The sequence below is a fragment of the Canis lupus genome, chromosome 30 (genome assembly GCF_048164855.1).
Source record: "Canis lupus baileyi chromosome 30, mCanLup2.hap1, whole genome shotgun sequence".
Classification (NCBI taxonomy): Eukaryota; Metazoa; Chordata; class Mammalia; order Carnivora; family Canidae; genus Canis; species Canis lupus.
In genome coordinates this window covers 11,295,113-11,367,201 of record NC_132867.1, presented here as the reverse complement: position 1 = coordinate 11,367,201, position 72,089 = coordinate 11,295,113, and the positions used below count along the sequence as shown (strand labels likewise).

Genomic DNA, 72,089 nt, shown 5'->3' with positions numbered 1-72,089 from the left:
CAGAGTGTGTATCTTAACAGAAGGGGTAACAATAGATATGTAATATCAGGTAGCCTTAAGTGCTACAAAAAAAAGAAAAAATAGAGATATATAGTAATGTATTGTCTTAGAGTGTGAAACACTGCTAATTTTTAAAAAAGATTTATTTGTTTATTTTTAGAGAGACAGTATGCATGTGCCCACGAGTGGAGAGAGGGGCAGAGGCAGAGAGAGAGACCTCAAGCCGACTCCCCACTCTGCGCAGAACCCAACTTGGTGCTCAATCTACAAGACTGTTATTTTAGGTGTAATGTCATAACAGTCACCGAGACCTGAAACAGAGTGGGGTGGATGTTGGAAGAGAATCATTCAAATACTCAGAAGAAAGGCATTCTGGGTAAATCAAGAAAGCAAGTGCAGAAATCTTGAAACAGGAGGGGTAGCATATGTGGTGTATCTGCACGAACATCTAGTAGTTATTATGGTTGAACAAGTGTGTATGTGGTGTGTGCAGTGGAAGGAAATAAGGATTGAGGAGGATGGACATCATGTTGGTCCCTGTAGGCCATGGTAAAGACTTTCAAATTTATTCCTAAAGTTGTGGAATAATAGTTTATATTGGACCTATATTTTAATTCACTATAGAATTTACAAAGAAAACTGAAAAACATGCAAGTTATTTAAAAAGTTTGATTTTTATTAATAATAAAGAAATTCACAGAGGCAAGGAAAAAATAATAACCCATATTTTTTTTTTGCCTTGTAATGTGATCAAACATTTGTGTGTAGTGAATGAGGCCTTCTCCAATTATCTATCTGATCTAAAAGATCTTCACCTATAAAAATCTTTTACTGCTTAACTTTTTTTCATAGTACTACTGTCACTCCATTTGAGTCTATATATTTATTTATTTATTGTTTAGGTTTATCTGTTTTACCATTAAAATGTTAGCTTTATGAGTGAAGGGATTTTGTGTCTCTTTTTCAGCGTTATATTCTAGATGGCTAGAGTGGTGCTCCTTAAATGTTGAATGACTGAATTAATGAATCTCAGCAGTTGAAATGCAATTTTGGTATGTTGATGACAGAAATTGCATTTTGTTTAAGATTTTATTTTTTTATTCATGAGAGAGAGAGAGAGAGAGAGAGGCAGAGACATAGGCAGAGGTAAAAGCAGGCTTCCTTCAGGGAGCCCAATGCAGGACTTGATCCCACGACCCTAGGATCACACCCTGAGCTAAAGGCAGACACTCAACCACTAAGCCACCCAGGTGTTCTGATGACAGAAATTTCATAGATAAAATGGCAGTTGTACTATACTGGAATGTTTGTCTATTTGCACTTTAAAATTTCAATTCCTAAAGGACTGATTGGATCTGTCTTATTTATGTACAAAGCACCTAGTTTGCATAGCACTTTACAAATAAAGAAAGGCATCTTCTATAGATAACCTAAAGAAAAATTAGAGTTAGCAGGAACATGCCACAAATCAGCTTCTTTTTTTTTTAGGAGGGAGAGGGGCAGAGGAAGAGGGAGAAATGTGGGGCTTGATCTCAGGAACCTGATCATAAGCCGAAATCAAGAGCCAGACAGCCATTCAGGACACCCAGGTGTTCCAACTCAAAATATTTTTTGAACTCAAAGGAAATTTGTTTTAAGGACAAAATAAATTGAGAAAATAACAGGCTGAAGAAACATGTTGCAGTATAGATACCAGAAAATTAAGTGGAAGGAGTGAAAAATCAACAAGAACATAAGATAAGAAGAGTAAATGAGGGGCGTCCGGGTGGCATAGTCAGTTGAGCAGTGACTCTTGGTTTTGGCTCAGATTGTGATCTCAGAGTCATAAGATCAAGCCTCACATCAGGGTGAACACTCATTGTGGAGTATACTTGAGATTTTCTCTCCCTCTCCCCCTCCCATTACTGCTCCCTCTTTCTCTGTCTCAAATAAATAAATAAATCTTTTTTTTTTTTTAAAGATTTTATTTATTTATTCATGATAGCCACACAGAGAGAGACAGAGAGGCAGAGACACAGGCAGAGGGAGAAGCAGGCTCCATGCACCGGGAGCCCGACGTGGGATTCGGTCCCGGGTCTCCAGGATCGCGCCCTGGGCCAAAGGCAGGCGCCAAACCGCTGTGCCCCCCAGGGATCCCTAAATAAATAAATCTTAAAAAAAAAAAAAAAGAGTAAATCAAACTAGGCAAATGAGAGTCTCTCTTTACTCAGTATTAAAAAGGGAAAGTATCAAGTCGTCTTTAAGTTATCTTTACTAACATTATCAATATAAAATGAAACTGCATATGATTCAATTAGGTAACTTCTAGTCCACTCTGAGAGAATACTGACAATAATATTTTTATAGCACCATTTCCTTAGTTACTATGGTAAGTACCTCTCTAATGTTTTTTGACTTTTTGCATATTTAATATAGTAGATCACCTAGTACATTTTCTATATTTTTATATTGCTTAATTTTGAGGAAGCTAAAAGGAACTGTCATATTTGAAATGTATCTATTTTAAAGAAAGAAACTATTTGGTGCCTATGAATCCCAACTTGAGCAAAATCTGTATTACTAATTTCAAGAATAAAATTTTTCTTTGTGATTATTTAAACTAGCCAAGATTTCAATATCACTGGGGAATTAATGCTGGGATGATCTTGGGATTTGCATAGTAATTGGTTTGACACATATGCCATACTGTACAGGGCTATGGACACAGATGGTAATGAATATACCAGCCATGTTCCCTGAGATCAGTATAAAAATGTGATGAAATTGATTTTTTTCATTCTTTTTGGTTTATAAGTAACCATGCTGGCTAATGAGCTAATTTAGATAAGCTTTAAACAAGGATATAATCATATTAATGGTAATTATTGGAAAGCAGCACGAAATGAAGCTTTTTAGTTTCCATTCCAAGTTTTAATTAGCAATTAAACGAAGTTATTTGACCTATGATTAACTTTCAGTGTGCTTTTAAAGTTTATATATATATATATGTGTGTGTAAAGTAGTTTAAGAAGTGTTATTCTACATAACAATGTCTCCAAAGGAAATATTACCAAATATGCTTTCAGTAATGAATATTCTAAAAAAAAATATTTAAACAATAGTAGAAATGTGGAACTGTTATGAGTATTCTTGTATATAAATTAAACTTTAATAAGTGGGACCAGAAAAGGTTGTATATGAAAACATCATCTAAATTAATGCCAATTCTTAAAGAATTAAGTGATTTCTGAGTACCATATCTGCTTTTCCATAACTGGGAAATTGTCTGATGGATGGTGTGCTATAATGATTGTCATTTGTTAATATGGAAAATATTTAGTATTGACAAAATAAATTAACAAATAAAAAATGAAAATATTTTCTTGAACACCTTATTTGAGATTTCAGCCATAAATTTATATAACAAAATTTTTAAATATAATGTTATAATGGTATTGTCAATCATATTGAAATATTAGAAAATGACATATAATATCTTTTTTTTTTAATTTTATTTATGATAGTCACAGAGAGAGAGAGAGAGAGGCAGAGACACAGGCAGAGGGAGAAGCAGGCTCCATGCACCGGGAGCCCGACGTGGGATTCGATCCCAGGTCTCCAGGATCGCGCCCTGGGCCAAAGACAGGCGCCAAAACGCTGCGCCACCCAGGGATCCCCATATAACATCTTTTTTTAAAAGATTTTATTTATTTATTCATGAAGGACACAGAGAAAGAGGCAGAGACATAGGCAGAGGGAGAAGCAGGCTCCATGCAGGCAGCCCGATGCTGGACTCAATCCCAGGACATCACAATCTGAGCCAAAGACAGATGCTTAACCCAGGAACCCCACCCAGGAACCCCAACATACAATATTTTAAATTTAGAGTTATGTCATAGATTTTAATCTTAGTAACTGCAGAGGTGAGTAGGACAATAGAGGAAAAGGATATTTAATTGAGAAATAGAAGTGTTTACTATTCTGGTTTATCAAAGACCAGTTCTTTCCAATCAGATTTAATGCATCTGCGAAAAATTTTAAAGTAGCATTGGACTTAATAGTTTACAGTTTTCACGTTTTCCTTATGAATGTTCCTGAGCTCTTTTCATATTTATTTTAAATGTGTGTTTCCTTGTTAACACCTTCTTCTACCACCGTTCCAGGGATTGGAGCATTGTTCATGCAAGACAAACTCTGAGTTACTTGTCTTTAAAACCTATTATTTTTAGTTTCTAGTACATAAAGGATACTCAATAAATTTTTTGCGGAACGCAGGAGCAAATGCAGCTTATCTACTATTATCTAAAAGGGGGAAACTTTTCAAGATAGTAACTAGGGATATTCATATCTTTAAAAATTCTGAGATGTTAGAAATTCCACTGGTAATTATACAAATTACACAGAATTTGCAAATATCTTTCAAAATACTATTAATCATAAAGTTTTACCAAATATCTCCAAAAACCTGCACATACAATGGCTTAATAATATAATGCTATCTTAATAATACATAACACTGGAAAATATTTACATCTCATGACACAGAGTGAAGTACAAAAATACAAGCCCAAAGAAAAAAAAAGTATCACTTGCACTTTATGATTCCTTGCATCTTCAACAGAGAAAACAATATAATTTAATGCTTTCTTGATGACTTGGGATCATTATCATGAACCTCGGTTATGTGACATTCTATTCTGTTACGAAGATAATGTGACTACAGATGTTGATGGCGTGAATCCTGTTATCAAGTTTTAATAGTCTCATGTAATTAGGTGTAAGATACATCACAAAGCAGCAATTATTTTGTCTTTTCCATATTTTAGTCACTTTCTTTTGTTGACATTATTTGCTAAGTCCCCATAATTAGCTAAGGAAGAAGCTCAGGGCCAGAGCTTGAGTGTTTTGATTGAAGCACAAGCTCCTTGGGGCTGTGGGAGAAGAAGGAAAACAAAACAAGACCTGAAGCAAGCTGTATTCAAAAAAGAAATCCAGAGGAAAATATATAACGTACTTAAAATTTTCCATAAGCTTGGTTTAATATGTTACATGGTACCTACAATGACCTCTAAAACAGTAGAAATTTCCCAAAACACTGGCAGCTGTGCACAGTGCCAGATGTTTTATTTAACAGATTTGAAACTAAAAATCAATTTGGTTGTCATTTATTGTCCTTTTGAGGATTTAACCATAAAATGAATCAATAAAAAGGAGAAGAGGGAAACAAACAAGAATCTCTATTTTACATTAAATGTAAAAGGGAATTTTTTTGTGTGACATCAATCCATAATTGTAATAGAATCTTCTACATAGATAGATAGTCAATAGGCAGGCATACATATTCACAAACTCATAACAAATCTACCTACAGAGATACTTGGTATAAAAAAAAAACTATATAATTGGGATGATATATTCAAGGTTTCTTAAAAGAGCTTTCACAGTTTAATGTGAATGTTTGAAATCATTTAGCTTATTTCTTTTTACCTTTAAATTTTCAAGCTGGCAAAACATTTACAAATTGGGGAGAATTTCTCATTATTTTTAGAGCAACTTTTTTTTTTTTTTTACATGAAACTTAAAGCCAAGCAAATACTATTTAAGGTGAGCAGAACACCTAACTTTGCAGTTTGCCTGTTTTTTTTCGTGTTACTAATGGAGTTAGCTGATCTAATCCTTTTACAGAATTACACACCCCTTGTTTATGTCAATGTCATTTTTATTCCTTCTATGTCATTCCTATGTAGTAAATAACTCCATGTTGACCTTTACTCATGTGCCACCTCCCCATGAAGGGCATCTCACAATGTATAGACACAACAGAAAGGATCATGGAAGTTAAGATGTGCTATCCTATATACATAATGTCATCAGTTAGAAGGTGCTCCCAGGAGAATGCTGATCCTCCCTCTTGCTGTGACCAAGCATCTCAGTGATACTCTGCTCCTAAGTGGTGTCAACTGAAAAGAAATAATTTTTGAGACATGAGAAAGGAAGAAATATTTGTAAACTATTTTTTTCCCTAAGGTCTTTCCTCAAATATGTATGCCTCTAGTTCTTAAATACTTACTTATTATGTGTTCATCTATGTTTTCCATAATTTCTTTTTCATGCTGGAATCCAGAATTGAGTACAATTTACTGATAAACTGTGGTTTATGAGAGTGTCTATAAAGGAAGAGAAGTCAGAGGTTCCTGCAAGTTGTTTCTGTAATCTATTAGGGCTCATTAGTTTTTTTTTTCTTAATATCATGGTTAAATAATCAATTAATTTTAATTACACTTCTTACAGTTTGTTGTGATGAGGCTAAAACATACACCACCACCACCCCCCAAGTTGAGAAAGGAAAACGTGACAGGTAATCAAGTACAGAGGTGCTGGCCTGACCTGGCAGTGACTGGAATGGACCACCTAAAGTGTCCAGCTTTCAGGTTAATCTTCCAAGTTCTCTTAAAGGCCTTTTGGTTATAAAAATTTTAATTTCTAGGAGAGATTATGAAACACTGCATCTACTTTCCTCAAATATACGTTGCTTTTCCATAGCTTCGGGTACTCACTAATGTCTCTCCCTTCTGGAATTCATTCTACTTCACATTTTAGGGGGAGCCTAAACTATTTCTTCCTTCAAGACTTACGAGGAAGCACTTCTAGAATTCTGAATTAAGTGCCTCCCTAGATTTTAGGCTTCTGTAATACATTTGTTGCTCCTGCTCCATTAGCTCCTTCACTGCTAAATCATAGGGCACTTGCCTTTTGTTGTGGTCTGTCATGATGGCAAGATTTCCCCCACTGACTGCCTAGATCTGTCCAACATTGCTTATATAGTGATGATTCTTCTTCTTCTCTTCTTTCCTTTTTCCTATCCCCCTCCCCCTCCCTCTCTCCTCCTCCTCCTCCTCCTCCTCCTCCTCCTCCTCCTCCTTCTTCTTCTTCTTCTTCTTCTTCTTCTTCTTCTTCTTCTTCTTCTTCTTCTTCTTCTTCCTTCTCCTTCTCCTTCTTCTCCTTCTCCTTCTCCTTCTCCTTCTTCTTCTTCTTCTTTGGAAACTACTACCTAAGCCTCTCCCTGAGATGTGCCATTGTGAGTTAATAGCAAATAGAAAATATATCTATTGTGTCTTCCCCAGTTCTTGGCATAGAGCTCCTAAAACCCTTGTGGATATCTAAGTGATCAAAATACTTCTGTTCTAATATTTTTTTTTGATCCCAGACTCTGAGTTCCTAAGTCCCTTGGAATTTCCTGAGTAATAGTGTCTATTGCTCCTTTTTTTAACAGTTAAAAATATTTTGTTATCATTTTATTTTTTTCTTTTTAAAAAATCATTTTATTTTATCTCACCATGATAAATGTACTCCTTAATCTCCACCCCCTGTTTCTCCCATCCTTTCACCCTCTCCCCTCTGGTAATCAGCAGTTTGTTCTTTATAGCTAAGAGTCCATTTTTTGGTTTGCCTCCTCTCTCTCTTTTAACCTTTGCTAATTTGTTTTTTTTTCTTCAATTCCACATATAAGTGAGATCATGTGGTATTTATCTTTCCTCTGACTTATTTCGCTTAAAATTATAGTCCCTAGCTCAATTCATGTTGTTGCAAATGGCAAGATTTCATTCTTTTTTTTATGGTTAAATAATATTTCCTTGTACATATATATACCACATCTTCTTTACCCATTCATCTATCAATGGATACCTGGGCTGCTACCATAGTTTGGCTATTGTAAATAATGCTGCAGTAAACATAGGGATGCATGTATCTCTTTCAGTTAGTGTTTACATATTTTTTTGTTAAATACCCAGTAGCATGATTCCTGGATCATAGAGTGGTTCTATTTTTAATTTTTTGAGGTGGTTCTATTTTTAATTTTTTGAGGAACTTCCATACTGTTTTCTACAGTGGCTACACCAGTTTGCATTCCCACCAACAGAGCATGAGGGTTCTTTTATCTTCACATTCTCTCCAACCCCTGTTGTTTCTTGTATTTGCTCATCTATTCATTCTTTAATCATTGTGCATCTTCTATGGTTTAGCTTTCTTTCTCAAATATAATACACTAAATACATAAGTGCATTTTGACTGTCCTTTTAAATATTACAACAATAGCTAAATGTAGAAGTACTCTTTTGCTGAAATTTGTTCTATCACTTGATTTTTTAGCTGTAATGATGGTTTCAGGATCTTGTAACAGAAACTAGAGGCTCTCTGCAGTCTCAGAAAACCCCTAGTGCTTTTCCTAGTCTTCACTTCCTGATATCATAAGATTTAAGATCACATTACCTGACAGAGATACGATAGTCACCATAAACATAAAAACAATGAAGAGTCTAAAACCATGTTAATAACAATAATTAAGATTATTTTATCACTAAATTTGTATTTTTATTTTTTTTTAAGATTTATTTATTTATTTATGATAGACAGAGAGAGAGAGAGAGGCAGAGACACAGGAGGAGGGAGAAGCAGGCTCCATGCCGGGAGCCTGACATGGGACTTGATCCTGGGACTCCAGGATCGTGCCCTGGGCCAAAGGCAGGCGCTAAACTGCTAAGCCACCCAGGGATCCCCTATCACTAAATTTGTAAGTTAATATTGTCCTTCCATTTAAAAAAAAAAAAAAAAAACAATTGATGGAGAAAAAAGATGGCAGTGTTCCAATGTTTCTTATTTGGAAAAATAAACTGAAGTAATATTGATAAGTAAAATAGCCACCATCTCTGGGTCTGTCTGATTTTTATTGTTGTTGTGTTAAAATATTACTGGCCTCTAGATCCATACTTTGATAAGGGCTTTTCTAGAACAGATGCTGACTATTGTTCCTGGAGATGAATCTTTGTAGGTCTAATCACAGGCAATATATCTAAACTGTTTGCTCAGAAGTAAATCTCAGAATAATAAATGCATGGAATTGACTAGGAAATAATGCTTTGCAAGTAGTATTGTGCTGCTTAGAATTGTAATATGAGTCTTATTTTCCAACAAAAATAGCATTATCTTTTTAGTTCAAAATGAGTAATTTGTGGCCTTGAGGCTCATGTGAGACAAGCTGGCATTCCACCACTGTCTTTGACTGAGCCCTCATCTGCCTACGAGGAGCCTTCGTGGTATTTGCATTAGAGTCCTTTGCGGTTGCAGCTACTCAGGAGCTCAGCGAAAGAAAAAACACTAATTATATGTTGGAGGAATAGTGAAGTCATGTAAAGGAAGGAAAAGTACTCCATAGATCACAATAGCAAAAGAACACAAATTCTCTTTGAGATATTAGCTAGCAAATTTAAGCCCTATCCTGCTAACAGCCATGTTTTGCATCATCAACTTTTTGCAACTGAAATTGTTTACCCTTTCTAATTCAAGGTTTCTTTAATCATAATTTATTTATTTACTTTTCCTTTAATCATAATTTAGAACAAGGAATCCTTATATTTCATGGTACAAAAGAGCAATATGTTGAGTAAGATAGTTTGAGAGGAAATTGTAAGATATTTTTGAATTAGCCCCACCTACTGTATGCAAAAATTCATGTATTTATTTTTAATGATTGAGTATCTTGTGAGTTGTTTTCTTTACAGGTAAATTATTTTAAGAATATTATAAACGCAAAATAATTGTATTCTTCAAATATTATAAAAATAGCTATATTTGTATATAGTATTTTTAGTTATATATAATGAATTATTTCAACTGCCTTAACAGATACCTTTATAAGTATGAAATTATTGTTATGATTTTAGTGGTGTAGGTTGAAGAGGGAAAACTCTGAAGAATATTATTGTCATTTAATATATAATAAGATTTTTATGGCATTCTAAAAAAGATAGTTAAGGCAATGTGTTTAAAATGCACAAACTAAACTCACAGGTTTAAACCAAATGCTTTTCTTAATTAGGTGTTAGACAAAAACAGTGTACAAAACCTTTTCTTTAATTAAAAAATATGTATACCTGATAACTCTAACAATAAATATTGGTTCACTGATCATAAAATGATTTTTAAAAAACCCTTAAAATATTACTTAGTCCCCTTATCTTTCTAACATTAGAACCGACTTGTTCCACATCAGCTTTGATAAATATGCTCTTTAATAAGTCATCCTGAGATACATGCACTTTGCTCTGAGGCTGTGGCATCTATTCAAGTCTCTCTAGATTCATTTACAGCTCAAAATCCTGCTCTTTCTGTGCTTTTGTCATCCCCAATCAAAGCCATTATTATGGGATTGCTTCTTCAATTTCCTGTGTCTGAGTTTCCTGCTACCACTTACCTTTAGCAGAAACCAAGGCAGAGAGCAGAAAAGAACTCAAGATAGATTTCTACCCTATGAGAATCATTTCCTCTTATCAAAAACAGGCTCCTTTTCTCTCTACCTCTCCCTGAGAATCACCATTCCACTAGTGAGGTGGATTACAGCCAGAGAGTTATTGAAATGCAAAAGGTTTTCTTCAATTTCTTCATACTCCCAAGGGCAACCCACATTTCCTCTCGTAATCTTTTGAAGTTAACTCTCTACCCATTGCTTTGTGAGTTATGTAGTCCTTTGTCAACCCCTCAAGGTGCTAGCAGTCTAGGAAAAGTAGAAAATGAATTTTAATAAAAGCCATTTAAACATGATATAATAAGGATAGAGAAGTAGAAAGTAATTATTTTTAAAAAATGAGATTTTGTCCACAGACACACAAGAACTTATTTCAATCATAACACGAGTAAGATATTTCTGTATTAATGTTTTTTTTTTTTTCCTTTTTTGTTCCCCTCAAACTTTAATGTGTATAGAATCACCTGGGAATCTTGTTGAACTGCTAATTCTAATTTGGAAGATTTTGAAAAGCTTAGACCTAAGATGCTGCATTCTTTTTTTTTTTTTTTTTTTTTTTTAAGATTTTATTTATTGGGCAGCCCGGGTGGCTCAGTGGTTTAGCGCTGCCTTCAGCCCAGGGCCTGATCCTGGGGACCCAGGATCGAGTCCTACATCAGGTTTTCTGCAAGGAGCCTGCTTCTCCATCTGCTGTGTCTCTGCCTCTCTCTCTCTCCATGTCTCTCATGAATAAATAAATAAAAAATCTTTTAAAAAAGGATTTTATTTATTTCCTCATGAGTGACACAGAGAGAGGCAGAGACACAAGCAGAGGGAGAAACAGGCTCCCTACGTGCTGCCTGATGTGGGACTTGATCCCAGGACACTGGGATGGGGTTTGAGCGGTAGGCAGATGCTCAACCACTGAGCCACCAGTGTCCCAAGATGCTGCATTCTTCACACTCTCCCATGGTGCCGGGTGATGCTGAAGTTGCTGGTCAAGGACCACAGTAAGCAACATGATCAGTCCTTGAAAAAAATTCAGCAGTAAAGAGGCATAGGCGGGAATTGTGAATTGTGTTGAGAAAGGAGTCTTTGGGTGGGGTTCAAAACACAGAACCGGATTTTGGGAGATGATTTTACCACCTCACAAAGCAGGAAGGAAGCCTTTTAAAAGATACCAACAACACTGGGGAAAAGGATAAACCCTGCCAAGTCAAAATAAAACACAAGAGGTAGACACCAATGTAAGTATAAGTCCCACCAATGTAAGTATAAGTATAAGAACTACCAGAAACTTGGAAGGAGAACAAAACATTATCATAATTAGCACAGCATAGTAACACTGCAAAGTTACTACCCTGGAAATGTCTACATGCAAAAACAGAGCCAAAAATAACTTGCAAATACTTGGCAGCAAATTACAGAGTGTGACATTCTTGAACCAAAAATATCAGGGGAAAGTACAAACGCTGTGTCCCACTACCGCATTTATGCTTCCGAGTTTCCTGCATTTGGGGAAATCACAGTGGGCAGCCCATCCAGAGTGCAATGGATAAGCCTGGCTCTGGGAAGACCACCTTCGTGAGTATGGTGTCTCTCTCCCAGCTAAGTATCTTTTTTTTCCTTTTTAATGAAACGTTCTTCTGATTAAAGTGTTCCTTAATCAGACCTGATGTTTCATGTTATTTAAAGGACATCAATAACAATACAATCGAGCAATGAAATAGAGAAGCCTCAATATGGTGCCCTTGCTCAGACCTCAATTTGAGACTTGACCAGAATATTCATTACAGTCAATGCAAATTCTGATTCCAAAATAGGTTGATTATTCTTCTCTCACAGAGGTGTGGACTAGTTAAAAAAAAAAAAAAAAAAAAAAAAAAAAAAAAAAAAAAGCTAGGGCAAAGGAAAAGGAAAATTTAAAAAAAGAAAAAAACAAAGCAAAACAAAAAAACCCAAACCCAACCCAATTAGTGGTTTCCCCTAGATGTTGAAATACAGAAATTTTACTTAAGCAGAACAAAAGCCAAAGATGCAAGCATAAAATTTTAGTGGAAATGGATAATTAGTAAATTCTTTTTAACAAGACCTGTTAAAAATTCTGTAAATTCTTTTTTAAGTATCTATTATCCTTAAAAAACAGATCTTTTGACCTTTAGGAAATCTTTTGCCTTGGAAAAATTAACTTTTAGGAAATTCATCAATTGTTTCACCTATTATTTTATTCATTTACAGCACAGATATTTGAGTTCCATTGTACTAACTGTGGGTAAGACTCAGTACCTAGTCTCAAGGAGATTATAATGTAGTTCAGTCAAATGTATATACATTAAAGAGTGTATTAGGATCTATATATGACTGCCACCTGATGCTTGCTCTAAAATATCCTACATACTAGTAGTCTAGTAGTCTTGGAACTCCTCATAAACCTGATATGTAAAGCAGAGGAGAATGGAATTATGTTTACTAAAGCTTACATGAAGGTGCATGGAGCCAGAATAGTCAGAGGCAATGATAGGAAGAAAGACTTGGATCTCACTGAATTTTAATCTGGGGGGCAAGGGGACTGGGACTTGACTTGGACTCGATTCTGAGGCTTTGTCTCATACAGCTTTTTTTTTTTTTTTTTTTAGATTTTTTTTTTATTCACACACAGAGAGAGAGAGAGAGAGAGAGAGAGAGGAAGAGACACAGGCAGAGGGAGAAGCAGGCTCCATACAGGGAGCCCGACGGGGGACTTGATTCCAAGCCTCCAGGATCAGGCCCTGGGCCGAAGGTGGCGCTAAACCACTGAGCCACCTGGGCTGCTCCTCATTCAGCTTTTATTAAGAGAGCTAGCAGATTAGCTTTAAGAATGATTAACTTTGGGAATCAGAGAAAAACATGTTTACTTCAAAAGGTGAAAGAATAGGCTATTGACTCAAGGAAGGGGAGCAGAGGAGCTGTGTCTGGAGAGCAATGTGGTCAAGGGTCAGTGTGCCCATTCAGGACCCCATATATTCCCAGCGTGCTGAGGACCACGAGATTCAATTCTCAGATAAGCTCTGCATCTGGTTCCCCACATATCCCCCCCCCCTTTTTTTAAGTAAAGTAATCATGACCAGCTTCCAGACCAGTTTTTCTTGTTGGTTTAAACATCTTATTTTGATCTGACAGAGGAATTACTAATGATGACTACCATCATGAGAAACAGATTAGTAGGATTTTCTGGTTGGCCTAATGCACGGAGGTGTCTCTGGGCCTCATCTGTAGTCTTTTTCACTTGCCCTAAAGTCATCATTGGAGCCTATTGTCTCTGGAGCAATGGGTCAGCCTTTGTCCCTTCATGTTGGGGCATCATCTCCTCTGTGTCCATGGTAAGGTTTCACCCAGCCACCTGGAGCCCAAATGCAAGTTTTATTATCCCCTTTTATACAAGCATAACCTCTTCCCCATGTTATAGGAGGTTCTGGCCCTTTCAACTGCCCCATTTCCAAGTGTCTCTATCTAACCAGGACCTCTCCATGGCATGATATTGATGACAGCCTTGCATGGCATTCTGCCTCAGAGTAGCCAACATCCAAAAAAGAGAAAAAAATTGAGGGCAATAAGGGAAAGGTGTAGTAATGTTCATGGGGGATAACTGTCTCCTAGTCTCCCTTTTTTGTTTTGTCAATTTTGTTTTAAGAGCAGTATTCATGCATTCCATGATAGCTTGGTCTCATGGGTTATAGGGAATATCAAAGATGTGGGTGATTCCTCATGTGGAGCAAAACTGAGCAAAATCTTTACTAGTGTAGGCTGGGCCATTGTCAGTTTTAATGGGTTTTGGAAGTCCCATGACTGCAAAAACCTCAAGGCAATGTTGGCATACATGGGTTACAGCTTCCCCAGAGAGCAGAGTAGCTCAAACCATATGAGAAAAGGGGTCTACAGACACATGCATGCAAGACAAGCAGCCAAATTGTTTTACATGAGTCACATCCATTTGCCAAAGTTCATTGGGAGTAAGGACACGAGGGTTAACTCCCAAATTTGTCACCTAGAAAAGTGATCATTGACAGAATGGACAGGAGTGTACGATCTGTTGAGCAAGTCATCACGAAACATTAAGAGAATAATTTTCAAAGGCTATGGGTAGACTGGTGAAGAAGAGCATGAGGAGCCTGTGTTTGGTGAAATATAGAACATATTATTGAATTGGCAGCAGCATTGCCAGGGCCAGGGGTGCTGGGAGTTTAGAATGTGATCAAATGTGAGTTATGTAAAGGGTGTGATGGTGAGAGTGAACAATTGTTGTAAAGTTTGGAAAAGGGAGCTAAGGTTCTTAGAGGGTATGTGCTTGATTTTTGCATTTTCAATATCATGGACTGATCCTACAATGTAATGGAAGTCGGAAACAATGTTGAGAGGTTGAGAGAAAGCTTGTAAAGCCAAAATAACAGTGAAAACTTCAACTCGCTGAGAAGAGGTATAGGAGGTGATTTCTGCATAGGAGGCTTCAGAGGTCCAATATGCAGCTTTGCTATCACTGGATCCATCTGTAAAAACGCTTGCTCCTAGTGAGAGCATTAGGATGGATGAATTTTGAATAATAGTGGGAATAACAAAGGAAGTGGAGGTAATGAATTGTAATGGTTTTTTGGAAGGTGACTGATTGGAAACTTCTCCCAAATAGCAAGGGCTATCTGCCATTCCAAGCATTCTATTCTCTGCCATAGAGAGCCAGGGTGCCTTTTGTTGTCCTTGGGTAAAAAGTAACATTATTTGAGGAGGCTCTTTTCCTAATAATTGTACACATCTAGAATCCCCCTTGGTAATTGTTTTGCAAGTTAGAGTCCAATATGGGGTTAGGGATTGAGATTCCTGATTGGATAAATGGATCCATTCTAGGATGACTAGGTCAGGTGTAAACTGTATGAGCACCCCAATGGGGGATATATCTGACCAAGTGAGTTGTAATTTTACAGGAAATTGTGGATTAACTCAATGAGCTTGCAAGTGGTTAACAGCTAGCTGTGTAGCTTCCAATTCCTTTTCAGTTTGGGGGCTCAGGTGACGAGAAGAATTAAGGGCAGTGTTACCTTGTAGAGTATTGAACAAATGTGATAGGGGATGTGCAGGGATGCCCAATAAAGGGTGAATCCAATTGATGTCTCCCAATTGATGTTTCAATGTCTCCAATTAAAGTCATTTAAAGTTTGGAGGTTTGTTTTTCTGATAGAAATCTTTTGTGGCCTAATGGTAGGTTTATCCATAAGGTAGCTCAAATATTGGAAAGGAGGGGTATGTTGAATTTTTTCAGGGGCTACTTGTAAATTCCATTCAATTAGATATTGCTCTACTTGTAAGAAAAGGGTATCAAGGTCTGATCATGTGACTGAGGCCAGTAGTATGTCATCCATATAGTGGATATATAGGCTTTCGGGAAGGTTTCTCGGGGTCAACATAAAGCAAGAGCCATATAATGTTAACATTTGGTAGGACTACTAGCCATGCCCTGTGGAAGGACTTTCCATTGGTATCTCTGAATTGGTTCAATGTTATTGATGGAAGGGACAGAGAAAGTAAATTGTTTTTTTATCTTGAGTAGCCAATGGAATAGTAAAAAGGCAATTTTTTAAATCAGTGATTATTAAAGGCCAATCAAGAGGTATTGCAGAAGGCGAGGGGAGTACTGGCTGGAAAGCTCCCATAGGTTGCATGACTTTGTTAACTGCTTATTAGTCTTGAGTCAAATGCTATTTCCCATATTTTTTAGGAATTACAAAGACAGGTATCCCAAGGACAGTGAGAAAGCTCAGTATGTCCCACCTCCAATTGTTGCTTAACAAGTTCCTGTAAATTTTGTAAATTTTCCCAGTTATAGGCCACTGCTCTACCCGTAAAGGAGTATCTATAAGCCATGTTAGAGACATGGCATGGCCTGGGGATTCTTCAGCAGTGACCACAGTTAAAAATTTTGCTTATAACCTAATCCATGTCTTCCAATCTACGAGGAGGGGGTGATGGTTCTTTGATTCCTTGCCCATATTTTCCTAACCCTTGTCCTTCTTTATAGTCCATTTGTTCCATTATCTGAAAACCCTTAGGTTTAGTGGCAATGATAACCTTCATGTGCTTCATGATATCTCCACCCCATATGTTGATAGGAATAGAGGCCACATAGGGAATGACTTAGTTCCTGAGGCCCCCTCAGGGCCTTTCCAAGTGAGAATGCTAGAGCTTTGTCCCATCCATCTGGGGGTTTCCAATCCTGTGAGGGATGCGGAGGGCTGTTTTAAAGGCCAAAATGTTGACCACTCATGATGGGCTATAACAGTTGCATCAGCACCCATATCAAGTACAGCCACTCTGGAAAATAGTGTGGAGGTTCCACAAGAAGTTAAAAATAGAGCTACCCTATGACCCAGCAATTGCACTGCTGGGTATTTCCCTCAAAGATACAGATGCAGTGACCTAATGATCCTAATGGGTAGGATCATTCCCATTACTTTTAAATGTGCCAGAATGGCATTCCCTTTGAACTTTTGAAACAATTCTCTGCCTTTTGAGGTTTTGGGGCTTTTTTTAAAGCTGCTGCCAGAACTGTTGATGTTCATGGGTACTCGCATTTTGGCTTCCTCTCCAATAATCTGAAATAGAGCCCTTATGTCTTATAGGGGCAATGACTCTTTGGCAGTCGGCATTAGCATTTTCATAGCCAGCTGCTTGACTAGGACATCTGCAGCCTGAGCATGGGTGACCTGCCCCCACACCACTTTAGTAAGGCCATCGATGAAATCAGCATAATTTTCTGAAGGCCCCTCCACCCATTTTGTAAGCGACCTTATGGCCCAAGCCCTTTGGGCAGCTGGGGAAATTTGCTCTCAGGCTTGGGAAGCATATATCAATTGATTATGGAGAGTTTGAAAATTTCCAGTCCCAACAAACAAGTTGAAAGTAACAGGGATATTAGCACGCCTGTTGCTATGGGCCTGTTCCCAAGCAAAGTCTCCAAAAAGCAGATTTCCATCGTAAACACATACTCCCTGTTAAGGAGGCCTTTGCTATTTGAAGCCAATCCCAAGGACCGAGCCACATATGAGCCATGGCCCCCAATATAGTTTGAGTCAAAGGGGCCTGCAAATGTTCGGTGGATACATGTGCCCCAGCTTGTTTAAGCAAACATTTTATTTTATTTTATTTTATTTATTTTAATTTTAAGGATTTTATTTATTCATGATAGAGAGAAAGAGAGAGAGAGAGAGGCAGAAGTAGGCTCCATGCGGGAAGCCCGACGTGGTACTCGATCTTGGGTCTCCAGGATCACGCCCGGGGCCAAAGGCAGGCGCCAAACCACTGAGCCACCCAGGGATCCCCTAAGCAAACATTTTAGAAGAGAAACAGAGTGGGTTAAGCTAGACGAATTCCGCCCCATGGTTACCCTGCCTGAAACCCAGCCCAGCCTCTGCTGGTGGCGGGACCCAAGCCACAGGTGTCACTGCTGCAGTACTCCCCATTACCCATTTCTCGTCCCTGTTCCAGTGTCACTTGCCAGGGGCCGGGATAGTCAGCGGCAACAATATGAAGAAAGACTCAAGAGTCTCACTGAATTTTAACCTGGGGGACAAGAGGACCAAGGCTCGGATTCCGACTCCACCCCAGGCTTTGTCTCCTCCAGCTTTTATTAAGAGAGCCAACAGATTAGCTATGGGAATGATTAACTTTGGGAAGTGGAAAAAAACTTCTGCTGTTTTTGTTGACTTCAAAGGTGAAAGAATAGGCTGTTGACTCAAGGAGGGGCAGTGGAGATGTGTCCAAGGGTCAGAGTGCCCACTCAGGGCCTCAGTATCCCCAGTGTGCCGAGGATTAGAGATTGAGTTCTTGGATAAGCTGGCAGCTAGTTCCCCACATGAAGGTCCTGAAATCATATGCTCCCATATTTCCCTTAGATATCTGGCAAAGCTTTGGAATCATTGGAATTTAATAAAAGGATGAGAATTTTTCAAAAGGATGAGAATAGGGGAAAGGGAAACGAAAAGAGAATCTGCTTCCTTGGGGGCTGTTCCCAGTCTGGGCCAGAAGTTGTCAGGGAGGAAGCAGCCCTCGGAACCCAAAATGGACAAGTGTGCATAGGGCCTTTCTTTGGTGGAGGGTCAACAGCAGCCCAAAATGACACTGTGGCAGGGCTGCGTGGGAATAGATTCAACATTTATTTTTCTATTCTTAAAGGCAGAGAATAGATTTCTGATTCTGTGGAGGATCTGGCATTGTGGTTGCTGGGTCTTTTCCCTGCCTTCTTTACTTTTCTTCATGTTCATAAAACAGCACTCGATTTTAGCCTAAGCCTTTCTTCATTCCTCAGGAGTGGGTGCTACAGTTGTTATCGTGAGTTCAGCTGTCCTGACAGACAGTAAAGCTAGCCGTGGCCTGAGGAAGGATGTCATGAGGATGTCATGAGATGGAATACAGGGCAGGAGGAGCAGTGCTGCGTGTCTGGTAGATTCAGAACTCCTATGAGTAACTGGTATTCTCTGGGATTCTTTGCTGGTCTCCTTCCCTTGCACGCTCCTCTCCTCCTCCTCACACCCAAGATACAGAAAGGAGATCCAAGAGGCTACATTTACTCTCCCTTACACTGCACCTCCACCCCCCTTCCGAGTCACCAGGCTCTGCAAGCGTGCAGTGTCTCTGCTGCTGCTTCAGCCCAGGGAACCCTAACTGAGCTGGTCACCTGGTGAGCCGCCTCCAGCTTTTCCATGTTTTCCTTTTTTGGGTTAGTGTGATCTTCCTATGCTTTAGTTTTTTTCTTTTTGTCTTATTTTAATATTATTTCAAGGACTTATCTGCATGCCAGAATTCTTTCTAATACCCAATTCTGAATATATTTATTGCTAGAAAACTCTCAAAATTTTCCCAGCATCCTGTATGTTTGTCAGCATCCCCGAATGCACTTAGAGCTTCCTCAGTCTCTTTATATTCAACACTTAACGTAATGGCAGGCCCTAATTCATGCTTCGTCTGATAATAAACACATTATCTAAAAAAATCTGAATCTTGAAAATTTTCTTCCTGTAAGTATGTGCTATAGGGTAACCCAGCTATGCTCTCCCGAGGTGGATGTATAACATCAGAAAAAGTTATTTTGGAAAATGTGAAAAAAAAATCATAGAAAAAATAGCTTCTCCTATGTTTGTGCTTCTGGAGTTTTAATCATGTTCACTGTCTTATTACACAGAGGCTAAAAGTTAAGGGTTTATTTTAAGTGCCTAAAATCATTTTTAAACTTTTTGTTTCATAAAGGCTGCTTAGCACTCTAATGAAGCATCATTAGAATTCTTAGCACAATTATTGACTAGAATGATTTTTTGAGGTCTTGCTTCAGGCTGAGCATCTGGACCCTGGAAATGATCCATGATCTCCCCAGCACCACCCAGATATATAGATTTAAGTTCAAGTAGTTGGGACAGAAGGGCTCTTCCCCGTTGTGACTCCTGAACAATGTGTGAAAATTTGAGGGCATATCTCCAGGTTTAGGTAATACCCACATGTTTGGAGGTGTCTTAGGGCAGCTGAAGTTCTTCATGTTGTTGATAGACACACACATGTGAAGGAACATCCATTTCATAAGGACTCTGTAAATATAAATAGGTATGTTTCCAACATACATTCATGTTGCTAACACCTTTGATATTTTTCCTCCTGATGAGAGAGTTGCCAGTGTTATATAGCATCCTATACACACTCAGTAACCATTTATCCTAAATAAAGATCAACATTAATTTAAATTAACTATTTGCCTACAACCAGGAGACAGTTTAAGAACTAGGAAAATATGTGATTATACAATCATTTTTTTCAATAAATATTGGCTTGGTGCTACTGCTTTGAACCCCAAATGTAGATGCTCAAAGTTCACAATTTGAACTGGTATAATACTATTTCTTCCAGATTCACACTCCCATAGTCCTCAGTTGTATTTCTATTCTAACACAATATCATGATATAATTATTTGCCAACATGTCTGACTACATTCAAAACTGAGCTTCTCAATACAAAAAGTGACCAATTTATTGTTGTATGTATAGTAACTAAGGAAGATAATAGGCAATCAACGTATGTTTATAGAATAAACATATAAATGAATAAGTGGGTGAATGAATACATAAATGAATGAAAGAATAGACTAGACTTGAGCTAATAAATTGATTTTAGATGTTAAATTCTTTAAAAAGGATTTCAGGCTATACACTATTTTAAATGTATGTATAGTATTAAACAACAGAAATTCAATCAAGTAAATTTTAAAGATCTAATTGGCTTTATTAATCAATTCATGAATTAGGCAGCATCCCATCTAGCATGTAAAGGGAAGCTGCATAGGGTTATAGAGAGGGAAATGTTTTTAAAGGTAGAGAGGGAGTGGGAAAAAATATTAGCAAAGAATCCATTGTTTTAGGCAAGATTGCCCTCTTACCAAAAATGGAAGAAGTCATGAGTAATTTCCTAGTGCCGACCTGGAAATTTCCACATTGACTGGCTAATTGTTTCATTTCTGGGGAATTTTACCTGTAATCAGGTTAGGTATTAAGTCTTGGTTTACTGACTCGGGACTTTAACCTTAGTAATGCCAATTTGGGACTTTGATTTCCTTTTAAAAGTACAAACATGAATTAATATATGTATATGTTCACATGCACACACACACACATATGCACAAGCTGAGTTCCTATAATGTGCCAGACATAGTTTAGTGCTTTATGTACGAATTTATTGGACCACACTTTACATATGAGAGAAGTGGCCCAGAGAGATCAGGAACTTACATCAAGTCACATAGATGAAAAGTGACTAGCACACTATGATTGCATGATTTCAAAGCTTATTAATTTTTACTATAGAATGATTCTAAAGTTTGATATTCTCCGCTAATATCATATGCTGATAAATAAAAATGTTCTGTGAAAGTAGATGTACACAATCTTAACTTCCAAGAGGTTTTGAAAGTCCAAAAATTAATTAAATATAAAGATGTCTGTAGTTGAGAATGAGAAGCAACCTTCAAATGATAAATCTTCCTAGAAACAACAGAGAAATTGTAAAGAGAATTGAGACAACAGAGACATCATTTATTTTTATGGGGAAAATGCTGAATCAAGGGCTTTGTAATAGCTATTGAAGAGAAAGAAAACATCAGTTGCTAGACTTTTTGTTTTCAAGTGATATGTGGCACTTACTTCTGATTAAGGATGAATTGAATTGTAGTATGGTGTTGTTATCATCAATTATTAGTTGAGCGCCTCATATGTACTGGAATCTTTATTATGTACTGGAATATAGCAGTAAAGCAAAAACTAAATGTTTTTGTCCCAAGAGATTTTATATTTTATTAGTAAAGACATACATTAAATAAATGACTGCACAAATATTGTGATGAATATTCTAATGTTAAAAAATATATATAGCATTGTAGGAAATAAATGTGGAGAAACAATATAGTCTAGGGATCAAGAAAAGTTACTAGTGGAGAGAAATATTTAATATTAAATATTTAAGCTGAAATTGTGGGTGCTTCCAAGAGTCACGTGTTACTCGACATTCCCCCTAAGAGAATCTCTGATTTTAAGAGTTCTAGTGAAATCAATTGCTTTTTATATGCCCATGTTTGAAGCAGAAAGGATAAGCTTTCCCCCTGCTCCATCCTCATATTCATGGGTATCTTCTATTTGCCTCTCTTTCTATCAATCTACCTATCTACTTATCTATCTACTTACTCATCAAGAAAGAGAGAAAGAGAGAGAGGGAGAAAGAGAGAGAGAGAGTAAGACAGAAAGGAAGGAAGGAAAAGTTATATAGGTGGCAGATGGACTCAATCAAAAAGGAAGTTGACAACAAAGTAAGCCAGTGGGGTAAGTATTACTAATAATGGAGCCTTGACTCTTGTCTCATGTCACACAGGTGTGTAGATGTGTTCGGTGTTTTTGCCCATATTGTCATTATAGGTACACACACACACACACACTTGTTTCCAAGATCAAATAATGCCTTTCCCCCCCTTATTGTCTACTCTATTCTAACTAATGTAAAATATTAGAGTCTGCAGTTCAAGGAGATTGAAATGATCACACTTTTGATTCATTTCATTTTTATTTTATTTTTAAAAAAGATTTTATTTATTTATTCATGAGAGACATGTGAGAGAGAGAGAGAGAGAGAGAGAAGCAGAGACACAGGCAGAGGGAGAAGCAGGCTCCATGCAGGGAGCCTGACGTGGGACTCTATCCATGGTCTCCAGGAACACACCCTTGGCGGGGCTACACCGGTGAGCTGCCCGATTCATTTCATTTTAATTCCCAGAAAACAGCCTCCTACATATTCAACTTATATTTAGATATAGTTTTGTAACCACCCTTGTGAAACAAGAACCTAATCCTCTTTTTAAATGAAATGGCAATGTTGCTGGAACAAACACTATCTCTGACATCGAAGTATGAGAGCCATGCTAGGAGGCAAGCAAGAAGTATCCTAGGGAAGGAGACATGAATGCAGCCCAGGCCCACATATCATACGTTCAGCCTGAGTTGTAAGTTCTTCAGTTTTAGACAGAGGATTTTTCTCATTTGCAGATATGAACTATGCTCTTCAGGAAAACCATATTTATTTTGGTATGATCAGCAGTATTCATCACTAATCCCTATATTCTGAGGCTGAATATGTTACAGATTTTATTGTTGTAACAGTTTTTTTTGTGCATATATTTGCCATCACTATTATCTCTTTGTAACTTTAGCTCATTGAATGTTTTGTTGGTATATCATCAGCGCTAGGTAATTTTCATCACAATCACTTCATACATTGATAAGAATTTCTAAAGATAGCTCTATTGATCATCATGTACGCAAAACTTAGGAAACAGAGAAGATGTGATTTCTGAAGTGCTGTAGTTATTTGAAATATAGACAGGGAGTGAAGACTTTTATCTTTCTTAAACATTTTCACCGTCTGAATGCTAGACTTAAGTCTTATGTAACAGCACAAAAATTCTTATCTTCTAAATAATTTATGAAAAAAAATCCTATGTAAGTACAGACTTTGAATGAATATATGCAATGAAAATCAATCTATTATTCATTCTTCTTGCAATTCTATCCAGAAAAAAGGTTATTATGTTAGAAGAGTAAACAAAAAATATATGAAAAAAAGAGTGAAAACAAATTAAATTTGATGATGCCACTAAACTAGCTTTGGGTTCCTCATGTCTCATTTAATATAGTCAAGTCTATGTCATCAGCACCAGTGATGGATTCCTACGAAGTACTGACAAACAACTCTGCCCTCAATCTTTTCTTCTACTCCTCTTGTGCATACTTTATGAACTATTATACAGACGTTGTCTTCTTTATGTTATTCTCCTACTAAAGAATATCGAACACTTAACAATCAAATTAGAAATATATCAGATGGTTAAGCCCACTGTCAATACTTACCTGATATTTTGAATGTATTTCTGTATACAGTTTTTCCTGAAAAGCTATTTCTTACTGCTCCTTACATGCTTTGGTGATTCTTTTTTATTATGCTTCATTTACAGTGTCTTTTCCATTTTCTCTTATTTTTAAGGTAAATATGTTCATTTCCCTTTTTCTGATTCAACAATTACTGAAATAAAATGTATAATGTTGATGGCTGGAATACAGACAAGGATTTCTACTTTCAATATCAGCACAGTGATCATATGTATTGCAGATACAGTGAAAATTAAGTACATTGCTTAAGCATAGTAAAATGAAAACATTCATTTTTTCATTCATATTTTCACTTTCAGGAAATAATTATTAGACCATACTGCTGGACAACATACAGCATCTGATTTAAAGTTCTTAACGGATTGAATTGGCACTTAATTTGAAACCAAATTTGGTTTATTGATTAATACACATCAAATGGTCCATTGTAAAATGGACCAACATACAACCTGTAGCTCACTTCTACTGCCTACTGCTACTTATGTTGAATTCAATTAGTCCATCAGGAAATAACTGCTGTGTGCCAAATTTTGTAATTAGTACATACATTGACTTGGTTAAGTGGAGGATGGATTGGTTAAAGAAGGTAACATTAAAAAATAGAAAAAAAAAGTCAAGAAAGATGAAAACTATCTGGTCCACGCTTTGAAATATTTAAGATCTATTCAGTTATCTAAGTGTGAACTAGGGAAGTGCTAAATGGGTATATGTAGCTTTCCAATGCTTCCCAGATTGTCTACAAAGACTTGAGCAAAGTGACTGATCAACTCAATTCAGGAAATAAAGTTCGAAGGGGCCCAGAGCCAGAGCCTTTTCTATGGGGGAAGAGTCACACCAGCACTCAAGAGAACATTTTTGGCAATTCTCTGCTGGGTCACATTTACATACTGATGTTCTCGTCTTGCAGAGTCATCCAGGATACCAGAAAAACATTATAAGGTAATAGCTTATCAAATTTTAGAACATATGTATGAATGATATTGCACTGGAAATCTAGAGAAAATAAATGCTCTTATTTTTTCTTTTGAAGTATAATGAAGTATTTGTCATTGACAGAAGTATCATGTTTGAATTAATAAATATAATTGATTAAAACATTTAAAGGACATGTTTTTGATGGGCCTTCCAAATGCTTTGTTTCAGAATGGAATAGTGGGAAAATATCAACCTTGAAGATATACAAATATATATTCAAATATTAACTCATCATTTAATTTGGGGATTAATTAATCAGATTAGTTAATCTTTTGATACTAATTTACCTTCCCAGGACAATTCTATTCATATTACTTGCTTCTTTGAATTGAATAAAGTAATATTTATACCATTTGTGAATCACTGAATGAAAGTCTTGAACTGTGGTAGGTGCTAAAGGAATAGTGGTTGATTGATGATTATGAGTATGATGTTGAAGAATAACAATAAAAAAGATGTTAAAGCCTAACAGTAAAAATATTCAATAAATATTAGTATGATTTCTTTAGAAAATATCATATTTGACTTAATACAAGATTATAAAGTGTTGTAAGTAGTAGCCATGACTAGGGTCAATTTCAGAAGTGTAGTGAGTAGAATTTAAATTCACACAATAAAACAATATTTTTTTAAAGATTTATGTATTTGAGAGAGAGAGAGTAAGCATCCATGAGTGGGGAGATGGGTAGAGGGTGAGGGTGAGGAAGAGGGTGAGAAATGTCAAACAGATTCCCTGCTAAGTATGGAGCTTGATCCCACCATCCTGAAATCATGACCTGAGCCAAAATGAAGAGTCAGATGCTTAATCAACTGAGCCACCCAGGTGCCCCACAAAATTGTGAAGGAGAAATTACATATTAACATTTGAATTTCACTGTAAATTAATTTCATTCAAGTGGTGGGTTGAAAGAAAAAGAGAAGAGGGAGGGGTGGAAGATTGGAGAGAGGGAGGGGAGACCCAGTAATTGGAAAAAGGAGACATAAAATAAGCAATAATATACAGAACAGCTGCTATATTGATTTAAGGAATTCCCCATACAATGTTTTACTTTTGACTTAGTACCGTTTTAGTGAACTAGAAATTTGTCCTGTGGAATCTTACAGTATCATTAGTCACTTGATTATGTAGAAGAAAAAAAATGTAGAAAATTATAGTGATAATTTGGCAATATATAATTGAACTACCTTAAAAGTCTTTGTAACATTTAATGATTAACAAAATACACTTAACCCACTTGACATGAACATTCAATATTGCCTTCAAAAGAAGAACATCTTTATTTTTTCTGATCTTCTAAACTTTATGGCTCTTTGAAGAAATGTTAGCTTTAATATAAAAAGTTATCTTTAAGACAGGTTTGTTGTATTATAAGAGTAAACTTCCCTGAAGGAAATGCCACAGATCATATGCCATGATATTGAAGAGCTTATTTCCTGAAAGTCTGGCAAGAATTTCTAAGAAATGTGTACCCTCCTCTTAACTAAACCAAGAGTGCCTGTTCTAATGTAGAAAATAAGCCAGATCTGTATTTTGCACTGTGGAAATAAGACAGTAAGGATTTTTAAGACTGTTTTTATAATCTAAGTTATTTTTAAAGTACAATCTCTTTGTAGACTTATAGAACTCTTATGTAAAAAATCCTAAACTGAAAAAACTTCAGGGGGTGCCTGGGTGGCTCAATCTTTAAGCATCCAACTCTTGATTTTGGCTCAGGTCATGATCTCGGGGTCCTGTGATGAGCATGGAGCCTGCTTAATATACTCTCTCTTCTTCTGTCCCTCCTTCCTTCTTGCACATGTACATGTGCACATGTGGGTGCTCTCTCTCTAAAAAGCAAACAAACTTCAGAAGGTAAAAATACTGAAAATATCCCTTAGCATATTTTTATACTTCATAAGGAAAAGACATTCTTCAGCTTTATATTTTAGTGATGTGAACGTTGCTTGTATGGCATCTCCCCCTCTCTTCTCTTGTTCTCTCACACCCACACACAACCTGTTATCTGTGTGTATAGGATACTACTATGCAATATTAGTATAAATATTATAAAACTATGTTAAAATATATGCATATGTCTGTGTGTTTTTAAATTTTTCTATGCCACAGCAATTTATTATTATAAAAGAATAATCTATTAAATTGCATTTCCTACTTCTAATAAGAATATTCATTAGTAGTTTTGTTATTAAGATGACAAATTATTATATGATTATTTAAATGGTATTGAAAGGATATTGTTTTAGATGTGAAATAATGAAATTTGATTTGGGTGACCTTTTTAAAAAGCTATTGCTTTCCTTTAAAAATGCATTTTGGGTCATAATTTGATATTACAAATTAGGAAATGACATCCTTACTTATTAAGAAAATTACCAGAAGGGAACAAAGTTATCTTTGTTTAAAAGCCTTCAGAATAATTTAATGTTACACAAGGTTTTTCAGAATAAATTTTCTTCAGTGAACATTTGAAATATTTAATGAACTTGAAAAGTATTTATAAATATTGAATAATGCAAACTGTTGGGGTGAGCTTAGTCTTCAAGCTTTTGATATCTGAGTTCTCTTTTATAATATGAATATATTAAAATTATTGTTTTTATTTCCACAATTCAAATGAATTTTTCTTATATTTTTCCTTGTATTTATATTTTATATATATAATTGTGCTGATAAAATGGAATTTTGATTAATACTGTTAACGCTATATGAGGACCCACTGCTTACACAATGTTGTCTTAGGGATAGGAAAGATTGAAAAAGATACCAGGCTTAAGACATTAAAGGGTATACACTTTCAATAGATCACTGTAAGAAGAAATAATTGAACTGTGCATGTTGTTCTATGGGAACTCAGTAATTGATTTTTTCTAAGCATTTTGTTATATATTCTACTTCAGAAATCTGAAACCATTTTGCTTTTCACCATTTCTATAATACTCAGTACTAATTGGTTTATGATACATGATCTTGCCCTTTTTTTTTTTTTTTGGCCTTTTGCAATGTTGTTGGCAAATGCTGGATTAATATAGAAATAATTGAAGACTAGGGGCACATGGGTGGCTCAGTTAGTTAAACATCTGACTTTTGGTTTCAGCTCAGGTCATGATCTCAGAGTTGTGTAATCGAGTCTCATGTCAGCCTCCATGCTCAGTGTGGAGTCTGCTTCAGATTCTTTCTCTCTACCTCCCCCCTTCCACATGTGTGTGTGTGCTTTCTTTGTCTCTTTCTCAGATAAATAAAATCTAATATATTTTTTGAATATTTTTATTTATTGAGAGACAGTGTGAGTGGAGCAGGGGCACAGGGAGAGGGAGAGAATCTCAAGCATATTCCCCACTGAGCATGGAGTCTAATGTAGAGCTCCAACTTAGGATCTTGAGATTGTGACCTGAGCCAAAATCAAGAGTCAGATGCTCAAGTGACTGAGCCACTCAGGCATATAATTATTTACATTACATATACATACCCTATTAATGGATATATTTTCACCCATGTGTTTGCCTCAATTTATTTTGATATTACACATTTTAACAAAAGTGGTACCATTTTGATAACAATGTAATTCATTTAAAATTAGAATATTGGAACAAATGGGTAAAAATCAAAACACAGTAAATAACGTATGTGATAAATATTTTAAAAATCTCAAATAATACCAATGTTAATATCTGACACAAAGTTTTTTTTTTTTTTTTCCTGACACAATGTTTTAATTCTATTTGTTGTTAATGTGTTTTTTGGGGCGTTTCTATAAAGCTTTTCCAAGTTTCATTCAGTAAGCATAAATGTATTGCATGCAAATTTGCAGTGTCATGCAGACATTGGGTAACATGATAATGGTTAAAATACAGCCTTGTTATCAAAGAGTCTACAAGATAATAGGAGCGATTGTCAACATACAGGCTTCTGAAATACTCCATGGCACAATATAAAGCATACAGTGGAGGAACTCTGGAAAAGACAAATCAATCTGGTGGAAGATATATTTAAGATGAGTCCTGAAGGACACATATTAGTTAATAAGGAGAAAGAACAGTGTTGGGGAGAGGAGACAGAGCAATGAGGGAGGGTAATGCATCTGTAGATCCAGAATAAAGGGGAGGAGGAGACTGGAATTAGAGTGGTGCTAAAATTAAAGGAGTGTTTAAGTGAAGGTCATTTTGTATCATCCTTGACTGTTTATCCTGAAAAGAATGCAGGACGTCCCAGAGATTGCAGAAAGTGATAACCAAACATATATGTTCTAGAAAAGTTTATTACTGCTGAGTAATAAACATAGTGAGCATTTGTACAGGCCAATATACTGCGTTAGCAGCCTTTGAATTCTTTGTAGGAAGTACATCTTGCTTGTTGGATGAATAAAGAAAAATATAAAGAAACTAGAAACTAGAAATGGAATAAAGAAAAATTATTAGTTAAAGAAAAATATATTGTCCTGAATTGCAGTGTTTTCCACACCTTAGTAAAAAATAAGCTTCTGAAGGATGGGGACTATAACTTTTATCCCACATAGAGTTTTTTACATAATGAGATATTAATGACCAGGCTTTGAATTCATAGACAGTTTCTGCTGTGTTTGAGATTGTTAGGTTGCAGGCCAGATTACATGGAATGTAAGCTTAACAGGAAATAGTTTCTTCTCTGTGGATGCTCCTGCTCATTTTCTTCAGCAACAATCAGTTTCACTGACTTCTATTTTGGCCTTTAAAAAGAAAAAAAAAAACAAAAACCTAAAAAAACATTAATTATAGGCATCTCAGTAAGATAAGAAGATGAATTGACTTTTCTGTGTCTACATACCAATATCTTGGTGGTAAAATAAAGTATTTTTCCCTGCTCTCTTTTAAAGGGGATTATTTTGTAGAAGTTCAATGCAACCAAGAAATTGGTAGTGTTTATTGCTTGTCTCTAATGGAAATTACATTTTATGGGGAATTGAGATTGATTATCCTTATCTTGACAAGTGAAGATTGAGGGCGTATACTATGGAATAGTGTACAGTCTCAACAGTGAAGAGGAAATGTTTAACACCTTAGTTACTAGGTTTTTAAGACCAGAATAAAGGAAGGGTCTATTTGATGCAACCATTTCTAGTTTTAAAATTAACAATATTCAAGATTTATATAATGAACTATTATGCTTTTACTGATTTGTTTTCCTAAAAACAACAAAAGGTCTCACTGTATTGATTAAAAGATACCTGTTTGGTCTCAATTTTATTTACATATTGAGGATAATGAGAGAAGAAGCAGGACAAACACAGGATATAATTAAGTTACAATTATTGTGAGAAACTTAATTGTGTATTTTCCTAACCTCAGATGTAAGGAAATACTAATTCATATAATGCTGACCTCTGTAAAATATATTTCTCAACCCTCACCCTCACACTATGTTCCTAGAAATTAGTAATAAAAAGAATACATTTTCTAATAATATAATATATTATCTTAGCAATACCATTTTTATAAAATACAAATTTCAGGCCTAATTATTTTATGATTTATTTGTATTTATAAAATCACCTATGCACATATTGAGCTATCTGGATCCCTTGTATTATGTTCATTGTCTTAATGCCAATGACCTAGAAAATGATTTAAAATAACCAAGACCCAGCTATAAGGAAAAAAAAATTCTGGAGATGTAATATACAGTATGGTGACCGTAGTTAATGCATGTTATAGTGCATTAATATGCATATAATTTTATGCATTATATAGTACATATTTGGAAGTTGCCAAGAGAGTAGGTCTTAAAAGTTCTAATCACAACAAAAAAAACAACTATATGTGAGGGGATAGATATGTTAACTAAGCTTATTCTGGTAATAATTTCATAATACATACAAATGTATATGATATCAAATCATGCCATTGTACAGATTAAACTAATACAATGTTATTGGTCAATGATTTCTTAAGAAAACTGAAAACATTTTGTAAAAATTAGCACTGAGACACAAGAATTTGATCTTATTCCTAATTTGGAAGCCAAATTTTAAAAGTTACATGAGATGAGATAAATACATATAAGATGATACAGCTGCTGAGTCTCATTATGTAATCTAATTATTTCAGTGTCAAGACACCTAAGGATTAAATATCATGCTGAACTTTGGAGAATACTAATTGAATATAATTTTGAATGGACCAATGTATAGCTCTTATGACCTAGAGGCACAGAGAAAGGCTCACCTTTCTGAAGATAAATACTGTCACTTGACATTTCACTGCTCAAGAGTGATTTTTTTGGATTCTAAAAAGTGTTTGCAGCTAGTTCATAAATACCCACAGAGGAAGAAACCCCATCATTTTACAACCATTTAATACTTTTATTATTATTATTTAGTAATCGACTTGCATTCCAGCTGACAACTAGTATCCAACACACAGCATAACTTGACAAAGGAGAGAGTAAAAAGCTTGAAGCATGAAACCACTGCTCAAAGTAGGTTCCCCTGGCTAAACACTGTGCACCCAAAATGTAGCAAGAAAGAGCTATCTACCCAGGGGAAATGAAAACAGAGGTCAATGAGATAGGTCAGGGAGCGTAGGAGCAGAGAAGGACAGTGATTACCTGGGCTTATTTCATGATTTTGCCTAAGGCAGGGCTCGACCTCAAGTAGCAGTAAGTATGTTCCCTCATTGCTGCACTAGCAGTAATCTATAACATTCAGTTAATTTGCTTCACCTACTGAACAAGATGGGTTCCTTAGTTGTTGTTGTAAATATAATACGGAACATGCAGGGTCAGAGAGAAAACTGAACCTGTGGGAAATCGTTTGGCTTAATAGCATTTTATCTGAAAGATCAATGTACAAATCTCTTTGAATTTAAATTATTGACCATCTTTATGTTATTAAATATTTACACATTGTCTGGAAGAGAAGATTTAATGGCCATTTATACAATTCAAACCAGAGATAATTTCATTATACAATATGATACACATTAGATTTTTAAAAAGACTTAAAAAGAGGAACAAAAATGTATTTTGTCTTTCAAAGAACTTTAAAGAGAATTTATTGTGACACTAGTATTTTTTAATTGCAGTCCATCAACAATTTTTAAGTAGTACTGTTTATGACTCTTCAGTCTTAAGAGATCAGTATACTTTGTGAATTTTATATTTGTATATCATGTTACAAAATCGCAAAACTAGATTTTGTATACAATACATGGAATTTTTTAAGGCTAATCTAGCACCAATACTGTTTCAAACTTCATATGTCCATAGAATGTACTCGATAAACATTTGTTGAGTGAAAGTATATCTAATTCCTCATTGAAAATATTTCATCTAAGTGTTGTTTCAAATGAATGATCAATGCTGAACAGCAACATTAAAGCCCTAAAACTAGAATTACATAACAGAAAGTCAGTATGTAATTGCACCATGATTGTCAGAGTTTATGGGATTAGGGCGTTTTATCCTTCGTGTAGGATAAAATGAATGAGTTACCATCTCAGAGCCTGATTACTCCTTACTTTCATTTATGAATCTGAATAAATGTAACACTGACCCTGTAGCTATTGCATATTCGACTTTATCCATCACCACTGCTAATGATTATTTGGCTCTGAGGATTAAGTACATCCCCTTCAGTCTGCAGGTTCCTGTACTTTGTGAATGCATTAGCCCTTCTGACCTTCCCTAACTGATCAGGGGACACAGTTGTAAATTGCAGATTGGGAGTAATTTTTTATTTCATCGATGTTTTCAAAGTGATTGAATAATTTCATTATTTCAAAATATGTGAAGTAAAAGGTATGAGACATAATTATGTTTTTTTGTTAATAATGTATCATGTTTACTCCTGTTTATGGACATTCTGTCCCAAAGAAATGTTTATTATAAGATTCTTGGAATTTTATTTATTTTTATTTTTAAAATTTTAGATATATTTTTAAAATATTTTATTTATTTATGAGAGAGAGAGAGAGACAGCACAGGTACAAGTGGGGGTCAGAGGGAGATGGACAAGCACGCTCCCTGCTGAGCAGGGCTTGATCCGAGGACCCCAGGATCACGACCTGAGCCTAAGGCAGATGCTTAATGGACTGAGCCACACAGGTGCTCCAGATTCTTCGAATTTTAAATAGAAATACCAAATAAAATTTCTAGTAGAAATCACATGTTATACTATAAATCACTATACATAAATGGTATCAATAGAACGGCTAATCCTTTTCCATGTAGAAAGTTACAATGAAATTAAACAAGGCAAAATGTAAACTGCTGTATTTACAGAAACTAATGAAGAGGAAGTAACAAACTTCACGAAACAGAGTACCCCAATTCACCTTCTTTAGTTTAGTTTGGGAAGCTTATTTGATCTTTAAACTTCAATGTCTTCTGTATAATGAAATCAATCCTGTGAGCCTTGGTAATTGTCACAAGGAGTAAATACCACAGTATACACAAAAACACCTGCAGGGTACTTGGGATTTAGAAGGTGCTAGTGGAATGGTGGCTCTTTCATTTTCTCTTTTTCAGTCATTATCTAGGGAACCCAAATTATTTCACTATTTTAAGTTTACCTTAAATGTGTCATTTTGTATTTTTTTCCCCTTCTTTCATTGGGATTTGAGCATTTACATTGACATTCAAGTGAATATAAACTTATCTTTGAGCATGGATTCTGAGAGATTTCAAAAGAACTGCAATACTTGCCTTAGCTGTTATAATAGATTCGAGAACTGCCATTATAAGAAGAGTTGTGAGATGCTGACCTACAAAACTCGAACTCTCCATTTCCTTGGTTCTTTTTCTTTTTCGGTCCTCCCCCAGATCTTAGGAGCAATGCTCGTTTATCACAGCAATATCCTCAGAAACCTGATTTAAACTCACTGCCTGCCGAAGCTGTCCCTGAATACAACATGCTTCAGGATAAGTGCCCCTTTTCTCTGCATTTTATTAGTAATTACCTTAAATCCATTAGTCATTACCTTAAATCCTCATATAAAATATCATATATTTGAGCATTAAGATTCGCTTTTTCCTAACTTGGATAAAGGCTGGAATGTTGTTTAGCTTCTTTTCCATATTAAGAAAGGGTCTGCTAAGTGAATTAAGAGTCTGAGTAGATATTTTGTGGGTGAGGGGTATTTGAATCATAAAAGAAAATACGTTTCAAGTATCGGAGGCGGGAAGGTAAGATGGCGGCGGGGAGGTAAGATGGCGGCGGGGAGGTAAGATGGCGGCGGGGAGGTAAGATGGCGGCGCAGCAACGCGAGGCGGTTAGCACTGAGTCTCTTGGCCGACTTCAGGTCCCGTCTCAGCAGCAGCGGTGATCGCTGAGCGCAGACTGCCTACGGTAGGCAGCCAAGATGCCGAATATGAAGATCTTCAGCGGCAGCTCCCACCAGGACTTATCCCAGAAAATTGCTGACCGCCTGGGCCTGGAGCTAGGCAAGGTGGTGACCAAGAAATTCAGCAATCAAGAGACCTGCGTGGAGATTGGAGAGGGCGTACGTGGAGAGGATGTCTACATTGTTCAGAGTGGTTGTGGCGAAATCAGTGACAATCTAATGGAGCTTTTGATCATGATTAATGCCTGCAAGATTGCCTCGGCCAGCCGGGTTACCGCGGTCATCCCATGCTTCCCGTATGCCCGGCAGGATAAGAAGGAGAAGAGCCCGGCTCCCATCTCGGCCAAGCTTGTGGCAGATATGCTCAGGGTGGCAGGCGCGGATCGTATTATCACCGTGGACCTGCAGGCTTCTCAGATCCAGGGCTTTTTTGATGTCCCAGTGGACAATTTGTATGCAGCACCAGCCGTCCTGCAGTGCATACGGGAGAGCGTCTCCGAGTGAGGGACTGTACTATTGTCTCACCCGAGGCTGGAGGAGCTAAGAGAGTGGCCTCCATCGCCGACCGGTTGAACGTGCACTTTGGTCCGGTTCACAGAGGACGGAAGAAGGCCGACGAAGTAGACCGCATGGTGCTGGTGGGAGACGTGAAGGATCGAGTGGCCATCCTGGTGGATGACATGGCCGATACCTGTGGCACGATCTGCCTCGCGGCCGACAAACTCCTCTCAGCTGGAGCCTCCAGGGTGTACGCTGTCTTGACTCATGGAATCCTCTCTGGCCCGGCCATCTCTCGCATTAACAGCGCATGCTTTGAAGCAGTCGTGGTCACCAATACCATACCTCAGGAGGATAAGACGAAGCATTGCTCCAAAATACAGGTGATCGACATCTCCGCGATCCTGGCAGAAGCCATCAGGAGAACTCACAACGGGGAATCAGTTTCCTGCCTGTTCAGCCACGTCCCTTTATTTATTTATTTATTTTTTTAAATTTTTATTTATTTTATGATAGTCACAGAGAGAGAGAGAGAGAGGCAGAGACACAGGCAGAGGGAGAAGCAGGCTCCATGCACCGGGAGCCCGATGTGGGATTCGATCCCGGGTCTCCAGGATCGCGCCCTAGGCCAAAGGCAGGCGCCAAACCGCTGCGCCACCCAGGGATCCCCAGCCACGTCCCTTTACAGTACAGTGAGTGCTGAGGCTTTTTACAAATAAAGTGAACCCCACCCCATTGTTTTCCCCCTTGGTATTTGAGGACAGATTCAGCAGAAGGCCCGGCTTGCTCCCCCGACGCTTTCTACACCCCTCATCAGGGTATATTAGCATTTCTCCTAAATTTAGAGAAAGATTGAGATTAGCTGCTGAGATTCCCCCGCCTGGCCTGCGTCTGCCTTGTCTCATTCTAGCTTGATGCTGTGAGGCTTGAGGCTTTAACGACAGCTGAGCCCGCAGCAAGATTTCAGGCTTTGGAAGGTGTTGTAGAGGGGTGTTTGAATGTTCCCCTGGGGAGGGGAAAGTACACACTACTTAGCATGTGAATACTTCAGGGTTTCCTTGGTTCAGAACTACTAGCAACAAAGCCCTGCCCCCTTTCCCCCTCTACCCCCAACCTGTGACAAGTTCTCCAAAGCCTGCGAAATGAACCCTAGGCAGCCCCAGCCCAGCTCAGGCTGCTCAGTCCTGTAAATCTGGAGCCAGTGGGCAGTTTACAGCCTGAGCAGATCTCTGGAGTAGGGGTGGGGGGTGCCTGGGGGTAGGCAGCACACAGGGCAGTGGATGCTTCTTGGGAGGAAAAAGCCTGATCCTTCATCCCCTCCAGCTTGGGGACTGTGTTGCCTGGATTTTCCTTTGTACCTGTTCCTTTCCATTTGGCTTGACCTTCAGCCATCTTGCCCTTCCCCTGGCCATATGTCCTCTGGGGCACAAATGTTCCTCCTACCACAGTCTTCTGGAAAGCAAACTCAGCTTCCTGCTCCGTAATCTCTCACATCGGCACGGGATTATTTTTTGCCATAGCATAATCTTCCTTAGCCCACTACTGCTGTGGTTATAGGTTTTAGGTGGAGTTGTAGTGCCTTTTGATTAATTTAAATATTTCATCTTTCTGCCATCTATTTGGCCTCTCCAATGACCTGAGATTTCTGTTAAAAAGACTGATGTTACGGTCTCTTGTAGAGGAAACTAATAAAGTGTCTGTGTGTGAAGTCTGAAAAAACAAAACAAAACAAAACACAAGTATCTTTAAGAGTTTTAGGATCAGTTTGAAAATAATTGTATGCTAATTAGACACAATATCTGTACATAATTTAATCTAATCCATTAGGCAACTCTACTCTACGTGTAGTTTGAAATATTATAACTAATTGGACAGAGTAAGGTTGTATTCTTTATAAGTATCTTTTTCTTTATGAGTATCTTTTATTTAAACATTTCATTACTTTGGGAATATGTATTCAATTGTCCCAATTTGTACATTTCAGAGTATTAAGTTATACTGGATTGGCAATTTTTTGTTTAATTGAACTTTTTTTGTAAAGATTTTGATATTTAAAAAAATATATATATGTTCTGTAGCTTAAAATAAAAACAATCCTAGAAACTCATGTAAGAAGAAAACTTGATTCCCTTCACTGACATCTTTGTTTCTATCCCAGTGCTGTGGTGTCTCAGCAAGTAGTCTCAAATATTGCTGACAAACTGATTCAGAACAGCATTTCCATATATTTCTGCACAATTTTTCCTCATTGGTTGGATAATATAAAAATCATCTCAGTGCTTGTCCCCATTTTCTAACAATGCTTTTAAAATCTGTATCATTATGAATTTTTCCTTATATAAGGAAGTATTATCTTTGGGAAAGTGACAACGAGTTCATGTAGTATAAGTTAGAAATTGCTATAAGTTTAAAGGAAAGAGACTTTACAACCATTCTAAGTAAAGAAGAAATTATTTTTGTGGCACCTCAAATTATTTCTTATTGTACTGAGATTTTAAATCATTTAAAAATGGTAATGGTCCACTATTATTAAGTCTAGATGAATGTTAATTATTTCATGAGTATTAAAACAATATTACATAGCTATTTCAATTAAATTGTGCATAAAGAAAGTAAAATCCAATGTGCCTTCTGAAAATAGAGTTTGACCCTTAGCTTCAAGGTCAACATTTCTTTTCCTCCTTCACTCTGCCTAGACCATCCCAGCTCTTAAGTGTGGACTACTATTTTACTTTTAATAATGTGCATTTTGTAGTCGAATGTATACACACTATTTCTTAAAATACTCAAGCTTGGCAAGATTTTTATTCCTTATTCATAAATTAAGTCTTTTCTTAATAGATCTTCTTCAGTAAGATTTCTAAGAAGCCCATTTAATTTATAAAGTGCTATGCCAATGTAGTCTCAAAATTTATTTCACATCTGCATGTCTCATTTGTCCTTCATGCACACTCTTGATTAAATATACTTGTGCCAGTTAAAAAGAGAATTTGCTTCATTTGTTTATAACCATTTCTCATGGATCACAAACAAACCACCAGAAGTGGAAGAATTGAAATAATAGTTATAAAAATGAGAAGTTGTTCTATAGATAAACATTTATTCAAGTTTTATTCTGGGTAGCTTATTATTCTCATTTCAATACTTAATGGCTTGGTCAGAAAACTAAATCTTAAAATCAAAGGAAATACTTTGCATCAGCAAATACAAAATGTTAAATTATGCCTTAAAATCTTATCGTTCTAATCTATTGCCTAAGTATTAGGATTCTTTATTCTCTCCATATTTCCAACCCAGTTTTACATAATAAACCTCCACTCAAATTGGGCAAGTGGGAAATGGTCATCCTGTTTTTAAATATAAATCTCAGTACTGGGCAGCCCCAGTGGTGCAGCGGTTTAGTACCGCCTGCAGCCTGGGGTGTGATCCTGGAGACTGGGGATCGAGTCCTGCGTTGGGCTTCCTGCGTGGAGCCTGCTTCTCCCTCTGCCTGTGTCTCTGCCTCTCTCTCTCTCTCTGTGTCTTTATGAATAAATAAATAAATAATCTTAAAAAAATAAAATAATATAAATCTCAGTACTATCTTTGGATATGTAATTAATTCATTATTTCCCCCTTTTAGTTCTCAATTTTGAATATCAGCTATTTTTTTTTTTACTTATCAGATATAAACAATGTCTAGGAGAATATAGTAAAGATTTTAAGTCTGAGCAACAATTATATATTCTAGTTATGAATGTATTTATCAGAAAGTAAACTTGATAGTTTCTCTCTCTCTCTATCATTATAGAGAGCAACACAAAAAATAATCTTCATCTAATATTTCATTCCTAATATGTAAACACAATCATCCATTCACCCAATCACTTATGATACCACCCAATCACTTATGATAGGTTTAGATATCTGAGGAGCCATTTTTGTTTTTTTTTCTATCTCTCTTATTACCTATAGAAAGTCAGAGAGTGAGCCCTATATGCTTTAGAAACACCCTCTTCATTCTATGTCTGCCTATATAATTTGGTCCAGGATATTACATACATATATTGCAGCTATCAGAGCTGCCTCCCAAATGGTATCTGTGCTTCCAATTTCTTTTAATCTCCACATCAGTCTTTAATTTTTCATCATTAACCAAATTTTCTAATTTTTTAAAAAAGCACATATTGTTAAAATGTCTATACTATTCAAAGCAATCTACATATTTCATGCAATCCCTTTCAAAATACTAACAACCCTTTTCACAGTGCTAGAAAAAACAATCCTAAAATGTGTATGGAACCATAAAAGACTTTGAATAGCCAAAGCAATCTTGAAAAGAAAGGCAAAGCTGGAGGCATCACAATTCCAGATTTCAAGTTTTATTACAAAGCTGAAGTGATCAAACAATATGGCACTGTCACAAAAACAGACCCATAGATCAATGGAAGAGAATAGAAAACCCAGAAATAGACCCATAACTATATCAACTAATCTTTGACAAAGCAGCAAGGAATATCCAATGGGGAAATGACAGTCTCTTCAACAAATGGTGTTGGGAAAACTGCACAGCAACAAGCAAAGGAATGAAAATGGCCTACTTTCTTACACCATACACAAAAATTCAAAATTGATGGAAGAACTAAATATGAAACAGGAAACCATCAAAATCCTAGAGGAGAACACAGGCAGCAATCTCTTTTATCTTGGCCACAGCAACTTCTTGCTAGACACATTGCTGGAAGCAAGGGAAACAAAAGCAAAAATGAACTATCACTACTGTATCAAGATAAAAAACTTTTGTGGAGGGAAGGAAACAATCAACAAAAACAAAAGGCAACCTTCAAAATGGCAGATATTTGCAAATGGCACATCTGATAAAGGGCTAGAATCCAAAATCTACAAAGAATTTATCAAACTCAACACCCAGAAAACCAATAACCCAGTTAAGAAATGGGCAGAGGACATGAATTGGCATTTTTTCCAAAGGAGTCATCCAAATGGCCAACAGTACATGAATAGATGCCCAACGTCACTCATCATCAGGTGAATAAAAATTAGAACTACAATGAGGTATCACCTTACACCTGTCAGAATGGCTAAAATTAACAACACAGGAAACAACAGATATTGGGGAAGATGCAGAGAAAGGAGAACCCTCTTACACTGGTGGTGGGAATGCAAATTGGGGTAGCCACTCTGGAAAAAAGTGTGGAGGTTCCTCTAAAAGTTAAAAATAGAATTACCTTATGACCCACAATTATACTACCATGTATTTACCCAGAGGATACAAAAGTACAGATTTGAAAGGGTACATAAACCCCAATGTTATAGTAGCATTATCAATAATAGCCAATTATGGAAAGAGCTCAAATGTCCATTGACTGATGAGTGGATAAAGAAGAGGTGAGTGTGTGTGTGTGTATATATATATATATATATATATATATATATATATATATATAATATTATATATATTAGAATAGAATATTACTCAACCACATATTATATATATATTAGAATATTACTCAACCATGAAAAAGAATGAAATCTTGACATTTGCAAGGACATGGATAGAACATGATTGTATTATGCTAAATGAAAAAAGTCAGTGAAAGACAGATACCATATGCTTTCACTCATATGTGGAATTTAAGAAACATGACATAGGGAGAAAAAAGGAGAGAGACAAACCATAAAAAAGATTCTTAACTATAGCGAATGAACTGAGGATTGCTGGAGGTGAGGTAGGCTGAGGGATGAGTTAAATGGGTGATGGGTATTAAGGAGGGTAGTTGTGATGAGCCTTGGATGTAATATGGAAGTGATGAATCAGTATTCTATTCCTGGAACTAATAATATGCTATATTTTAACTAACTGGAATTTAAATAAAAACTTGAAAGAAACAAAAAGCATATGTTGTATTGTTGAATAATGTTTGCATACAAGATAATATCTAGAGTTATAAGCATTCCATGCAAAAAAACGTTATTTTCTGATTTCCATCAACTTAGTCCAAATCCATCTGTTACCACAGCATCCATCCATCATCTTTTCCAACTATAACTGACTCTTGAACACATGAGTTTCCATCATCTTTTCCAACTATAACTGACTCTTGAACACATGAGTTTGTATTGTGCGGGTCCATTTATATGCAGATATGTTTTGATCAATACAGTAGCATGAATGTATTTTCTCTTCTTTATGATTTTTTAATAGTGTTTTCTTTTCTCTACCTTATTTTATTATAAAAATATATTTTATAATACAAACAACATGCAAACTATGTGTTAATCAACTGTTTATGCTATTGGTGAAGATTCTGGTCAACAATAGACTATTAGTAATTACATTTGGGGGGATTCAAAAATTATATGCATTTCTGGGGAGACTGGATGGCTCAGTCAGTTAAGCATTCACCTTTTGGTGGTTTAGGATCAGGTCACAATATCATGGGTTGTGGGATTAAGCTCTACATCAGGATCCTGATTTGTGGGGAGTTTGCTTGAAAGATTTAATCCCTCTGCCCTTCCCCTTGCTCATGCACTCTCTTTGTTTTTCTCTAAAAGTAAATAAATCTTTAAAAAATACTATATGCAGGTTTCTGACCTCACGGAAAGTCTGTGCCCCTTGTCCCTGCATCATTCAAGGGTTAATTGTACATACTTTATATTCTTGTCACACTGGTCCTACTCTTCACTGGAAATAACATTGTATTTCATTGAATTATACAGGTATACACATATATAATTCACATATATAGTTTGTGATATATACAATTTCTTCTTGCCTCTGTCTGGGTTGTTTTTTCACCTTTCTTTTCCTAAAATGTTCAATATTTTAGAGTATGCCTCATGTCCAACCAGTTTCTATTAAAAACTCATAACCCCTCTCACTCAGTTTAGGCTAAGTAATAATTACTCTGAATTTCCCAAGTATACTATACCTATATTATAACACTCCTGACATATTTGCCAATTTATTCATGAATTTTCTTGACTTTACTGAGATCTTAATTGATAACATGCCTTGAGGAACTTCTAATACAAAGGTAATCAATAAATGGTGAATGCATGAATATGAAAGTGCCCATTCTATTAAAAACACCAACATGATTTGAAAAATGATAATGATTTTATAAAGAAACAAAATCAGTGAGTTTTTGAAAATTTTCAATGAAAAATCAATGAATTTTTAAAAATTTTCCTTAAGAAAAAGCATAGCATAGTACTAACCCTTTAAATAATGATAATATAATCAGAATCAAAACTTTATTAAATAATTATTTAGATTAAAATGAAAGGATATCTCTAATAACCCTAAGCTTTTCAGTGTTGGAGTTTAAAAGATCATAATCAAGTAATTATAAATATCCCATGTATATCTAGGTAATTATTTGTCTTTTGAATATCAAAGTAACAAACTCATGTTCCTTTTTAAAATATTGAACATTTCTAACCATCTAGAAAATAAATCTTCCATAATCTGTCATCTACATTTAACTGATGCTAGATTTCATTTAGTTGCTTTTCTCCTTATTTTTGTATTAAATTATATTCAATATAATTTTAGTAAGTTGTTTTTGATGTTAAGAAATTATAAGATCAAAACACTGTGACCAACATTATTAAATATGAATATATTACAAGTTCATTATTTCATCAATAATCATATATGATTATTGGACAGGTCGATTGCATTAGCTGTATATAGGTGAAATAAAAGCTTCTTATTCCTAATAGGATATAATTCTATCTTCTAAAGTTTTTAATAACATAAATGCAATAGTAATGAACATTTTCCTACAAGTTTTATTAGTTCTTTTTTTTAAAGATTTTATTTATTTATTCATGAGAGACACAGAGAGAGGCAGAAATGGGAGAAGCAGGTTCCATGCAGAGAGCCCAACGTGGGACTCGATCCCAAGACTCACACCCTACACCAAAGGCAGATGCTCAACTGCTGAGCCATCCATTCTCACTGGTGTGAGGTGGTATCTCATTGTGGTTTTGATTTGTATTTCCCTGATGGCAAGTGATACGGAACATTTTCTCATGTGCTTGTTGGCCATGTGTATGTCTTTGGTGAAATTTCTGTTCTTGTCTTCTGCCCGTTTCATGAGTGGATTGTTTGTTTCTTGGGTGTTGAGTTTAATAAATTCTCTGTAGATCTTAGATACTAGCCCTTTATCTGATATGTAAATATCTTTTCCCATTCTGTAGGTTGTCTTTGAGTTTTGTTGACTGTTTCTTTTGCTGTCCAGAAGCTTTCTATCTTGATGAAGTCCCAATAGTTCATTTTTGCTTTTGTTTCCTTTGCCTTCATAGGTATATCTTGCAAGAAGTTGCTGTGGCCAAGATCAAAAAGGGTGTTGCCTGTGTTCTCCTCTGGGATTTTGATGGTTTCTTGTCTCACATTAAGATCTTTCATCCATTTTGAGTTCATCTTTGTGTCTGGTGTAAGAGAATGGTCTAGTTTCATTCTTCTGCACAAGGCTGTCCAATTTTCCTAGCACCATTTATTGAAGAGACTGTCCTTTTTCCAGGGGACAGTCTTTCCTGCTTTGTTGAATATTAGTTGACCATAGAGTTGAAGGCCCATTTCTGGGTTCTCTATTCTGTTGCATTGATCTATGTGTCTGTTTTTGTGCCAGTACCACACTGTCTTGATGATCACAGCTTTGTAGTACAACCTGAAATCCGACATTTTGATGCCCCGGCTCTGGTTTTCTTTTTTCAATAATCCCCTGGCTATTTGGGGTCTTTTCTGATTCCACACAAATCTTAAGATGATTTGTTCTACCTCTCTGAAGAAAGTATGTGGTATTTTGATAGGGATTGCACTGAATGTGTAAATTGTGCTGAGTAGCATTGACATTTTCACAATATTAATTCTTCCAGTCCATGAGCATGGAATATTTTTCATCTCTTTGTGTCTTACTCAATTTTTTTCAGGAGTGTTCCATAGTTTTTAGGGTATAGATCCTTTACCTCTTTGGTTAGGTTTATTCCTAGGTATCTTCTGCTTTTGGGTACAATTATAAATAGGATTGACTCCTTAATTTCTCTTTCTTCAGTCTCATTGTTAGTGTATAGAAATTCCACTGACTTCTGGGCATTGATTTTGTATCCTGCCACACTGTCAAATTGCTGTATGAGTTCTAGCAATTTTGGGGTGGAGGCTTTTGGGTTTTCTAAGTACAGTATCATGTCATCTGCCAAGAGGGAGAGTTTGACTTCTTCTTTGCTAATTTGAATGCCTTTTATTTCTTTTTGTTGCCTGATTGCTGAGGCTAGGACTTCTAGTACTATGTTGAATAGCAGTGGTGAGAGTGGACATCCTTGTCGTGTTCCTGATCTTAGGGGAAAGGCTCCCAGTGATTCCCCATTGAGAATATTTGCTATGGGCTTTTTGTAGATTGCTTTCATGATGCTGAGGAATGTTCCCTCTATCCCTACACTCTGAAGAGTTTTGATCAGGAATGGATGATGTATTTTGTCAAATGCTTTCCCTGCATCTATTGAGAGGATCATATAGTTCTTGTTTTTTCTCTTGTTATGATCTATCACGTTGATTGCTTTACGAGTGTTGAACTAGCCTTGCATCCCAGGGATAAATCCCACTTGGTCATGGTGAATAATCCTCTTAATGTACCGTTGGATCCTATTGGCTAGTATCATGTTGAGAATGTTTGCATCTGTGTTCATCAGGGATATTGGTCTGTAATTCTCCTTTTTGGTGGGTTCTTTGTCTGGTTTGGGAATTAAGGTGATGCAGTCCTCATAAAATGAGTTTGGAAGTATTCCATCCCTTTTTATCTTTTGGAACAGCTTTAGTAGAATAGGTATTGCTTCCTCTTTAAACGTTTGATAGAATTCTCCTGGGAAGCCATCTGGCCCTGCACTTTTGTGTCTTGGGAGGTTTTTGATGACTGCTTCAATTTCCTCCCTGGTTATTGGCCTGTTCAGGTTTTCTATTTCTTCCTGTTCCAGTTTTGGTAGTTTGTGGTTTTCCAGAAATGTGCCCATTTCTTCTAGATTGCCAAATTTATTGCCAAATAGCTGCTCATAATATATTTTTAAAACTGTTTGTATTTCCTTGGTAATGGTTGTGATCTCTCCTTTTTCATTCATAATTTTATTAATTTGAGTCTTCTCTCTCTTCTTTTTAATAAGGCTGGCTAATGGTTTATCTATCGTATTAATTCTTTCAAAGAACCAACTCCAGGTTTGGTGATTTTTTCCACAGTTCTTCTGGGCTCTATTTCATTGAGTCCTGCTCAGATCTTTATTAACTCTTTTCTTCTGCTTGGTATAGGTTTTATTTGCTCTCATTTCTCCAGTTCCTTTAGGTGCAAGGTTAGCTTGTGTATTTGAGTTTTTCCAATTTTTTGAGGGATGCTTGTATTGCAATGTGTTTCCCTCTTAGGACTGCTTTGGCTGTATCTCAAAGATCTTGAATGGTTGTATCTTCATTTTCATTAATTTCCATGAATCTTTGTAATCCTTCTCTAATTTCCTGGGTGACCCTTTCATCTTTTAGCAGGATGCTCTTTAATCTCCATGTGTTTGAGTTTCTTCCAAATTTCTCCTTGTTATTGAGTTCAAGTTTCAAAGCATTATGGATTGAAAATATGCAGGGGACAATCCCAATCTTTTGGTATTGGTTGAGACCTGATTTGTGACGCAGTATGTGGTCTATTCTGGGGAAAGTTCCATGTGCACTTGAGAAGAATGTGCATTCATTTGGGTTCGGATGTAAAGTTCTGTAAATATCTGTGAAATCCATCTGGTCCAGTGTATCATTTAAAGCTCTTGTTTCTTTGGAGATGTTGTGCTTAGAAAATATGTCATTTGCAGAAAGTGCCGTGTTGAAGTCTCCCAGCAGTAGTGTATTATTATCTAAGTATGTCTTTACACTATGTTATTCATTGATATACTTGGTAGCTCCCACATTAGGGGCATAAATATTCATGATTATTAGGTCCTCTTGTTGGATAGATCCTTTAGGAATGATATAGTGTCTCTCTTCATCACTTACTACAGTCTATGGGATAAACTTTAATTTTTCTGATATGAAGATTGCTACCCCTGCTTTCTTTTGAGGACCATTTGAATGGTAATGGTTCTCCAACCTTTCATTTTCAGGCTGTAGGTGTCCTTAGGTCTAAAATGAGTCTCTTAAAAAAAAAAAAAAAAAAAAAAAAAGAGTTTCTCGTAGACAGCAAATAGATGGGTTTTGCTTTTTTATCCAGTCTGAAACCCTGCATCTTTTGATGGGATCATTTAGCCCATTCACATTCAGAGTTACTATTGAATGATGTGCATTTAGTGTCATTGTAATACTTATTCAGTCCCTGTTTTAGTGGATTATTTTTTTGGGATTCCTTTTTCTTTTACAGAGTCCCCCTTAGTATTTCTTGCAGAGCGGGTTTGGTGGTCACATATTCTTTCAGTTTCTGTCTATCTTAGAAGCTCTTTATCTCTCCTATTCTGAATGAGAGCCTTGCTGGATAAAGTATTCTTGGCTCCATGTTCTTCTCATTTAGTACCCTGAATATATCCTTAGCCATTTCTGGCCTGCCAGGTTTCTGTGGAGAGGTCTGCTGTTAATATAATATTTCTCCCCATATAAGCTAGGGATCTTTTGTCTCTTGCTGCTTTAAGGATTTTCTCTTTATCTTTGGAATTTGCAAGTTTTACTACTAAATGTTGAGGTGTTTAATGGTTTTTATTGATTTGAGGGGGGAACTCTCTATCTCTTGGATCTGAATGCCTGTTTCCCTCCCCCAATTAGGGAAGTTCTCAGCTATGATTTGTTCAAATATGCTTTCTGGCCCTCTGTCCCTGTTGGCGACCTCTAGAACCCCAGTTATACATAGATTTTTCCTTTTGAGGCTGTCATTTATTTCCCTTAACTTTTCCTCATGGTCTTTTCATTGTTTTTATCTTTTTTTCTTCAGCTTCCTACCATGCCATCAACTTGTCTTCTTTGTCACTCACTCTTTCTTCCACCTCATTAACCCTTGTCATTAGGACCTCCAGTTTGGATTGCATTTCATTTAATTGATGTTTAATTTCAGCCTGATTGGATTTAAATTCTGTAGTCATGAAGTCTCTTGATTCCTTTATGCTTTTTTCCAGAGCCACCAGCAGGTTTATAATTGTGCTTCTGAAATGGCTGTCTGACATTGAATTGTAATCCAAATTCTGTATTTCTGTGCTAGAGAGTACTGTTTCTGATTCTTTCTTTTGTGGTGAGTTCTTCTTTCTAGTCATTTTGCTCAGTGCAGAGTGGCTGTATGAGTGGGTTGCGTCAAGAATATCAACCATGACCTAAGTAAATTTCACCCTAGATGATTCTGCTGAGGTCAGAGACCAGAAACTGAAAACAAAGATCAGAACAAAATAAAACAAAAGGACCACGAAAGTGAAAAACAAATTTTAAAACAAAGTAGTAAAAAATAAAAGGCCAGGAATCCTAAAGGAGAGGAAAAAAAAAAAAAAAAAAAAAAAAGGAAAGGAAAGGAAAAGAAAAGAAAAAAGAAAAAAAAAGAAGATAAAAAAAACAACAACAGGGGACTGGGAGATGGTGGTGGTGACGAAGTTAGTTGTAGTGGAGGGAGAATATAATCTACCTGAGGGGTCCTAGAGGTTGATTCTCTTGTTTCTGAGTATATTAAGTTCTGTATGTTAGCAGATGCTCAGTCCCAAATTTATATAAACCAGCAATAATTGTAGAGGGTCCCAACATTGATCACCAAAACATTAATGAGATAAAAGAGAGGGGCAGAATGAGAATGATGAATCTCACAGAATGAACCAGCACGGCATACCACTTGGTCCCGGGTGCATGGTGGTCATGTCTTAGAAGGTATTAACTTCCACCATTATAGAACAAAATGAGGCAGAGAAAACAAAAAACACAAAACAAAACAAAACAAAAATATCTTGTATATCTCCCAAACTTAAGTTGAGTATGTTGAAGGGAATCAAGAAGTGGAAAATATATCTAGGACCTGTAATTATAGAAATATGAAGGTAAAAAAGGAAGCATCTTAAAAATGAAGAGGTGGTAAAATATTATAGTTATGGTGGGAAAAGAGAAAAAAAAATTGGAAATCTACAGTCTGATATAAAAACGTGTTGTAATGGAAAAAGGAAGAAAAAAAAGGAGGGGTACCCTCTAATTCTATATATTGTAAATCCCTCGACATCCCCTTGAGCTTTCCCGCGCTGCTCAGTCAAGAACTTGCTCTTCCCCTGTCCTTCCAGCTGGTGTTTGGGGGAGGGGCCTGTTGTGCTGACTCTCAGGTGTGTGCACCTGGGGAGATCCTGCCCTCTGCCAGGTGCAAGGCTCAGTGGGAGCTGTTGACCCCGTGAGACCTCTGTCCCCCGGGGGGCCCCCGCCTCTCCCAAGTGCAAGGTGAAACAAAGAGGAACACCACCACTGGCAGTGGCCAGGTCCCCAGCCCTGGGGTCAGCGCCCCCAGTAACCTCCACAGCTCCCAGTCCGCACTGGCCTAGGTGCTCCTGGGTGGGGGCGCTTACCTGCACAGCTAGGGGCGCCCGGCGGCAGGAGCGTCCTCGCTGTCCCGTGCCCTCCCCGCCTCCGCCTGTCCGGGGGGACCGCAGGGTGGGGGCTGTGTCCCTCAGCGCTGTGGGATCCGGGGCCTGCACTGCTAGAATCACGCTCCTGGGGCACAGCTCCTGAAGGAAGCAGGGCGCTGCCCCCCTCCCCCCCCGCCCAGAGCCCTCACCTGACCCACCGGCTTCTCCCGAGGCCCCACCAGGTGAGCTCCAGCCCTTGACCTAGATCGGCCGCGGTGTGGGTGCGCTCTCCCCGGCGCCCTCCTCTCCCAGTGACCCCGGGAGACTGGAGGTGTCCTGCCCCCTCCTGCGCTTCTGCCAGATTTCCCGGCTGAGCACTTTCCCTCGGGGAAGAATCTGAGCAGATTTCTAAAATTCTCGGGTCTCCAGGGTGAGGCTCTCCTGTCCCAAGGCTCCCGCCGCCCCCCTGAGCCAGGCTCCTCTTGGGGCCCCTTCCCTACTCGATTTTTTAAAAAAAATTTTCCACCTTCCTACCTTGTTAGAAGCTAAAACCCTTCTCTCTGTAGCGTCTGGCTGTCCTCTCTTTAAATCTCAGGTCGGGGGATCCCTGGGTGGCGCAGCGGTTTGGCGCCTGCCTTTGGCCCAGGGCGCGATCCTGGAGACCCGGGATCGAATCCCACATTGGGCTCCCGGTGCATGGAGCCTGCTTCTCCCTCTGCCTATGTCTCTGCCTCTCTCTCTCTCTCTCTCTCTCTCTCTCTCTGTGACTATCATAAATAAATAAAAATTAAAAAAAAAATAAATCTCAGGTCGGATTCCTAGGTGTTCAGGATGGTTTGGAAGTTATCCGGGGGAGTGGGTGGGGCCGGGTGAGGTGAGGACCCTGCTCCTCCACCATGTGGCCCTCCCCCTCTCAATAAATGTGTGTCCTGATGGCTCCACCCACCAGCCAATCATCCCTTGTCTCTCTCCTCCTCAGGACTCTCTGTTCCCTGAGGCACAATAATATTAAAATTAGGCCAGTTAATAACTCCACAATGGCCTTTAATTATCAAGTAGGGGAAGTGTTGCATGTCTCTCCCTTTAAGTCAAAAGCTAGAGATGATTGAGCTTAGTGAGAAAGGCATGCTAAAAGCTGTGATAGGCTGAAAGCTAACCTCCTGCACAGAACAGATAGCCAAGTTGTGAATGGAAAGGAAGAGTTTTTGAAGAAAATGCAAAGTGCTAAATGATAAGAAAGTGAGGCAGCCTCTTTACTGATACGGGGAATGTTTTGGTGGTCTGGATAGAAGATCAATCCAGTCATAACATCCCTTACATCAAAGCCTAGTCCAGAGCAAAGCCCTAACTCTCTTCAGTTGTGAAGGCTGAGAGAGCTGAGGAAGCTGCAGAAGGAAAGTCTGAGGCTAGCACAGGTTGGTTCATGAGTTTTAAGGAAAGAAGCCATCTGTATTACATAAATGTGCAAGGTGAAGAAGCAAGTATTGATGTGGAAGTTACATCAAGTTCTCCAAAACATCCAGTGAAGACCATTAATGAAGATGGTCACACTAAACAACAGATTTTAAATGTTAATGAAATACTTTCATATTGGAAGATGCCCCCTTGTACTTCCAAAGCTAGAGAAGAAGCTTCAAAGATTTCTGGTTCAAAGCTTCAAAAGATAGACTGACTCTCTTGTTTGGGGTTAATGCAGCTGGTGGACTTGAAGCCAATTCTCATTTGCCATTTGAAAATCCTGGGGTCCTTAAGAATTATGCTAAATCTACTCAGCATGTGTTCTATGAATGGAACAATAAAGCCTGGGTGACAGCACATCTCTTTACAACATGGCTTACTGGCTATTTCAATCCCACTGTTGAGACCTACTGCTCAGGAAAAAAAATAAAAAATAAAAAAGATTCCCTTCAACATATTATTGCTCATTGATAATGCCCTTGGTTACCCAAGAACTCTGATAAAAGATAATACAACAGGATAACTTTGTTTTCATGGCTGCTACCAAAATATTCATTCTGTAGTCTTGGGTCAAACAGTAATTTTGACTTTCAAGTCTTATTATTTAATAAATACATTTTGTTAGGCTGTAACTGCCAGAGATAGAAATTATTCTGATAGATCTGGGCAAAGTAAATTGAAAACCCGGAAAAAAATTCACCATTCTAGATGGCATTAAGAAAATTTGTGATTCATGTAAAGAGGTTAAAATATCAATATTGACAGAAATTTAGAAGTTAACTTCAGCCTTCTTGGTTGACTTTGAGGTGTTCATGACTCCAGTGGAGGAACCAACTGGATATTTGGTAGATACAGCAAGAGAACTAGAATTAGAGGTAGTGTCTGAAGATGTGACTGCACTGCTGCAATCTCATGATAAAACCGGAATGGATGAGGAGTTGCTTCTTCTGGATGAGCAAAGAAAGTGGTTTCTTTAAATGGAGTATACCCCTGGTGAAGATGCTGCAGAGATTGTTGAAATGACAATAAAGGATTTAGGATGGTATACAAATAGGTTAACAAAGCAGCAGGAGGATTTGAGAGCAGACTCCAGTTTTCAAAGAAGTTTTACTGTGGGTAAAATGCTATCAAAGAGAATCACTTGCCACAGAGAGATTGTGAAGGGAAGAGTAGGTCGATGCATCAGACTTCATTATAGTCCCTTTATGAAAAATTGCCACCATGATCCCAATCTTTAGCATCTACCACCCTGATCATTCAGCAGCCATCAACATGAAAATAAAGTATTTTTAAAATTAAGGTACATATATATTTTTAGACCTAATGCTATAGCACACTAAATAACTACCATATAGTGTTAACATATCTTTTATATTTACTGGGAAAGCAAAAAAATTATTTGTTTGACTCAGGTTACTGTGATATTAGCATTATTGCAGTGGTCTGGAACCAAATCTGCAATATCTTCAAAGCATGCCTTTAGTGTTATGTATATTTACATGGATAAACAAAATGTGGTGTGTATATACACATATAAGTATATGTGTATGTGTGCATTTATATGTATATATACATGTACTAGAATATTATTTAGTTTTTAAAAGGAAGGGATTCTTGTAACATGGTACAACATGCATAAACATTGAGGACATTAGATTTCATTAATTTTTTAAATTGAAGCTTAATTAACATACAGTATAATTAGTTTGATTAGTTTCACATGTACAATATAATGATTCAACTAGTCTATACATTGCTTGGTGCTAATCAAAATAAGTGTGCTCTTGATTAATTTATTTGATTTAATTTACTTTTAATGACTTAACATTTTTCATTTTTAATGTTTCAGTAGGAAAATAGGAAATGTTATTTGATTAATAAAAGTATTATAACCAATTATTTGATAAGCTATCTATTTATTTTTATGGAGAACATTGCATATGACTGTTGATTGAAATATTATTTGTTAGAAATTTCAAAAATTAGATTTTGTGACATCAGTTGTAGAATCTGTATGTAGAGGCAGCCAGTTTTGTATGGTCCTAAAAGCTATATTGACATCAGGGCCCCCAGGATCACTTGTCACTTTCTAGAGCAGCTAAAATTTTGGCTTCCACCAGCCTATTCTTTAATCATGAACCTGGTCTAGGTTTGACTTCAAGGAGGGAGAGTAGAGTTCCCCAATATTTAATTTAGCCATGTGTTAGATTTATATTCATGTCTAAGTTTCAAAATGTTTAGAGAGATAAAAATTGTAACAGTACATTTTTAAACCTTCTGTTCAAATATCTATATTGTTTTATACAAAGGTAATTTCACAAATACTTTCCTCGAGCAGTCTCTAATCAGACCTAGTTCTTGGGCTCTGACAGGGAAATAACTCACTATACTATTTTTCTAGGCTAATGATATTGGTACACATAGGTCATTTTGGTTTACAAGTCCGAATGAATTTCAGTTTCCTGATAAATAAGAATCCTTGTAAATAACCAAAGAATATGCTCTCTCAACTACTGTTATTTACACCTTGCTAGCCTAAGAAAAATAATATTGCCATTTTTATGGATTCATTAAACTAGTGGGGGGTTGCTATATTCTTCATAACTTTCCATTGAAATGAGAGCCTATATACATATTAATCTTAAAAAAGGCTAGAATTCTCTATACATCATTATTTATTCAAACACTAGATTGGAAAAAAGTTACCCCTCAAGGACCATAAGCTACAGCCTAATATTTGCTCTAAAAAGCAGAGCAGAACAAAACAACTATCAGAGCAAAATAAAAACTGTTAGTTTTCAGAAGCTGTAGGATCTGTGAGTCAGGAATACATCTGAAAAGTAAACAAAGAAATCCAGTGCTATTTCTGAGGATTAATATTAATTTGTTGCATATTATGACTGAGAAAATAATTTTAAATATCAAGTAATATATTCAAAATTGAAAAACATTTAGTAATGACTTTAATTTGCAATGAAGAAGAAATAAATGACTAGAGGCCAAATGTGAGAAATCTAATAACTGTATAATATCCAGAGAATTGGAGGAATGTTAATTAAAGTAGATTTTCCCTTCAAAGATTTTATAGATATATTTTATCTCTATAATTTGTTGTCTTTTTATTTGTATTAGTTTAACATATGAGTTAAATTTTAGTTTATTATAAACATGACTGTTTTTCTCACTCTTCCTCAGAGAATTGATTCATGAAAAATTATTGGTAAAGCTAACATCATAATGTTCCTCTTGTGTTAATTCTTGAAAATTTATGTAAAAAGTATTACTTTACTATAATAGAAAATATTTGCATTGAAATAGATAATTCAAGATGTATACATTTGAATGGAGATACGTTGTGAGATGAAGCCCTTATTTTAATAGTATTAATTTGGTTGGGAAAAAAACTAGACTTGTTAGAATATATTTGTTATGAAAAAATATTAGGTTCATATTGAGTCACCACAAAAAAATCTCAGATTATTTAACAGGATGTTTTATGTCACAAATGACACGGAATAACTCAAGAAGTGAAATTTATTGCTTCAATGAGTCAAGAGATTTAGCTTCACTTAATCTCCATCTAGTAGCTTAAAAGATGTCTGCCTTTTTTGATCAGCTTTATGTCACATCTCATGATACCCAGCTAAGGTCTCTTCAGTGTGTTACCTGAGTGACGACAGCAGTTTCACACTCAACATTCTTTCATGTAATCCATTAGCTGGAGGCAAGAGCTTGGTCTAACTGCAACACCAGTGGCATACGTGCATCTCCTGAAAACTCCAATAATGTCCTGTTTTTCCAGGACAGGAAATATGTAATATGTTGATGGACCTAAGACAATCATGGTACATTCTTGGAGCTGAAAATAGAATAATTTTCACGGTAATAACATGTATAAAGATGAGAGAGGCACAAATCCCCACCCCCCCCCAAAAAAAACCCCCGCAACAATAGGGTCATGTGGGTGAGAGAAGAGGAAAAGGGAGAGAGCCAGGGAACACATGTCCATGACAAGCAATAGTAGTAATATTAGTGGGACTGGTAGATTTGAACAAATGCAAGCAATATAATAAAAATGCAACTATAATTTTGTCTCTCCCCGCCCCTCAGTTAGGGAAACATTTTTCTTCTACCACTAAATGACAACTCTGGGAAGCCTCATAATTTTTCTGTCACTTGTAGATAATAAAGAATCCCAGGGCTATCTTATGAAAAAAATGAAGTCTTGATTTCAAAAGGAGATTAATGGATCCAATGTACTTAATCCAGTTTTTCTTCAAAAGCAAGTCTTTCCCAACACCTCCTTTCTATCTAGGTTGCTGGTGGACTGCTTGACTTTTTGGAAGGTATGTGGCTGGCTTCCTTTCTCCCATACTCAGCCATTTGCTCAATGCCATGACTGATCCATCCCTCCAGTGTTGAAGTACCTGAAGGGAGCAAAGGGAATGTTCTCACGTAACTGAAACTATCTTAAGATGGCTTTGGCTCTTTGGCAAATATTTGAAGCTCACTCTGGTCTTTGGTAATGTCATAAAATCTTCAGAGGTCTCTTGGAGGATGTCTCTGACTATAACACCAATAGGATAGGGAATTTCTTCCCTTTCACCAGCTCTCTGGTCTTCCTTAGCTGCTTCTTCTCTTTTCTTTATACCCTCTGACAGAAATTGTCTTGGTTTCAATCCTATTTGGAATGAGCCTAGATTGACTTCCATGTTTGGCTCATATGTGAGAGGCAGACTTGCATGTTTTACCTTGCCATTTGTGGAAGGGAAGTTACTTTCCAAATATAAGTCTCTGTCTTTCTCTGCCCAGCTGTCTCTGGCTGATAGCCACATCCTCATATCTTGAGATTCTTTAGATGACCCTTCTAATGCATCCAGTACATGCTGGTAATTTTAGAGGGACTCACATGAGCTGTCCAAGGGAGTTTTCTTGATGTTTTTTCGCCTAGTACCTCCCCTTTTTTTTTTTCTATGAGTAAGTGAAAAGCTTTAGCAGTCCCTCAAGAAATGTCTGTAGAGATTCTCTTGACACTTTTTAGACTCTCACTGGGTGAGGGGTTCCAAGTGATAAGAATTTTGGCCCCCCTCCCTACCCCATTCTCTGTCATAATTTGTAACTTAACTTGTTTCAAAACTAATTTTAGAATTTTAGGATCAATGATCAACAGTATCTCACTTAAATTTTTTCAATTTGAATATATCATATTATTAACATCAACCTAGGATTCAACACACTAAAATTAAGTACCATTATCTACACGATTTCTTACATTTTGGTTTCCACAACCTGTCTGATGCAGCACACAAGAGGAAAGACTAAAATGATAGTCAATAATAGCAAATATCTATTGACTTTTTCCTATGTGATCATCTCATTTGAAATATTTTACATGTGCTAATATATTCAATCTTTTTTAGTAGCTGACGACATACATATCAATAATATTTTAATTTTACAAATGAGGAAATGAAGGCACAGTATGGTTAAATAAGCTTGCTCAAAATCCCAGACATAACATATGGCAGATGTAGGATTTAAAGTCAGGCATACGACTCCAGACTCCCAATTCTTAACCACTCATATTACCTCCTTCCAAAGATTACCAAATACGTATATTTCTCAAAGTAGTTCATGATGCATAGAAAGTAATGTTGCAAGGGAGTTACTTTTCTATAATGAAGAAACTGGAAGTTAAGTAAAAGAGTCTATGGGCAAGTATTAATATACTGTCTTTTTAGTTCAAAGAAAAGATTGAACCCCTTCACTCTTAGTTACATATTTTATTATCTGAGATGGGTGTATGCTCTGCAATTTACACATTTTATTTTTTTTATTTAAATTCACTTAGCCAACATATAGTACATCTTTCATGATTTGTACCCCTCTCTGATTTCTTCTCATTCTGTTTTCCCTCTCTTCCCCTATGATCCTCTGTGCTGTGTCTTATATTCCATGTATGAGTGAAACCATGTGATTAATTGTCTTTCTCTGATTGGTTAATTTCACTTAGCATATTACCCTTCAGTTCCATCCATGTCTATGTAAATGATATATATTCATCCTTTCTAATGGATGAGTAATATTTTATTGTTATACAGATATCGTATCTTCTTTATCCATTCATCTGTTGATGGACATCTCAGCTCTTCCCATAGTTTAGCTATTGTGGACATTGCTACATAAACATTGGGGTTCAGGTGCCCTTTCAGACCAATACTTTTGTATCTTTGGGGTAAATACCCAGTAGGGCAACTTCAAGCAATTTACGCTTTTTCAAACAAATTCTCCCTGGAGGGTGAAGCTGTTTGAGGGGAGAAGAACTTCCCAGGGAGACTAGGAGAAATGACTCCTCCAGCATGGCCCCACTGCTGAGTTAAAGGCATATATGCGAATGGAGACTCATCTCAGTAGCAAAGTATTGCACCTATACTTTTCCATGGCACAAAGCTTTGCTTAGCCATAAAAAAGTAATTTAAAAACTGCCGTCATAGGAAGTCAAACTTTTCAGTAAATAGCAGCCTTATCATTCAGAAGTGTTCAGTGGCTGGAAGTTCTTTTCTCTTGTTACAGGGAGAAAACATATGTCATGTAACATGATCGTCTCTTGCTCTCCTTGCACACAAGTTGCAATTAGGGTCATATCGTGTCATATTCTGCACACGGCAATTGTTTAATGTTGTACTCGGTGCTGCACTAAGTACCATATCATTCATCCTAGATGACTCCCTTGGAAATTGCTTCTAAAAGTTTGTGCCAAAAATGCTCATGAAGTGAACAATTTACTATCCGTTAGCTATTAAGATACTGAGAACTGTCACTTCGGGAAATTGGATACTGTACCCTGTAAAACATGTTGTTCTGAAGCTTTGCTTCAACAATTACTACCTATCATCCATCAGCTTTGTGAGTGTTGAGTTTAGTCAGTTGTTAAATTTAATACCATAATAACATTCAGATGTTAGGAAAAGAGAAATACTGATATCTCATGTAGGGTTTTGCATCTGAATGAATCGAAGGTGTTCATATCTGGGCTATTGTTTGTCTTATCTGTTTTCTTTATTTAGCTATTGAGAAAGTCAAGTTATTTCTGGGTACCTGCAGTATGTTCTACACTGTTACTCGTGATTCCTTTCATTGATGTTAGTAGACACTGTATTGGCATCACCTGCAGACAATGTCAGTGTTGAGAACAAACATTTTTATTTCAGATATCTTCCAAAAATATCTGATTGTTATTTATTGAATTTCTATGACAGAGGGGTGAACTCAAATTTCCTTATTTTTGACCAATTTAAATGGAAAACCTACTTATGGAAAGTGAAACACATATATGAGTAATAATAATTATAAAGCTGAATAACAATTCAAATGCATACTTAACTTTTAAAAGTTCAAGTTAAGGTCTTGTTCCAGTATGAAGCTTTCCCAGATTTTCTCATCCTATAGTGACTTCTCTCATTCTGAAATCACAACATTTATCTCCTTACTTGACAAGTAATCAAGTACAGCCACTCAACTTCATTTGCATGAATTGCCATTTAATATATGTGTTAATATGTCACATTTAAAACCCCAGAGTAATGAGCATAGTAAATTCATAGTTGTTCAAACTGTTCTAGAGTCGAAATGATAGAATATCGTTGTGGCACTGAGAGAGTCACTTAAAGTCTCTCTAGCTCAGAGATTTATTCTTTATAATTTTAAATTATTTTTAAATGAGCTTAAATTTACTTTAGGGGTACCCGGGTGGCTCAGTTGCTTAAGTATCTGACTCTTTTTTAAAAAAGAGTTTATTTATTCATGAGAGACACACAGAAATAGAAGCAGAGACATAGTTAGAGGGAGAAGCAGGCTCCCTGTGGGGACTCCGATACAGGACTCAATTCCAGGACCTGAGCTGTAGACAGATGCTCAACCACTGAGCCACACAGGTGTCCTAAGCATCCAACTCTTGATTTCTGCTCAGGTCATGATCTCATGGTCATGAATTCGAACCCCACATTGGCCCCTGCACTGGCCCTGGAGCCTGCTTAAGATTCTCTCTCTCAGGGATCCCTGGGTGGCGCAGCCTCTCTCTCCTCTGCCCCACTATCCCATTAAAAAAAAAAAAAAAAAAAAAAAAAAAAAGTATCTTAAATAAAATGCCTGAATATTAAGTGTTCAGTCCAATGAGTTTTGGAAATTTCATACAATTTGTAACCATTACTCAAACTATTCCATCACCCAAGAAAACTCCTCCATTCTCCTTTCTAGTCACTTCCTACCACCATTCCACTATCTGGGGCAATCACTTTCCAATTTCTATTCCCATAGATTAATTTTGCCTGACTGTGACTTCATATTACTGGAATTACTTAGAATGTGTTCTTTAATGTCTGTCTTCTTTTTTTAACATTATATTTTTGAGTTTCATCCATCTTATTGTGTCTCTAGTCCATTTGTTATTCCGTTCCTATGAGTAAAACAGCATTTGTCTTCAATTACTGTTCTTTGACATTTGGGTTGTTAAAAACTTTTGGCTATTGTAAATTTATGTCTTAACTTGTCTTCAGTAACATGAATATATTGGCTTCCTTGGTAATTTTCTTGGTAGACTCCTTAGGATTTTCAAAATAATAATCATATCATTTAAATTTTACCACTATAATCTTTATATAATTAACTTTTTGTTCTGGCATTATTGTATCTGCAAGTAACTTTAATGCAATTTTGAATAGAATTAGTGAGAGCAAATATCCTCTCCTTGTGTTAATATTGTACCACTAAGTATGATATTGGCTGTAGGTGGTCTTTTGTAAATAGTTTTTAACTAATTAAGAAAGTTCTCTTATAAGTTTGCTGAGAGGTTTTTTTTTTTTTTTTTTAAAGATTTTATTTATTTACTCATGAGAGACACAGAGAAAGAGGCAGAGACACAGGCAGAGAGAAACAGGTCCACGCAGGGAGCCGGATGTGGGACTCCATCCCGGTCTCCAGGATCACGTCCTGGGCTGAAGGCAGCGCTAAACCGCTGGGCCACCCAGGCTGCCCTTGCTGAGAGTTTTTACCATATAAGGGTAAGAATTTGTTAATAACTTTCACTGCATTACTAAGATAATACTTATCTTTTACTCTCTTACTGTGATGAATTTTATTAATTGATTGTCAAATAATAAACTTATCTTGAATTCCTGGAAAAACCCCCACTTGATCATGACTCATTATCTTTCTCTCTCTGTCTCTTATAATATCTTATTTCTCTGTCATCATTCTGTGGTCTCAAGATTAACCTGGGACCTAACCCTTTATAGCCTCCTTTTTTATTTTCTGAAATGGTCTCTCCTGAATTGGTATTATTTATTTCTTTAATGTTTGAAGGATTTCATTGATTAATTCATCTGGACTTTGAATTTTTTTGTGCAAATGTTTTTGACTAGGAATTAAATTTGATATTCAGATCATCTCTTCCTGCTTAAGTAATTTGTTTCAGTACTTTTTGGTAAATTGTATTTTTCGATTAAAGTTGAATTTATTGAAATAATGTTTCTTATATCTTCTTGTTATCCTTTTTCGATCTGTAGTAACTTGCTCCTGATATTGGCAGTTTGTTTTATTTTTTCTTGATCATTCTTTCTCTGGGCTTATCAATTCTACTAATCTGATCATAGAACCAATTTTTACTTCATTATTTTCTCTATTGTTTTCCTCTGTTCTACATAAATGTTTCATTCATACACTATAATTATTATTTTTCTTCTACTACTGTTGTATTTAATTTGCTTTCTTTGAAGGTGTCACTGTAGAATACCAATATTAAATCTTTCTCCATTTCTCATATGTATATTTAAAGCTAGACACTTTCTTTTACATGCTGATTTAGCTACATTACATTTTGAAAAATTGTGTTGTCATTATCACTTAAAATATTAAAAATGTTAAGTTAAAAACGTTTTCTAATTTCCTTTGTGACTTCTTAGGCATGGGAAAGTGGGCAACTAATTGCCCTATTTTAGCTAAAGAAACATAAAATCTAGTTCTTTATATGTGTTGTCTTTTCAATATTTTTCTTGGCAAACTGCAACTGAGAAGGAAAAAAAAGTTTATCTATGAGTTTAATTAATGGCCTTTGTTGCTAGGTTACAAGATAAGAAAAGCAAGGCACTCAGAGCTTTTGGCATGATTCTGTACAATTTCCTTATTTAAAAATGAGCTTATAGAATATTCTTGATAAAGAGAAGGCCATCTTGACAAATTCAGTCTTAGTTTAAAAACAGCTCTGTAACTCTCCCCCATCTTACCATCATGTGAAATTTATGCAAACAATATTCTAGTTAGCACAATAGTGGGGTTAATTTCCAATGATTCAAAATGTTGAGATTTATATATTGGTTTAATATGTACAATAAACTACCGTTGATCCCCAAAATTATATATTTACAAAAATATAAAATTGTATGTGTTCTCCTTTGCTGTATCAAACTGACACTTTTAACTTAGCTGAACATAAATGTGCTTTTTGGTGGCATTTGCCTGGTGTGCTTTATTTAACACAATCTCAATGAATATTTGAAAAATCAGTGTTATACAGAACACAGTTAGTGACTATAATACAATTAAATTATAGAGCAATAAAAAATTAGTTAGCAAACAAGACAAAATCCTTCTATAAATTGGAAAAACTAATCATAGTGGAAATTAAAATTTCTTAGAAATAAGTAACATTAAAACTTAATTTTAGAACTTGTGAAATGACATGGAGTTTTGTCATTAAAAAAAAAAGATTTATTTATTTATTCATGAAAGACAGAGAGAGAGAGAGCAGAGACATAGGCAGAGGCAGAAGCAGGCTCCATGCAGGGAGCTGGATGTGGGACTCGATTCCGGGACTCCAGGATCATGCCCTGGGCGGAAGGCAGGTGCTAAACCGCTGAGCCACCCAGGCTGCCCTAAAAGTTTATTTTAAAAGTTTTTTTAAAAAAATAAAAAATTAAAGCTTTTATTTATTTATTTTTTATTTATTTATTTATTTATTCATTCATTCATTCATGAGAGAGAGAGAGAGAGAGAGGCAGAAACACAGGCAGAGCGAGAAGCAGGCTCTATGCAGGGAGCCTGACGTGGGACTAGATGCCCAGTCTCCAGGATCATGCCCTGGGCTGAAGGCGGCGCTAAACCACTGAGCCACTGGGGCTGCCCTCTAAAAGTTTATTTTAATTAAGGAAGTATAATTTTATTATCTACCTGGTTTGGCATTTAGGAAAATAAATCACAATGAAAAAAAAAAACAAAAACAAAAAGCAAGTTTAGAATTGTGAATATACTTAAGAAATCTTATATGATACCCAGTGTCATTATGTCACATGTCTTCCTTAATGTTCATCACCCAGTTACCCCATCCCCCCACATACTCCCCTCCAGCAACCCTCAGTTTGTTTCCTATGATTTGAGTCTCTTATGGTTTGTTTCCCTCTCTGATTTTGTTTTGTTTTATTTTTTCCCTCGCCAGTTTGTTTTTTTTCAGTGTTGAAGCCCTTTGTTAGAAGTTATGATTTGATCATAAGGAATATCTTGCTTTCTAAGAACTTAGAGTCAATTCCATCCCATTTATTCATTATTCTCTCATGCATTTGCCCATCAAAGTGAATCCTTATGATGTGAAAGTTGATCTTAAGATGTATAGGTTATAGAACCTGTTTTCTAGACACTTTTACCTGATTAGAAAGGACACAGAACATAGACTATATATGTGTATATATAAAATATATGTAATATTATTATATTACACATTGTAAAATATATTTTAATATATATTATAGTATATGACTCTATTGAAAATATATAAAGATAATAATACAAAGTAGAAGCAATATGTATAAAAAGAGATACAGATTAAAAATATTATGTAAGTTCAAAGCAGAGACAACTTGTTCTACTTGGAGGAATTAATCAGGAAAGATTAAAATTAAAGAGTATGTACTGCAGTAGTAATTATTACTTTACTTGATATATGTAAAACATTTCCAAAATTACAAAATTATTTGTTATTACTTAAGGCTGAGAAACTTTTTTAGGGTAACATCAAATAGGGACAAACCAATAAGCATGGAATTTGCACAGAGTCGATATCTGTTACTTATGGAATCCAAGGTGTTTCTGCATCTTCAAGCAGGGGAAGGGCTGTGGCCAGCAGTATTGAAGGGTGTGGGCAAGGAGGATCTACTGGGAGATGAGTGTCCTTGGGTCTCTAATATTTCTACATATCTTGCTAGCAGACGCCTTGATGGCCTTTGTTCTGGACTACGTTTTCAAAGATGTTTGTAGTAACTACATCCAGAGGAAGCACCAACTATCTTTATTGTCCAGTGTAATAAAGATAGTCTCTTTCCAGACCATAGGCCTATGAGGTGCCTCCACATTGGGCCCTGAGACTTGGAGTCATGGGAACAAACATTAGTATGGAATTTGTGCCATGAGTAATCAAGTCCTTTGTCTCTGATCCAGGAATCCGGTGTCTACTCTCAGTATTTGTAAACTGTAGCACATTAACTTGTAACCTGGTGAGTAATATTTCAGACAATTTGCAAAGTGTCTATCATGACTGGAAGTGAAAAATAAACTGAATAGCCTGGAGAAGGGCAAGAATGTTGAACTGACTCAAATAGGGGAGATTTTAATTGTGTTGGAGACATAGTTTCATAGACTGCCTAGGGTCTAAAGACCTAAGGATTCTAGTAGAATTGGGTTCAAGTACTACCTATAATTTCTTATCACGTGAAGGCTCTACAGGGGTGAAATACAAGGAAGACTGTTACATAAGAACTCTTGCACATCCTTCAAAACTTGGTGTTGATACTTGGTGAAGTAACTAAGAACTTGACTGTACCATTTCCCTGCCTTCATCTAGAAATAGACATATTGGTTTCAGTTTAAGAAAAAAAAGTAAGCATTCTTATCTCATTATCATTCTGGCTGTGCCTGAATCAAATGGTGCCATAGAACTAAATTAAAGTTTCTTTATCATGGAATATAAATTACCTAACATTCAAAAACATGAATTTTAACCAGAGATCTGGTAATGTAACATGGTTAAGTTTTACAGACAACTTCCCAATGCACATACTAGGATAAGATGGCCAGTAGGTATGCCAATTCCATGGGTTCCAGAATTTAATAGGTAGTTAAATAGCTGCAGAAATGACAGGCAGACAACTGAGCAAAAGAGAAGAGGTGATAAGATAATCCAAAAAGTCTTAAATGTGACCGCAAGCTCATTACCCAAATTACAGATGGCCTTAGGCAGGTGATAAGACAAATGATACAATCCTTGTTGGGGATTTATAATGAGTATTATTTTATTTTATTTTTTTAAATGTTTTATTTTATTTGAATTCAATTAGTTAACAAATAGTGTATTATTAGTTTCAGAGGTAGAGTTCAGTTATTCATCAATCTTATATAATACCCAGTGTCATTATGTCACATGTCCTCCTTAATGTCCATCACCCAGTTCCCCCATCTCCCCACATACCCCCTTCCAGCAACCTTCAGTTTGTTTCTTATGATTGAGAGTTTCTTGTGGTTTGTCTCCCTCTCTGATTTTGTCTTGTTTTATTTTTCCCTCTCTTCCCCTTGTTTGATCTTGTTTTGTTTCTTAAATTCCAAATATGAGTGAAATCATATGATAATTGTCTTTCTTTGACTGACTTATTTTGCTTAGCATATTACCCTCTAGTTCCATCCACATCATTGCAAATGGTAAGATTTCATGTTTTTCCGATGGCTGAGTAGTATTCCATTGTAATTTTATACTACATCTTCTTAATCCATTCATTTGTTGATGGACATTTGGGCTTTTTCAATACTTTGGCTATTGTGGACACTGCTGCAATAAACAATGGGGTGTAAGTGCCCCTTCAGATCACTACATTTGCATCTTTGGGGCAAATACCCAGTAGTGCAATTGCTGGGTTGGAAGGTAGCTCTATTTTCAACTCCCTGGGGAACCTCTACACTGTTTTCCAAAATGGATGCACCAGCTTGCATTCCCACCAACAGTGTAAGAGGGCTCCCCTTTCTCTGCATTTTTGCCAACATCTGTCCTTTCCTGACGTTAATCTTAGTCATTCTGACTGGTGTGAGATGATATCTCATTTTGGTTTTGATTTGTATTTCCCTGATGCCAAGTGATGTTGAGGATTTTTTCATGGATCTGTTAGCCATTTGTATTTTTTCTTTGGAGAAATGTCTTCCATGTCTTCTGCCCATTTCTTGACCGTATTTTTTACTTTTTGGGGTGTTGAGTTTGCTAAGTTCTTTATAGATTTTGGATACCAGCCCTTTATCTGATAAGACATTTGCAAATATCTTCTCCCATTCTGTTGATTGTCTTTGGTTTTGTCATCTGTTTCCTTTCCTGTGCAAAGGCTTTTTATCTAGATGAAGTCCCAATAGTTCATTTTTGCCTTGTTTCCCTTGCGTTTGGAGAAAAGTCTAGCCAGAAGTCGCTGTTGCTGAGGTGACAGAGGTTGCTGCCTGTGTTCTCCTCTAGGATTTTGATGGTTTCCTGTCTCACATTTAGGTCTTTCATCCATTTTGAGTCTTTTTGTGTGTGTATATGGTTTAAGAAAATGGTCCAGTTTCATTCTTTTGCAAGTGGCTGTCCAATTTTCCCATGATGATGTTGAAAAAAGAAAACCAAAACTGGTGGCATCACAGTTCTGGATGTTAAGCTCTATTACAAAGCTATAATCATCAAGGCAGTATGGTACCGGCACAAAAACAGACACACAGATCAATGGAACGAAATAGAGAACCCAGAAATGGACCCTCAATGCTATGGTCAACTGATCTTTGACAAAGCAGGAAAGAATATCCAATGGATAAAAGACAGTCTCTTCAATAAATGATAATTAGTATTTTAAGGAGCTTAGACCATTGCCAAGGGAAGAGGAATTTGAATTTTTGTTGGGATAATGTCAAATGTAGTAAGATAGGAATATCTTGGACACTAAGACACATAGGGGTGAACTTGACTTTGAAATGGTAAGTGGTAATGAGTTGGAATTCAAGATTTCATTCATCATTTTGCCAGAGTAATTAATTTATAATGAATTAGTTTCCCTATGGATTTAAATACTTTTACCAAGGGAAGAGCAAGCTGAATTTATCTGAAAATCAAAAGATTCAGAAAGAACTAGGATAAGGACACTAATGAGCACCCTTGTAAGAGACGTTACCTTGGAGAGCAGATCAGTCTTTTAAAAGCCAATAAGGAATTGAAATATAAGCCTTACCTTTGGAGTACATGGGGATCCTTAGAAAAAGCATCCTGTATTTCCATACCGATGCAGAAAGAATAGTGTTGCATCTTTGTAAGGAAATGTCTCAAAATTATGGAAAAAGCTGCAAGTCTAGGTGTGGGAAGAAGGTATAAACAGTGTCTCTTTTGCTTACCCCCACTTCCTGAAACCTGAGAATGTTGAGACCACACACACCTGCTCTTATTTGGTCATTCAATGGGAAACATCCTTTGCTTCAAATCATCTAAATGGTGTTATACTTCTGTACGTATGTTGACCCTGAAATCTGCTGTGTTGTCACAAATAATGGTTACATGTGTTGTGTGTCCAGCCTCAGGGAAACAACTGAAACCATTTTCGGTTTTCAATGTGCCACTTCTCTAATAGCCTGGGGTATATTTTTCAACCATGCTTCTCATTTATATATTGGTGTGCAAAAATAGAAGCTGGGAAAGAAAAGAACAGGATCTGGTATGTCATAGCTGACATGTTCCTAAGTACACGCAGCATTTGTTTCACTAATTCCCAGCAGTCAGAGAAAGGAAGCAGGGAAAAGGGAAAGGAAGCTCTTGGGTAGTATTAATTGGTCCCTCTAATTGGAGGAGACTTTACTGTGGATTATATCTGAAGAGCCAGCAGTGCCGCACAACAGAGACTAGAATTCTTAGGTGTGGTATTATAAACAGCAGGCAGAGATCAGGTCTTCCTATCGAATTTGAGATCCCAGGCAGGCATGCATTGGAAATCCATTGAAATGCTGAACAGTGCATTAGGTGCAGTCCAGAGACTTGGATTGGAGCTTAAGGTGTGGCACATTGTGTCCATCATCTACCAAGAGAACCTGCTGAAAGGCTCTAGAATCTCTACTGCAGATTTCTTATGGTTTGAAATATAGAACTGGAATCCAATGAAAGCATTTTTCAATATTTTCTGAGCCTTAAGTCTTGACAAGGAAGTTACCAGCCCCTAAAGAACATTATGGTAATTTATAAGGGGTGTTCTGCTGGTCACAGTGACTTGGGGGAGAGGTGTCAGGTGCTAACGGCATTTAATGGGAAGAGGTAAAGTATGTTAGACATTCTGAAATGTTGGGACAGCCTTCACAATGAGGAATTATTCTGCAAACTTCACAAAATTTAAAATCCTCAGCTATTTAAATCTTATGTGATACAAAATATTCTCTATATTCAAACATAAGGTATTTTTTCCCAAATGTTAAAGATGTACTAAAATGTCTCAGTGGGTTCATGATCCCCAGGTCCTGGGATCCAGCACCCAGCACCCCCACCCAGACAGGCTCCCTGCTCAGCTGAGAGTCTGCTTCTCCCTCTGCCCCTCTCCTCTGCTCTCCTGCTCTCTGTCTCTCTCAAATAAATAAAATCTCAAAAAAAAAAAAAGAAAAGAAAAAAGAAATGTCCAGGGTAGGATAATACAAAATATGCAATATACACTTTAAAAGATATATTTTGTTGTTGTTAATTTTTAAAACTACCAATAATTAGTGTTCATTCCTTTCAAGAAATTTAATTTTTGATGTCAAAAAATCATGGTACTTATGTTCTCAGTAAACATTCCTCTGCCACTATGCATCTGTAGCTGGATTCATTACTATATGCATATGTGTGCGTGTGTGTGTGTGTGTATGGGTGTGTATGTGTAGACATAATTCCTTAGGTCTTCTAGTGTGCTCATACTTAAGCATATATAAATAAAACTGTTTTGTTATAAATTACTTTATGTTTTCTCTCCTTTATACTGAAGTTCGAATATTGTGTTTGAAAATTATGTATGTGGGTAAATGAGGTGTTATGAAATATTTGCTATTAAAAGGGGGACTTTTGTTCTGAGATACTTGACAACTATTTTCCTAGATGGTTGCATGTTTGGCAAAGCAATATGATCTACTCTGCTACCATCCTCACCACTCTCTCCTGTCTCTGTGCCACCCCCCCTAAAAATGGATTGCTGAATGCTCTTCAAGTTGTACTAGTTCTCTGAAAGTGCTAGCCAAGACACTTAATAGAATGTTTTGTTAACTCAATTTAAGTTAGTGTTAGGCAGGATAGGTCTCTTTTCCCCAAGCCTGAATTATTATCCCTTTTTTCAATCATTTTCCCCACATTATTTTCTTTGAATTCTCCAATTATGTATCTGACTTTTTTTATTAACATCAACAAACAGCTGAATTCATTTGTCTCTCATTGATGACTCACAATTATAACATGATACAATTTCCCCTTCTGTTTATACTGTTTCACAATTAATTAGAAATTGATAAACTTGATATGAAGGTTCACATAAAATTAGAAAAATAAATGAAGTAAGCTCTAGGAGAGATACAGTTTCCCTGATCATCATGTTTAATATTACATGAATTATTTCCTTCGGTGTTTCTGTGAGAAGCTCTGTTTCTATTCTTGACCAAATCAGTAATATATTGCCTCATGCAATAGGGTCTTGTAGGAACATAATTGTGTTTGGGTCACTCTGTGTAATTTTTAATAGAGGCCCATATAAAAATGCTTTTAGACACATACTCTAAAGACATGCCAGATCTGATAACTTCCTTTCCATCTTCCTCTTTTTCTCTATTTCTCTCTCTCTTCTTTTGTAATTTGAAAGTTGGCCTATTTTAAAGCAGTTCTGTTAATGCAACAGTGGTTTTGAAACACTGTATTAAAAAAGACCCCTTTAAAGGAGCCACTCAAGAAATCATTAGCAGCTTATATAAGAAAGAAAATCGCATATAAAGTAGACTTTTATGTCTAAGATCTGATATTCACAACAGAGAAAGGGAGTGGGGGGAGTCTTTCTTCATTAGCAGCATGACCAAAGCACTTAGGGATTTCACTCCCTCACATCCATTATTTCATCTATTGTCCTAATTTAATTTTCCATGATTTTCCTGACAGTGAAGGTTGGCAACTCTTAAGTACAGTACAAAAGGTTTGCAGCACTCACGTTAATAATTACACAAGCTGTTGAAGCTTTTTACTGAAGGGTGTATTGTCAAAAATATCAAATTTAGACAAAAGCAGAAGCTACAGATGTGAGTGGAACTGGAATCCCTGAGTGCCTTTGTTTTTTTATCCACAGACAGAAGCCACCTCATGAGGTCTAAATGTTAATAAAGCATTCATACCATTGGGAGCCTTTTGAGAGCTCTAAACAGGAAAACAAGTTCTCTTTGGAGAACTGCCATCAAATTGTTGCTGCTATTGTCTCTGCTGTCACTTACCAGGGTCCTTTTGACAATATGAAACTATGATTTCTATACTCTTTCTTAGCCAAATCAATTAGTTTTCTAATGTGTGTATTCACCAGTCTTAGAACACCTGATCCAAAAATATGGCTTCCTAATTGTGGAAAAAAGCAAACTTTAGTCCATTATCCTTCCACCTTTTCTTTAAAGATACAATAATTTGCCCTCATTTTATCCTCTTTGTTACAGGAGGCCAAAATTCCCCACAGTGTGAAACTGCCTTGTGACATACAGGACCACACATTACTAGTTTTCCATACCTGGTTCCCATGCTTTCTGAGCAAACTAGGTGGCCATAGGTTGTTATCATAAATCTTCCAATATCTGTGCCTACCAAATATTGACCTTATACTAAAGGAACAATATTTTATTTAATACCAAACCTTCTCAATCACAAGAATACGTTTTTGTGAAAAATAATAAATAACTACATTTAAAAGAGATACCTAATATACAATAATGCTACAGAGATATTTGCTATAAAACCAATACATTATTTTTCACAAACAATCCTACTTTTCCCCCACTCAGTTAGTAATACCATTGTAAATAGTTGGTTTTGCAGAATTTCTCATCTTTGAATTTTAATTAGATTTCTTGAGTCAATTGAGAAATAATAGAAATAATCATGGAAAGAAAATTTTTTAATTTCAAAATCTTTAAGAAAAAAGCTTATCATAAGTCATTGTTTGAAGGGTATGGATGTAACAAATGTTTCCTCCCCATAGGAAGGAGCATGGTGTTCTTATGGCTCTTGAAAGATGAGCCTACATGACAGGATTGGAGGAGATGATACTAGGTGAAGGCTCTACTGAATCTCTATAAGGAAAGGGCTTAAAAAAACCAACTACCCCTGCCCCTCTAATATATGTTGAAAAGGAAGCTCGGTAGAGAGAAATTTTTGTCTCATTTGTATTGTTGGAGCTCATGAAGGTGTATTAAAACAGTAGTGAGAATAAAATGTGTAGGCAGGAAGAAGATCTGAGACAAGGGTCCTATTTCCATATTGAGATGAATAAACATCTCAATTTTTGTGTCACTTTTAAATAGCTGAGAATTGAGAGGGTGGACCCGTTTAAGGTTCGGCTGAAGGCTTAGTAGAGGTGTCCCTGTGAGACCGCAACCTGTTGGGGCAGATCTAAGCCATAGTCAGAGGAAGAACACAGGAGAGTCTCTGGTTTCAGCAGCACCAGAAGGGTGTGAAAAAAGCCTAAAAGCATCATAGCAGAGTATTAACTGCATGCATTCAAGACAGTGACTGCATGGCTTTAATCCAACCATGCCTCTTGGTGACTGTGTGACTTTGGGCAGATTACTGAACTTCACTGAACTTTCATTTCATTATCTATATGAGATTATTAATAGTACCTTCCTTCCTTCCATCTATATGAGATTATTAATATACTATTAATAGGTATTAATAGTACCTTTATTAATATAACTAAATCAGTCGTAACTATAACCATTTAGAATAGTATCTGGTACCTGAGAAGCTTATGTATGTGTACTTATTAAATAAGTAGAGTCAGCAGGGGGTGATGGTCAAGTTCCTTGTGAGTAATCATGGTGTTTCTCCTTCTAAGAGAACAATCAATATGACAGCCACAGGCACCTCCTAACAGATGCTCATAGGACAGGACCAATGCCCAAAGCAAGATGAGATGAGCTTTCCTCACCACTCTCCAGGGAAGAGGCAGGAGACAACATATAGACCAGGTATTCCTTCAACGCCACCTTGAATTTGTATAAACTTCTCACTATACCAAGATGTCAGGCAAGGAAAAATAAAAAAGAAGTCTGTTTAAAAGAAATCATTAAAAGAATGTGAGCACTTACCCTAAAGGAAAACAATAACAAATTTTCCAACCTGTTTTATTCTAGCAGGGGAACTTGTGGATAAAATGAGATAAGATTAATTACAGGTAAAAAAAAAAAACTCTTTAATTATTTTATTTTTTTCATTTAATTATATATGGTAGATCTTAGTCACTGTGTTAAATTCAGATCCCACAAAAATATCGTTTTGCTTCTCTCTTTTCTTGTTTCAGTCAATGAATATTAAAAGTACAAATACTATCATGAGTCATATCAGTGCAAGTTTTTTTTCCTTGACAAAATGTGATCTTGATTTTTGACGTGTTTGAGACTTACACCTCGGACCTACTGCTTCATCCTTTGTCCCAACTCTATCAAACAAGTGGAGCTACATCCATTTCATGACTCTTCCCTTTAACTGCAAACTGAATATTAAATCTCTAATAGCAAAAATTTTAGAAACTTGAAGATATTTTAGGGAAGGGAGAAGAGATAGCATAAGCAAAATTTAAGTGACATCACAACTGTTATGGATCTACAGTGTCTTTATATTTTTAGATAGATTAGGACAATTATAATTTTCCATGATGGTTCATACTTAGTTTTTTGATCACTTGAATCAATACTGATGAAATAGTTTAACAAGTTACTATATAAAGTTCCCTAGAGGGGTACTTGGGTGGCTCAGTGGTTTGTGTGTCTGCCTTTGGCTCAGGTTGTGATCCCGGGATCCTGGGATCGAGTCCTACATCGGGCTCCCTACGGGCAGCTTGCTTCTCCCTCTGCTTGTGTTTCTGGCCCTCTCTCTCATGAATAAATAAATAAATCTTTAAAAACAAAAAGTTCCCTAGAACATGTTTTTGAAATTAATACAAAATATGGAACATCAATTTTGATTTTACAATTTCTAGAACTATTAAAATGCATATATTTTAGAATTTTATGTTAATTGAACATAATTATGAATCTTTTAAAATTATTTCAATAAATACACTTTTGTATCCGCTTAATAGGAGAGAAATTCCTGTGAAATCTAAATACTTTAATGTGAGACACCTAGGTGGCTCAGCGGTTGAGCAATCTGCCTTTGGTTCAGGGCCTGATCCTGGGGTCTCGGGATTGAGTCCTGCATTGGATTCCCCAAAGGGAGCCTGCTTCTCCTTTTGCCTGTGTTTCTGCCCCTCTCTATGTCTCTCATGAATAAATAAATATATAAATAAAATCTTTAAAAAAATAAATACTTTTATGTAGAGTTTAATTTTAGTAAAAGAAGAAATTAATTAAGTCATGTCTATATTATTGACAATGACAATCATTATTTGGTTTGAAGTAATGTATTAATCTATTACAGCCACTCGTGTTGGGAAGAAAGGATAATATTATTGGCTTTAATCCCATGATGTATATGAATCCCCCATTTCAGTATGGCAAAAGGACTTATTAAAAACTAGCAAAGTAACATTCTTTACAAAAGAAATAACTTTTTAAAAATATTTTTGCTCATAACATATAGTTTTCACAGCATTTGTACAAACCTCATAAAACTTCTAAAAGTAAGGTTTTATACCTCACTTTCTCCTAGTATAGTAACGCTTTGAAACGATTAAAGCAAATAATAAGACAACAAGGTAGAAACAGAGTAATTAAGTAACTTGTCCAAGGTCATCCAGATAATTAATGGTAGAGACTAGAATAGAAACACAAATCTTTAGGCTAAAGTAACATACATGTAATTGGCTAGAAGATAGTTAACCAGGAAAAACACAATGATAAAGCAAGCAGAGGGCTTTTAACCCCAGTTTATGCAGCTGTGGCCTTTGATAGTGAATCTCAGGAATAACAAAAGCAGACTGCACTATCATATTTACCTGCTTAAAATAGGCTGGTTTTCTCCTCCTTTTCACTGCAATAGTGGCAGTCTTTCCAAGGAGATGCAATCTTTTTATTTAAAGAATTTTGTAGAAAGCATCAGGAGAGAAAACACATTCAAAAAGAATACTTAGACTCACCTCCAGCATTTATTAGGACATAATAAGATGGTGAACAACCAGAAAGAGGAATGTAGTCTCTGAAATCTCAGTAATACTATTGAGTATTTTTCAATGTCAAAACACTACATTTGGACCAATTCCAAGATCATCCCACAAGAGGTGTGCTGGGGCAGGACAAGAGGTTTGTAGGATCAAAGAGATGTGACCCT

At 36.4% G+C, this 72,089-nt stretch overlaps 1 long non-coding RNA gene, 1 other non-coding gene and 1 pseudogene across 2 annotated transcripts; 1 reads left to right on the top strand and 2 right to left on the bottom strand.

Moving 5' to 3' along the window:
* Positions 1-11,715: 11,715 nt before the first annotated feature.
* On the bottom strand, positions 11,716-11,877 carry LOC140621881 (U1 spliceosomal RNA). Its single transcript, XR_012021600.1, has one exon. It is a non-coding gene; the product is annotated as a U1 spliceosomal RNA (small nuclear RNA).
* A 999-nt stretch (positions 11,878-12,876) lies between these two features.
* LOC140621457 (uncharacterized) lies at positions 12,877-17,908 on the bottom strand. Its single transcript, XR_012021160.1, has 2 exons — positions 17,749-17,908; positions 12,877-17,604 (listed from the first exon to the last, which is right to left on the bottom strand). It is a non-coding gene; the product is annotated as an uncharacterized lncRNA (long non-coding RNA).
* A 16,016-nt stretch (positions 17,909-33,924) lies between these two features.
* LOC140621456 (ribose-phosphate pyrophosphokinase 1-like) lies at positions 33,925-35,066 on the top strand (annotated as a pseudogene).
* Positions 35,067-72,089: the final 37,023 nt, after the last annotated feature.